Source organism: Lolium perenne, chromosome 4, assembly GCF_019359855.2.
Source record: "Lolium perenne isolate Kyuss_39 chromosome 4, Kyuss_2.0, whole genome shotgun sequence".
NCBI lineage: Eukaryota > Viridiplantae > Streptophyta > Magnoliopsida > Poales > Poaceae > Lolium > Lolium perenne.
Window position 1 is genome coordinate 126716269 of NC_067247.2, and position 72089 is coordinate 126788357.

At 43.2% G+C, this 72089-nt stretch overlaps 2 protein-coding genes and 1 pseudogene across 2 annotated transcripts; 1 reads left to right on the forward strand and 2 right to left on the reverse strand.

Annotated features, from left to right (window-relative positions):
* Positions 1-17574: 17574 nt before the first annotated feature.
* LOC127293855 (uncharacterized) lies at positions 17575-18444 on the forward strand. Its single transcript, XM_051323542.2, has 2 exons — positions 17575-17835; positions 17948-18444. The coding sequence occupies exons 1-2, from the start codon at positions 17727-17729 to the stop codon at positions 18136-18138; spliced, it is 300 nt and encodes a 99-aa protein (XP_051179502.1). The 5' UTR covers positions 17575-17726; the 3' UTR covers positions 18139-18444.
* Positions 18445-46312: 27868 nt separating this feature from the next.
* Positions 46313-49568, reverse strand: LOC139839100 (uncharacterized; annotated as a pseudogene).
* An 18390-nt stretch (positions 49569-67958) lies between these two features.
* LOC139839101 (uncharacterized) lies at positions 67959-68678 on the reverse strand. Its single transcript, XM_071829152.1, has one exon. It carries the CDS (start codon positions 68676-68678, stop codon positions 67959-67961), a length of 720 nt encoding a protein of 239 aa, XP_071685253.1.
* Positions 68679-72089: the final 3411 nt, after the last annotated feature.

The following is a 72089-nucleotide window of genomic DNA, read 5'->3' on the forward strand; positions in this document are numbered from 1 at the left end:
TTATGAGAAGTCCGTGAACTGAATGTCGAGCGACTTTTCTGAACTGAATTAGCCATTTGCAGCGTTGATTGATTTGCACTGAGTACTGAATAATTCTGGCATTTACAGCGCTTATTTGAAGCTAATAATTTTTACTCCATGTGAGATTGTCGATTGAGTACATACTTATTTTACCAATTCAACTATGAATTTCCACTAACTTTTTTTTTTTGAGCAAGGTGTACTGATCTATAAGTCGATTGACCATTTTACAATATTTCTTAACCTCTTTGTTGCGTGATTTCTCACTGTATTCTGCTGCAGGAGAAGATATTTTCTTGCTTTCTCTATCCTTTCTATTTTTCTTAAACGGTGCTTCCATTTTTCAAACTTCGTATTGTACCAGAGTCCAAAAGCAAATCACAAGAACTATTATCATTTTCACCTGCCTTCTGTAAAATTCCCGGCAATTATGGAAAACCTATATTTGATGGCTGGAGACCTAAGCACAAGCTGGGAAGCCTACCGGACAAGCAAAGAGTACATTGCCATTTGGAAGCGGTGAACCTAGCTCCTAGCCCTGTCGACGCCGCTCGAGTCTCTGAAAAGCACGAAGCGGCCTGGCAGCATAACTGAGGATTCACATTTTTATTACTCCCTCCGTCTCAGTTCACAGGACTTGCGCGTATCCCTAGGTTACCTATTTGGTCAACATAATATCAAATTTATAATACAAAAATTATATCATTAGAAAGTAGAACATCTAAACTTTCTAATGATATATATTTTATAATGTATATTTCAAATTATGTTGATAAAATTTACGACCTAGAAATACGGGCAAGCTCTATGAACTGGGACGGAGGTAGTAACTGCAACGTAAACATGCATTTAATATGTGTAATAAACCAAAAACTAAGTGTAATTTTTCTGCAAAAACTATGGAATCGATGGAAGAGTGACCCTAATGTGCATATTAGTATGTGGGAGAATGATACACAAAAGATTAACCATAGATGAGTGGCAACTCTAATCTAAGGATGTCACATGTCAAAAATTTCCCAAATTTAAAAGGATTGGGCTATCTAAACACATCATAACGAAAATTAACGGCATCAACTAGAACATAGTGAGGAGTTATAAATACACATAATTCTTTCTTATTCACCCTTGGATCATTTTTTCTGCCATGATAATAATATTTTATCAGTGTATCTCGTTGCAACCATGGGCAATTTTCTATACACCTAATATTAGAGAAAGGAGGAACGTTCTGCATCATACAATGTTGCATCTTCCGTCATGCACGAACCGATCTCCATGCATGCCAAAAAGCAGGATCTGGTGATTTTCACAATGATATACTCCATGAGAGAATGCAGGTCAATGATGCTATGATTTCACTATTATATTGTATGAAAAGCGGGAGTATTAAAATGATGTTATGTGATAACAAAATGCAAGTCAATGAGAGAATGCATGACATTTGGATTTATAAATAACGTTGTCCATTCAATTTGATGCGACGCCGTAGCAACGCACGTGCATACTTACTAGTATATATATAAATGTTCTAGAGAGTATATAAAAAGCAAAACGGTCCTACTATGACATGAGTGTTAAGTAGTGCAAATGGTTTGGTTGAACTATCTATTCAATTGGTCTTGAGTTCAACTGCCATATATGCATTTTGTTGTTATTTTTTGCAAAATAACTTCGGGGCATGTATTTTTCTTACAGTAAGATTATATAGTGTTTGCTCTACTCTTATTTTATGTTAACTTCAATTGTTAGGAATTGTAAGAATTTACACATTTGATACACTTATTTTGGTAAATTCATATTTTTTCTCAAGCACAAAATATCCTTCATTGTGAGGGTTTCGCAAGAAAATATGAGATATGTGTGATAATTACTCCATATACTCAAATAATTTTATAAAGTTTGTTTCATATAATAATTTTTATAATTTTGAATACCCATAATCAAAATTCTGGGCCCGCCCCTAAGTACGGCCATCCTCACACACTGGCGTGGCGTAACGGGGTGGCAGCCACGGCTTGGTCAGGTCAGCACTAACCTTGTAGCAATGATCCATCAGCAGCAACACCACCGCCCTGGCGAGGATGAGACCTTACCTAGATTGTTGGCTGCCAATCCATGCCGGTGCATCGTCGATCGGTGGTCTCCTACCACTGTTTTTCCTCATCCGTTTGTGCCGTCATCGACATCTGTTCCATGGACGCTGAAAACGAATCTAAAAAAAACTGGTATGCGATCCAATCCTGCATCTCCGGCTCTTTTGATACAATATAGCATGCTTACTTTAATTTTTTAGTGGAGCATCTGTTCTAAATCTGGCATAAAATATATTCGAAGATGGTTCATGCAGCAGGAGGGGGTAGGTACACTAGCGATGATATAACTGTGAAGCAAATCGCCTAGCCATTGATTGCAAGGCTGCTCATTCAAAGAACTTACCCATATCGTTTGATTTTGTGTCACGTCACCCATGCATGCACTCACTAGGCAGGTAGCATTGTCCTTGAATTTTGTAATACAAATTAGTTTTTACATCTGTGATGTCTTAAACCCTGGGAAGAACGTTTCTGCAATATTGTGAATTAATTTGCTTTAAGATGGAGGCAAGAGATAACATAAAAAAGTTGGATACTGTATATATATTCATTTTGCTGCTTTCAGTAGTTAATGTCACATGATATTTGAGGTAGTCCCATTTGCTGCCTTTCTTCAAGTGGAATTGATATGTTTTCTGAAAAAAAATGTAACTTGTGATAAGAGCATCCCCACTCGTTGGCGCTCCCCACGCCCAAATCCGGCGAATGAAGATTTGGCGTGGGGAGCGCCGAAGTTCCAGCCGTCCCCCCGGCAGGAAACCCCCAACCTCGAACATTTGACATATTTCAAACAAATTCAACATAAAATTTAACAAGTTCGGCAAACAAGAGTACGAAAATTGCTGAAACAAATTCGGCGATAATCAGTACAATGTTTAACAAGTGCTGAAACAAATGAAGCACACAATTTCACAATTTTTCAAACAAATTAAGACAGACTAGTTGGCGTCGGTGTTGGCGTTGCCTCGGAGCCTCCATATGTGCTCCACCAGATCATCTTGCAGCAGCTGATGCATTGTAGAGTCTCGAATCTCCTGGCGCATAGCAAAGAAGGCGGCCCATGATGGAGGCACCTGGTGATTAGGCTGTGCAAGAGGACCCTCTCTCTCATATGGTGCTTCTTGCTCAGCCAGAGGAACCGGATGCTTTCGCTCATCTTCAATAATCATATTGTGTAGGCACACACAGCAGTTCATCACCTCCCACATCTGATCTTTGGACCAAGTCATAGCGGGGAACCGGACGACAGCAAATCTCTGCTGGAGGACACCAAATGCTCGCTCGACGTCTTTTCGGCAAGCTTCTTGTTTCTTGACAAACTCGCAAAGTTTGGGGGTGCCAGGGTTGGAGATAGTCTTCACAAATGTTGCCCACTTTGGATAGATACCGTCTGCAAGGTAGTATCCTTTGTTGTAGTGCCGACCATTGATCACATAGTCCACCGGAGGAGCATGACCCTCAACAAGCTTGGAAAAGACCGGGGAGCAGTCCATGGCCATGGCCGGCGAGGCAAATGGACGAACACCTGACGGGCGTGGTCGAGGCAACCCGAGCCGCGAGCGACGAGGAGCAAGCAGGCCGGAAAACAGGCCGGCGGAAGAGCAGCCAGATAGGCCGTCGTCCAAAGACGGCGGAATGTAGGCAGGTGGGGAAGGAGGGGCGGCGGAATCTGGGCAACAAGCCGGTGGGGTGGTGCCGGCGGCGAGAGAGATACGAGGGGTGGGGGAGATTTTGAGCGACGTGGCGGTGGGGTTCGTGCGTCGAGTCACCGACAGATCGGGCCCTTCCCCGCTTTTCACTCGTCCGGAGTCCCCGAGCGCTCCCCGGGGGGCCGGGGGTGGCGTGGGCTCGCCGGATGGATGAAGGGCCAAATCCGGACGAAAACGAGGAACCGGGGGCGCGACTGGGCCGAATTACGCCGTCCGGATGGAAAAAACGCTCGCCGGGGCCTCGACGGGGGCACGAGTGGAGATGCTCTAACCTCTTAGTTTTACCAATTGAACTTAATGAGTTTAGAACAAATTTCTGGCATGTATTATCCCGGTGCAACGCACGGGCAATTTTACTAGTTTATACCTAATAATAAAGAGGTTTCTGCCAAAATTTTCGTCCAACTTTTATTTGGACGGTTTTACCCTCCCACCAAATCACTTAATACACACGGATGCCATCGTACCGGTCAAACTAAATAACACTCTGCCCGGTCGAATCTGGACCATAGTTCGCCGCCGCGCCCCATAAGATTAGTCTGCCGCCTACCCCGATTCTCTAATCGAAAGTCTCCTACCGAATCGATAGCTAGGGTTTCCACTCGAGATTTCTCCTGCCGAATCGATAGCTAGGTTTCCAGACGAGATTCCCATCATTGCGCAATGCGGAAGGTGCGCCCAAGCGCTTCACAGCCAATGGTGCGGCGGGGGTGTCTACCATCACGCGTCGCCGGCTGTTCCTGCGGCCAAGGCTGTGGATGCAGAGGATTCGGGGCCCGACTCTTTTGAGATGCGGTCGAATTTCCTGCGACCCTAGCTCTGCCGCAGCCGGCAGCTTCGTCCTTGCCACACTCAACGAAGAGGAACAGAGGCGGAGCTCGCTGGGAGGAGCGCGGCGGCGCGGATGTGTCCGTCGAGCATATGGCCCCGGTGTGTAAGCGGCCGCGCTGCAGATGCGCTACAACTTTCGCGACACTGAGGAGGCAGGCTATGGAGTTTGCAGCTTGCAAGGTTCCACGCCTCTGATGGCGTCTCTGAATCTGGTAAAGGACAGCAGCGATATGCATGGTCGTGAGCGTCGCCACGGTACACTGTGTGGCCCTCCACGGCGAGGATGCCCAGCGCATCACCCGGCCTGACCGCCCTGTAGCGGCTGCGGTCGATGCGTAGCACCGCGCCGCCCCCATGGTGAGACTCCTGGCGCGGTCTGGCCCTCCACGGCGAGGACGCCAGGCGCAGCCCCTGGCCCGGCAATCGGACGGCTTTCAAATCCTCCAGTTGATTCATCTTAAAGAAATCCTCCTATTGATATTTTTTTTTGAGAAACACAGTACAAACGCAGACGCTCACATACACGCGCATACACTCACCCCTATGAACGCACACACGCACACCCTACCCCTATGAGCACCTCCGGAAGACTGAGCCGGCGGATTGAATCTTGAAATTGACGAAGTCACCACAGGCGCCTCGCTGTCGACGGGAACGTCGCCTCCCACTGAATGAATATTCCGCCTTTATGAGACACACAGATGTCAAATCTGGGATTTGAACTCTGGTGGGCTGGGGGTACAACCACCCTCCTAACCACCCAACCTCAGGTTGGTTCTCTCCTCCTATTGATATTGGCCTCTCCAATTGACAATCTGTTGTGTCATGTGCTGTATCCACCCGTTCTATACAATTATTGATTGATTTTGGTGATACCCTCCGCCATCCTATTTCATGTTGCATGTTGATGAATACCAGTCCGATTCCTGTATAGATGTGAGTATTGTTGTCAGTTGATTATTCTGTGTGTTAAGCATTGATATTAGATACATGTTCAGAAGATGGTGTTGATAAATAGATTTTCTCAATCAGTGAAGGTATGGCTTAGCTGCAAAAACGAGATCAATTTTTCCTCTGAAAGGAACACATGGAAGGGCCTGATCAAGTGCCATGCTGAGTGCTGCAGTTACATCAACTGGATTTGGATCCTTTGGTCTTAGAAAAAAAGTCCATGAGAGGTGACACTAACATGCCCAGTACAGAGCCATATCCGTGGATCAGTCTATTTGGTGGCTTTTGCCCGCAATGCGCTCTCTCCGGTGAAATTTAGAGGACAGAGCCACATCGATCTTGATTCTCTGTTTCCTAAAATTAAATCTATGGCAATACGCTAGAGACTTTGACTGCTGATTTGATTCACTGCAAAGAGGTGACAGCTGCAGCAGCTCCCAAAGACCAGAAGTTAGTTAATCTATGCATCCAGGTGATCGCTGGTGACGCGTGCGGCCTAGGCTCGGAGCTCCTTGACATTGACGTTGCCGTGGTCCAAGGATCCAAGCGCGCACAATGTTGTGGCACTCTGACACCATGTCCGCCATCGCAAGGTGATGAGCTCCTGGAACAGAATTCTACTTGACAAATTCTCGAGACTTTTTCTCATCCCATGAACGCCTTGGACCTGACAATGTGTGTTTTAGATTCTCCAGGGAGATTGACAATTACCAAGGAGGATACCATATGTCAGCACGCGCTTGCCCTTCCTCCACGCGGCGTCATGGCGCGATTTCACTTGGCACACACATTGGCTAATTCCAAGATTCAATCTACGGAGGCTGCTTGCTTTTGCGCCCCTGGATGCTGATTGAAGACTGTTGCATGTCTAGGCTGGGCTCTCTATCTCAATCTGCTTCACTGAGGAAGTGAGGAAGGTAAGCCCGAATACTCAAATTTAATTTGTGCTCTAGGTTTATTTAAAGTTTAATTTTGTAAAGTTTGATTAAATATTTAGCAAAAACTATCAATGTCTACATTGTAAAATATATAGTATTAGAATCATCATAAACTATATTTCTTTATAATATGGTGTGGTTGTTGATATTTTTTTCTATATTTTTGATCAAATTAACATAATAAAATTTAACTTTGATTAAACCCATAATGCGAAGTAAATAAAAACGGAGGGAGTAAGAGGAAGAGACAAGAGTATAAAATATAATATTATATTACACTTAAAATAAGACACATGTCTAAAATAGTTGATTGAGTAAATAAAAAGAGCATATGAAGTTAAACATTACAACGAAAATGTTAACAGCAGTGGGTTACACGGGTCTATCGACTTTGGAGAAAAATTTAAGTCCCATATATTTCTATCGAAATGTTTATTCTTTCTCACTTTCTCTCTCTATATATATATTGTACGGCCGATTTATCTAATTAGCCTAGCCCAGCGTCCGTGTAAGTCACGTGGGAGATATTCGTCTACGTTGACAACACGCCGTAACATAACCGAAAACCGCCAGGAAGAAGAAGGGTAAGGGCAAAAGAGGAGGACGCTGCGATTAGAGTTGCTAAATCTGCCGCGTCATGGCCAGAGATGCTGCATGCGGTAGCTTTCCCGAGGGTCGCCCGCCTTGCCGCCTAGCTTGGGGGCAACCGGATCAATGGCCGCGGGGCTAGATACTACAAAATTTTCAAACCGTTGGCAGAATATTATTTGTAAACAATTCATTTGAATTTATGTCCTAACAAAATTTAAGAATGGTGCCCACCATCATCACAAGATTGTGGTACAAAAAGAAGATGGGGGGAAGACTTGGGTAGGATCAGGTCTTAGATAGGATCTATGAGATCAATTTTTTTGCAAAGACAAAACATGTTGAAAAAATCTGAAAAAAAATCACAACACACATCTATGTTATATATGCAACGCCAAAAATTTGCAACTTCAAATTCGACATACATTTGAAGAGACAAAAAAGATAAATCTGAGTGTGAATAGTGTGAAATACTACTCAACCAGATCTGACACTATTCACAGTAGAATTTGTCTTTTTTGTTTCTCCAAGTGTAGATCAGATTTTAGGCTGAAATTTCTTGGAGTTGTAGATACAACCTATATGCATGCTGTTTATTATTTTCAGATTTTTTCGCCTGTTCAAAATATGTTTTTTCTGGGTTGATCCTATGATCCTACCTAATGGAGAGATCCTATACAAGTCTCTCCCAAGAAGATGGTTCTCTGCCGGGGCAGTGGGAGCCACCACAATACCTCACTTCTCAGTTTTAGGAGGCACGACTGCTGTTAACAAGAATAAGATTGTGGTATTGCAAGTTGGTATAGCGAGATACTTTGCAATCTACTATTATTATTATAAATATAAATAAATAGGAGAAAATAAGACCATCATCGACAATGGTGACAAATAGGAGAATAATCAACATAGATGGTTTGTTTAGGTACTTTTTACCCGGTGCAACGCACGGGCACTTTTGCTAGTACCTAATAATAAATGGAGAAGTGTTTCTCTGGTTTGGTCCATCACAATATTTTCGTCCGTTGCTGTGAACGCATTGGTCCGTCCCACAATTCATCGTATTCGTATCGTACAACAAATGACGTGTTTGGTACAAACTCGATCCTGCTTAATGGGTCACAGCCGGAGACCTGATTTCGTCACAAACGGGAAAGAGATTGGTGGATCCGATGGAAACTCCACTTCCAGCACGACAAAGGAAGTAATCTTGTGCTTATAAAAGTCAGTCGTACCGTTTCCTCGATCAATTGAGTCGTGCGTGCTACTCGGCGATTCCCTTTCATTACCAGACGAGAAGTCGTCTCCGCGAAGCACTGACCTATCCTTAGCCTCCGCCATCTCGGCCGTCGTCGGCGCTGTGCGCTTCGGAAGTCGGAAGGAGGGCTGAAGGGACCTCTACGATTCGAGCTACCGCCAACCGTCGTCTCACGCAGCCGCAGTTCTCAGCCCTTGCCCATGACATCAGATAGATTCGTTCGACTCGGTCCGGTAGCCTACTCCACCGCGCCGCCGCCGCTCACTCCGGCCGCCGGAGGAAGCCATTAGATTCGTTCAACTCCATCCGATATCCTACTCTGCCACTGCGCTGGCGCTCACTCTGAACGCCGGAGGCAGCCGAGATCAGCAGGCCACAAGAGCCTCGCGTGGCAGGCGAGACGACCTTGACAACGCGACGCGGGTCGAGACGGCACAGATCGGCAGGACACATGAGCCTTGCGTAGCAGGTAACCTTGACAAGGCGCTGCAGGCAAAACAGAACATCCCCGAGCAGCCGAGCTCTAGCAGAGCATAGCACTGTCCGGCTCCGCCGGCCCATCTTCTCCAATGGACGCACAGACCCAACGTCGGTGGCCGGTCTTCGGCAGTGTTGCCCACAATAGTGCGGCGCGTCGCAGAAGACCAATGGAGGAGCTATTGGTGTCACCAATAGCCCAACTACGCTGCTCCATAAAATGCCCCCGGGAAATTCAGCTATGAATTGGTTATTGATGTCTCCTCTGATCCAACAAAAATTGCAAAACATCTGCAGGTGGAGCTAATCAACGTGCAACTTTGCACGATTGGAGAACACGGTCACGGAGTTTATTTCCCAACATGGCTGGCTGCATAGTCAGAGGATTGAAGCCAATGGAGCGTCATAGTAGTTGGCTTTTATCCTTTTTTATTGCATATCGATGGATCCTAGACTTCTGAACGGCTGTGTGCATCCTGGTTATGCAGAGGCTGGGTGTAATGCTTAAAACTTTTTTGAGTAATAAAGTGCCCCTTATCGAAAAAAAATCAACGGGCAACTAAAGAGGGGTGAGAAGAGGCGGACACAAACATGAAGCTCGCCTATTTTCAATGCATCTTTGCCTAAATGAGTGCGATAGAGACGATGAAATAGAGAGAGATTCAGAGCAAGATTCAGCGCGAGAGATGCTGTGTGTGTCTTCCTTTTAGAAAAGAAAAGTTGGCGTTTATTTTGACTGCGTGTGCTTCGCGGCTGACCCCAGTTCGTGCGTGTGTGTTTTTGTACGCTCCAAGTTCGGCATTGAGGCGTCAAATAGAGCCGAGCTCCGGCTAGCTAGCCTAGGCCGAGTTCAGCCATATGGTGCAAGCAGAATACAGTCATCGGCGCAGCGGGCCTCGAATCATCAACAAATGAGGTGGAAATCACTGCATCTTTACCCGAATCTTGCATAAAGCTACTGGAATGGAGCAATATGTGCACCTGTACAGTTAGCCATAAATCAGTTCATTTTGTTGATGTCTGAACTTGGACGATGTCAAAATGCATCACATAATCAAGTGTATCTCTTCTACCTGAGATAAAAACTGACCCAGATTTTTGGAGTGGGATATGGAGGAATATGAGGTGAAAACGGATATTTCTTTCAAGATTAAATATTGGATATTTTACTTTAAGATTTTTTTGTTCATGGGTGTACAAGACGGATTCAAAAAACATATGCTAATGCTAAGCATATATCATTTTGAAACTATTGCAGTGATTTTCACTATTCCACAATACAAAAGATAGATCTGTCAAGAACTCCCTCAACCTAAATTTGATTGGCGTACGGATTTAACTTATGAATTCATCAAATTTAATGTAGTACCGTAGCAACGCACAGGCTTTGTGCTAGTCCCACATATAGGATGGAGAGAGAGTTCGAGTAATCTACGGATTCCATCTCCGGATCGTAAGATTCCAGACGACACCGCAATTCACAAGTTTAAAACGGTTCGTTCCTTTTCTGTTTCGTTCTTTAGGCACACACAGATATGGCCGGCCAAGCCCCACAAAGCGAAAAGTATTGCTTCAGGGAGAAGGTCTTGATACATCTAGGAACTCTGCTCCGGGGCGAACTATGCTCGATCTCGCGGCGGCCGTATAAAATAAAATAAAAAGGTCTCGGATCCCTTGATCGAAACCACTCCCTGATTGAAACCCCTGGTTGAAATTGCGTCGCTCGAAGTTTCGTCCGAGCTCGATATTTTCACGCCTGAAGATCTGTTGATAGGAACTCAACTTTTTGCCGCAGTTGTACGGGTAGACACGGTGGTTCCATCAGACCTGGTCCCTCGACCCCAACTCGGAGTTTTGACGTGGTCATCAGGGTACACGCGGTGGTTCCGCCAGATCATCGTCGCCGACAAGACGTGCAGGAAGGACTGCTCGTACCGGCTACCGCAGCTCAGCTAGCACGTCCATCAGTTTACATAGTTTGTAGATTTAATAAAGCATCGGCATCTTTTTGTCAGTCAGTTATATACACGACGGGGTGTGAATTAGCTGCCGGTGAGATGTTGAACCAATGGTTTACAAGCAAGATTGTAGATAGTTGTGGACAACTGACAAATATAGTGGGAAGGGGAGGGGCTTGCTTCCACTGGAAAATCGACTTGAGCTCGCGTCACCGGTAGCAGGTGACACCATCTACAGGCGCTGAACTCCGGCCTCTCCCCGTACGAGGTATTCAGCCGGAGGTTCACAGCGAGCCATTGTCCTCCTCACGGTGCTGCTGGCATATAGTAAATGTCGACGAATATCTTAATGACAAGTGCCCAAATACCCATCCATGAACGCACAATCTCTATCTGGCTAACTGTCTTTGCGCAAGACCCCGATGCGTCTGATCCCTATCTGGCTAACCGCGGCTGTGTATTTCATCGCCAACATGCACACGTTCATGCAGCACACTGCGTGGGCTGGCCGGCGCCTGCCTCACGGTCTACAACAAGCATTTTTCAATGGTGTTTTGTCTCGTGCCCTATGCCAGTCTCGCTTCACTGCAGTGCAGGTCATGTGGCCCAAGCACGCCATGGTGCAGCGGACGCGTGCACGGTGGTACCTCGCATGCTGCCGATGGCCAAGCATCATCAGCTTACGGGGATTGGGTGGCTTTGGCTGCTGGCGCGCGGTAATGATTTGTGATCTAGGATGTGCGGCGCCTCTCTCCGTTGGGCAGCTGGAGTTCTCCGCGCCACTGTGAGGCCTCCGAAGGTCCAAACCTGCGAGTCGAACAATAGCAGACGCCAAACGATGTTTGCAACTCTCCTGGTTAAAGAGAAGAACGCACCAGCTATGGTTGCTCGATGTGCTGTAGTAGTAGTTTCTTGCTTAACCTTGGTTTATCCATGGGCCATGGCTGCTGAGCTAGACAGCAGGGGCGCCGGCAGCAGTTTCGAACAGATTAAGGTGTCTTTTGTCTCGTGGGCGCGCGGGACATCGATCTACTTGGAGCTAGCGGGAGGTTTATGCCGAGGCGGAGGTGGCGACGACAGAATCAGAAGTCGAGCTAAGTAGCCGAGGGAGGATCTCAGTGGGTAGAACTCGTCTCCGAGGTGCGGCGGCTTGTCGTGCCGTTATGGTGTTCTCTCTCCTACAACTGTATATTCATATGCATTTCTAACTATTTTTTTGCAACCAAGTCTGTAACCGTGCATGAATTGAGCTAAGCTAAAAAAAAGACTATTTTAAAACTAGTCAATTCAATGATGACCCTCCATGGATTCACCTATATTGGCTGCGCTAATGTTGCAAAAATAAGAGCTTGAATACCGCTTGTAAATAATCCAAAAAACATGACAGGTATAGGGACTATTAAGGGGACTAAAGAAACAAGAACAACAACAACTAATTCATCCGCCAATATATTCCCAAAAAGTCGAAAGCTAAGCGATAATGGTTTTGTGAAATCCTCTAGTATGTTAATTGGTAAAAGGATTGGAGTTGGTTTAATATATTTCTCGAAATAGCTCAATCCTTTTTTGCTAAGACCCGCATAAAAATATGCTGTTGACGTGAGTAAAGCTGAAGCAACAGTAGTATTTATATCATTCGTGGGTGCTGCTAATTCCCCATGGGGTAGCTCTATAATTTTCCAAGGTAAAAGAGCACCCGACCAATTCAAAACAAAAATAAAAAGGAGCATAGTTCCAATAAATGAAACCTAGGGACCATATTCTTCTCCAATCTGAGTTTTGCTCAAGTCTCGAATAAACTCAAGGACATATTCAAAGAAATTCTGACCGTCCATCGGTACGGTTTGTGGATTCCGAACAACTATGACAACTGAACCTAACAAGATAGTAATTACAACCCAAGAAGTGATGAGTACTTGGGCATGATTTTGGAAACTTCCTAACTTTTAAATAACTTGATAAATCTGGTTCCATAGCATAGAAAGACGCAATAGTGCACCGCAGGCATAGCATATATGTCATTATTCCATGTGCTCCTCTTGGAAGTGTCCATAACGCCGTTCATTCTCCAGTTGAGACCATGGGGTGTTGGTGCAGTAGTTCACAAGTAGCTGAATCATGGAGGAAGCCAATGGTTTTGCTGTAATGCCAAGTAGTATCTCAGTAACATCGGAGGTGATCAGCTCCTCCTTTTCAGTCGTGAGGTCATATTTGTAGATGCCATCGCGTCCATGATGGCCTCTATCACGGTAAAATACGCAGTTGCTGTGAATGAAAGGGATCTTAGCAGCATCAACAGACACGCACCTATCACCGAGGAAGAGAGCACGGCTTCCTATGTTATTACAATCTGACTTTCTTTCTTAATATGATTTCATATTTTAATATTTTTATTTGACATGATACTTATTGTTTTCCATATTTTACACTTTATTCATCGTATTGCAACTTAGACTTCTTTTGTTGCTAGTCGATTAATAGAATTTGTATCTATTTTGATTATGTCTTTAAAAATTGATGCATAATTTTTGTAAGCTCTTTGTATACAAGATATGAATTGCTATTGTTACTACATATCCAATGGAGTCATTTCCCCTAAACGTGCTTTTGTAGTGATAAATGTCCCATAGGCCATAGCTGTATACAACACCTTTTTTGCATTGCTAGAGCCGGCTGTTTCTTTGTGGCAACTGAATTTTTTTTATTAGTTTATTAATACAATATATTTCATTTAGATTGAGTTTGTTTAATCACTGAACTAAGGTTCTGGTAGAAAGGGTACATGCTAATAATTGATTTGAATCATTCTAAACATGAAGAGTATAAACATGAAGTGTGTAAATTTCCTTTTTTAGGAAACTCAGAGATGTCCCTCGCACCTACACTTTCTCTCATATAGAGAGCTTAACTTAGCCTTACATCTTGGCTCATGCACTAGAATAGTCTACACTTTACTAAGGCACCAGTTTTAACTTTTTGAAATATAGTGGGACCCCTAGTATCTAAAACATAGGGATCACGACTTTCAACCGCACAATTATCTGGTCTTCTACTTCTTTTACTTGATCAAAACCGAAGGCTTCGCTTTTATGGTATTTTCAGACCGGATAATTATTCGAAGATACATATGATGAATTTTCTAAGTTGTGTTCCATAAAAATAATGCTACAATTAACATACTGCAGATAGAAATACCACCATTGACTAGATGAGGAATTAGCCTTTCCCACTTGACCATCCATTTTTGCTCTAGGAATGTCTATGGTAGCATGTCCGCAACAATATTAAAGAAGATAGGATACTATTGTGGCCAATATCATCGCAAACTCGAATTCCTACACTCTCACGGTTTTCAAAGTCAAGGATCCACGGGAATCATTTTGGATCAAAACATTTCATACAAAGATCGTTTTTCTAAAAAAAGATAATTTTACTTTCTCATAAGCTTTCTTAGAATCTATTTTGAGAAGAACTTTGTATATTTCTTCCAATGAAGATCATGTATGGTTTCATGGTGAATATTTCCTCTGTACATTTTCCCTATGAAGCTCATGTATTGTTTCTCGCTGAATAATATCTCTTTTTTTCTATGAACAGGGCCAATCCACACATATTAGGGGCCCTGGGGCAAGACCGCCATGACGGCAAGAAGGGGCCCTTGTTGAAATGTTTTATAGAATGTATTGTAGTTCATAAGCGATTCGTTAGATAGCTTAGATCTATGATCTTTGAACTACAAATCTCACACAACAGACTATTTATTTGAAATTATCGAGCGAACTAGGTTGTGGCAGTACTCTCACCACGGTTTTTTGTTCGGCTGAGAATTTTGAAAACCATCCAGAAACCGGAAATTCCGTTAACTTTCGAAAAATACTGATACCGGTCAAAACAAATCAACAATATTTGAATTTAAACTCCAATGTTTGGTCTGATTGGAAATGTATGCTGTTCTTATCAAAGAGTTTGGCATGGCTCGGTGGTTAGATGCCCATGATCCTACCGTAAAGTCGCGATAACCTGATTTTCTGGTGACATCTGGTAAAAAACTGTCACTGAGAAAAAAAACCCGACTCTCACACAACAATTCCTACTGAAACACAATGTAGTAATCAAGGAGACCATCATTTTCATACAAATATAAGTCTTTTTAGCTTTTCTAAAGAGGCTTATATTTTAGAACAGATATAATACAAAATATTCAATTGAACTCTTTTGGGATTCCTTGTTGTCTCCATATCTCTGAGATTCAATAGAGATCGTAAGACTAAATGGCAGGAGGTATGGAGCAGAAAAACAAATGCTAGCTATTTAAAGTAAATTCAGTGGAGGAACGAGATTAGGGGATTGGCGAAGGCCTACCATCTCTGGTCTCTCAAACACCTGGTTGGTGACAAATGTGTAGAAAACGTTGAGAATGCGAACGGAGAGGCGTAGCCGGATGGCTACGAGGCTTTATTATTTTGCGGGGAATGGCTATGAGGTGCTGATGCCTACGGCCTACCCGGCCCTTGACATCTCGACTTCGAGTGCCACTGCCCGCTCTCTGAATTGTATACACCTAAATTCTTCTGCTAAGCTGCTTGGAGGCTGTCTAACCTCTAAGTTGCATTTTTTCAAAGAAAACGGAATCGGCACGGCAAGGCAAGCAGCGGAACTCTAGGATACAGAAATTTGGAGAGGAGAGGAGTCACCGAGTATGTATGAGCTGAGAAGATTACAGGCTTGCGATCCATTTTTTTGTTAGCACTATCATCGATTGCATTTTTTTGAGTGTGTATCATCAATTAATTAGGTCCATGTGTGCTGCTCCCATCTCCACGGTGCAAGTGTGTGGTGCGCTTGACCTTGATTTTCTTCTGGACCTAAAGGCATCTCCAACGGGGCGACGGAAACGAACGCCGCGCGATCATTTGCGTCCACGCGGACCGGAAATGCGCCTGCATCCTGCTCTAGCAGGGCGACGTATAGTGTCCGGGTCGTCCGCGGAGACGCAAACGCGGCGCAAAAATGCGGCACGCACTAGTAGAAAACCTCTCATCAATACCGGTTCCAGAGGGGCATTCGTACCGGTTGAGCAACCGGTATAAATTATCCGGCACTAAAGGCCCCCCCTTTCGTACCGGTTGCTTACGAACCGGTATAAAAGGGGCCTCCACGTGGGCCACCAGGAGAGCTCAGGGCCAAGGAGCTTTGGTACCGGTTGGTAATATGAACCGGTACCAAAGGTTCCCACCTGCGGCAGGGAATTTGCCCGAATCTCTGCCGCGGCAGAGAATTGAAGTTTTAGGGTTTTTGGAGGGGTTTAGGGATATCAGTTTGTTTCATATCGCGTCGATGCACCAGAAACGCGTTTGGGTTTAGGTAGTACATGGGGAGGACGATAAACTCGAACAACACTTGCTCCTCCTCCTCCTGCAGGTCCGACGATGAAGACGACGGCGTCGCAGACGACGACGAGCGTGCAGCTCTGCCGCGGCCACGACCATGACCACGGCTGCGACCTTGGCCTCTGCCTCTACCAGCCATGGCGTCGACTCTTGAGATGGTGGCGGCTAGGGTTGGGGAGAGAGTCGCTAGGGTTTGTGTGTGAGGGACAATGAGAGAGCGCTTCTTTTTATAGGACGGAGGGAGGCGGGGAGCGGTGACGCTCATTAACGCGGGCACACAGAGCTAGGCGCGAAGAGACTCTTCGCTGCGCCTTTGCGGGAACTGCACCGTCACTGCGCGCCAATAACTTCCGTCGCGAGGTAGGCAATGGTTAGGTTAAACTTCAATGTGCCTCTGACGCGTTGGTCCCGCCACTCCTCTCCTCGCTTTTCGTTGTGTCCGGCGTGTCCAGAGCGTCCCCTGTGTAGCGGAGACGGGCTCGGGGCGCCAGACACCGTATTAGGCTGCGCCGGACAGAAAGGGCTTTCGGGCGCGTAACTGAGAACGATTTTTTATCCGACGCGCCCAAATCCCTTTGGGGACGCGGCTGGAGATGCTCTAATAACTTCCTATGCCATACTAGTTGCTACATTAGTGCCAACTCTTGTGAAAACCTAGGAACTCACCTTAAGGAGGCAACTAGGTCAGCACTGCATTTTTTTTCTTAGTAAGATGGATGATTGTACCAAAATTAGATGACTGAAAAGAAGAAGAAAAGCGTTTTTTTTTTTGCAGTTACAAGTGGATAACCACCCTGCACAGAAAATTAGCAGCATGCACAGAAAGATACAGAGATGATGATATGCTCCAATAGAAGAAGAAATGTGTTTAGGTTCAGTTACAAGTGTTACATTTCAGGATAGCATTTCTCCTGTGCAATGCGCGATAAGAAAGTATAGTAAGTATATGCGAGTTGTATTTCGAAAGATATTGTATCGTAGTCCTTCAGAAATATATTCCTGAATGCCTCATTCGTGTTGTGACATGCTCTTCTGGTGCTTGCTCGTTGTGCTGGATGGTCCGACAAGGAGCGGTACTGTGTGATTTATCGCCATATGCACGGGTTTTTGTCCTGCCCATGCCATGCCCCAATCTCCCGGAACCATGCGGAGCGAAATGCCAAACGCCGCTTGCCACTCTCAGCACGCACGACACGGTGCGCGCAGGACGCGACGCGCGCGGCATGCCATCATCCATGTACACCGCGCCGACGCGCGCGGCCACTGATGACGAGACACGGGTGTGCAGTGGGCACTGACCGGCTCCTCCGCGCGAACAAGCAAACACGGCCATTAACTTTGGAGCAGAGCAGAGCAGCTGCCTGCACGTGACCGTGCGACACGTCGCTCCTTCTCCAGAGCCTTCCTCGGCCGGCCGGTACAAAAGCGTCCGGACCTGAGCTGCATTTCATTCCTCACTCGCTCAATCTGCATCATCCTGCTAGCTCTCCCATCTCGAGCTCGATCAGCAAGATGACCACCAGCAAGAACAAGCCCTCGGGAAGCACGGCGCTGCAGGTCGCCCTCCTCGTCGTCCTGCTCGTCGCCGCTTCACGGCTCCAGGCCTGCGACGCCGCTCCAGGTCAGTAGGCTCGCATCGTACGTGCTCCCTGCTGCTAGATATACGGTCGGCCAGCAAAAAAAAAAGATCTACGGCCGGCGGTTGATCTCTGGGTCTCTTCATGTGCAAGCAGGGTTCTGCGCGAGCAAGTGCGCGGTGCGGTGCGGCAAGGGGAAGGGGAAGGGGCCGGCGTGCATGAAGCACTGCGGGCAGTGCTGCGTGGAGTGCGCCTGCGTGCCGGCGGGGACGGGGAGAATCGACGACTGCCCCTGCTACCGCGACATGCTCACCGCCGGGCCGAGGAAGTGGCCAAAGTGCCCCTGAACGAATCCGTCCTGGACTGGTGGATCCGTCAATCGACCTTCACAACGGACCTTCGTACGGCCTCAGACCAGCACCCTGCTGCCTAGATGAATTCTTGTGTAGCTTCCCTCTGCTCCCTGGTCCCTGCTAATTAGCTAGTGTGATGCGTATTGTCTCTTCAATTCGCCCGTAATTAACCGTAAGTACCTGCAGCTATGTGTATTTCGTCGTTGTGAGGTTGTAAGAGTAGTGTTCTAGCCAGGATCGCCGACTGAGTTTCGGCCGGTGTCAGCAGCCAGTTTTACTACAAGTGTGCCGTGTCACTTATCGAATGTGTGTTCTGTGTGTCGATATGCATAGCTAGAGAACACATCGTTGCTCACGTTGGACCTATCCCCGGCACGTTAGGCGTCTGGCCTTTGATCGAGCATCCTAGCGAATCCCAGCCGTCTGATCCAGTGTGATTCTTCTGGCCAGATTTACCAAATGCCACGTGTTCAAAATTACTATGATTTTAACTGCCTTCTCGGTTAAAAAAATATATGCGTGTTTACTGCGTAGTAGATTCGTTTATTTTAGGACAAGTATTTTGGATCGGACTATCGGAGGGAGTGCTTCACTCCATCTTACATCGTGACATGAAGATGGATGCATCATATATTTATTTTGATGATGTATGAGAGTGTATATATAGTTTTTTTTTCAAATGAGAATGAAGTATGGCAAGAGTTATTACAAAATAAATACCTACCCTCCCATACCATATCCCAAGTTAAAGTAAAACCTAATGACTTGTCTTTTTGTAACGAACTCATAAGAGTCAAATATGATTTCTTTTTATCTAGGGGCTGCTTTAAGATTGGTAACGGTCTAGATGTCCGTTTTTGGGAGGATAGTTGGTTAGGGGATAAGCCTTTAGCTCAACAATACGCATCCCTTTATAATATAGTTCAACATAAAGATGTTACAATGGCAAATGTCATGTCGGTGTTTCATCTAAATATAGTTTTTAGAAGAACATTGTCCTCAGATAAATGGAATAGATGAATCCATTTGGTTCAACGCTTAATGGACATAAATCTTTCGCTTAATAATGATAGGTTCATTTGGAATTTAACATCTTCGGGTGAGTTCACGGTAAAATCAATGTATCTTGATTTTTTAATGGGTAGATTAGATATCTTCGTAAATATATTTGAAATTCTAAATGTTGTTTTTGTGACAAATATGAAACAATATAACATTTGTTTTTTGACTACTTGTTAGCTAAAATTATTTGGAGGATCATTCACATGTCCTTTGGCATTTCTCCGCCCAAAAATGTGTCTCCATGGATTGGACAAAAAGTTAAAAAGCCAAACTAGAGTTGGCATTGGGCAATATATGACACGCCCCTAATGATTCAATCTTAAACAAATAAAAACATGCTTCATTTTCACAGGTTATTCCACTTGCTGTGCACTAAACACGTGCGTAGTTATGTATCCAATCGGAAGAGAAGCACCATGACAAGAATTTTGGATGCAACCATTTGGAAACGCTTGCACATGATTTATTTAGCCGGTGCGGCTGGTAGCTTGATCACAGGCTCACATGTTGATCCACTGACGCGTTTTTCATTTATCCTTATTTGGATGATTGATACATGTATCGACATTGAGTGACCCGTAAACAATTGTAATAATGATGATACTGCAACTGTGGCACTTTTTTGATCATAATGCAATAAAGACCGCATGCATCTATTCGATGCAGGGAGGCTGGATTTGATCCTCATTTTGAAAAAATATATGGATCTACTTAAAATTTTAAATAAATGGCCATAAGGATAATTACCGTGCAACATGGTTACGACTGCCATTTGACCAACATTGATTGTCGTGGTCGCCCAGCGGCCGAAGAGAGATGATTACCCACTGGTCAAATTGTGTGGCGGGTGTAAGGTCATCTCCAACATTGCCATTTAAATAGGATAGCTTTTTATTCTATTTCGTCTGTATGGGTGGTTAGGTGGGAGAGCTCGGCGTTTGCCTGCCCGTTTAGGTCACACGTTGCATTCAACGCAACAACTCATTTGGGCCCGTTTAGGTCGCACACTACATTCAACGCAGCCACTCATGTAGGCATCGTGGTCCAGTTTTTTTCTGGCAAGCTTGGCCATTTGGCCATATGACCATATGAACCATACACACATTTATAAAAAAATGTAAATACATTTATACAAATTTGTGGTTTCAACATAGATAAAAGTAGCATAAAAAAGATCAAAAAAATGGCATAGCTCACGAATGCACAAACAAACAAACAAAAACTCAAAATTGAGTATTCAACTCAATTTGACCGGTCTTGGATCTCCTTTTGCCTCTTCTCAAATAAAGCTCTCTTAGCCGGTGGCATGGTGGTCAAATTGGCCGTCATGACCAAGTTCTTCTTGGAGGGAAGTTTGAGCTGAACTTCTCTTTGCTTGAGCTCGACCTCCTCGGCCTTTGATGTTGCAATGAGCTCCAACTCTTTTTTCCTTGAGCTCCACCTCCTTGGCACTTGATCTTGTGCTGATGATTATACCTGACCATGGGCAGCCCGGCCCGATCGGCCTGGCCCGGCCCGAAATTTCCGGGCCAAGCCCGGCCCGACCATGTCTCTGGGCCGGGCCTGGGCCTGATTTTTTGGCCCGATGGTTAGGATGGGCCGGGCCTGGGCCGTCAATTTGTGCAATTTAGTGAAGCGGCCCAGCCCGAGGCCCAAGGCCCGACGGGCTTTTAGTGTGATGGGCCGGGCCTGGGCCTATTTTCCGGCCCGACGGTCGGGCCGAGCCGGGCCTGGGCCAAGATTTTCCGCATCGGGCCTTGGCCGGCCGGCCCGAGGCCCGGCCCGGCCCGAGAAATGCTCAGCTATACTGGTGATGCATGTAAAATGCATATATGAACTTTTTTACTTTATTAGCACATATTCCAACATATTTACAACATATATGATGTTATTTCCATGTTTTATATTGATTTATGGGGATTTACCAATGATCCCTTTTAGTTAGGTTATAACTTTGAAGAATAGGAAACCCTTGTTTTGTGTATTTTTCACTTTCAGAGACCTATACAGAGTGAAATTGAGTTAGGATTTTGGAGACATTATTTCTTTTCATCAAGAGAAGCAGCATGGGCGCTTGGACCGGGCCTGGAGGGCCTTGAGGCCCAAAAGAGACGCCACCTCCCCTCTTTTCATTGTGGATAGTCCGATTCGCTTGATTCTTTCGCGAACCGACTTTTTTTGACCTAAAAAACCCTATATATATGACCCCCGAGGGTTCTCTGGAGAGAGCTTCGCAGAAACACAGAAACACAAAAACGGAGGCTGCGTCAGCGAAGATTGGAGGGGGAAACTCCACCGAAGCCACCGCCGGAGGGATCTCCACCTTCTCAAAATTCTTCCTCATCAACACCATGATCAAGGAGGAGTAGTCCACCTCTGGACTACAGGTTTGTGGCAGTAGGTTGATCTATTTTTCTCATGTTCTTCATAGATCGTAGTACCATATGAGCTGCCCAACATGCATGATTATGGTCATATATGTAATTCCTATGTGGTGGATCTTTATTCTATGCTATTGTGATATGAGATTTGACTCTAATTTGTGTAAGATATATTGATAGATGCATATTATGTACCCCGTTCTTAAGTATTGGTTCTGATCCAACTTGTATGCAAGAACATGTGTGGGGAGATGTATGTGTGTTAGATGGAGTAGCAAGATTTTAGTGATTGGATAGTGACAATAAATTCATGATCTACTATGGCTTTGCCTTTTCTTTTGCTACCTAACTAGGGATAAAGTGAATGCATGTGCTATGTTCATCACGCGACAAAAGTGATGATCTTGTTTGGTCAAGGTAGCATATCTGATATTCAAACATCATGTCAAAGTACTTATGGCTATGCTCTCTTAATTCTTAATACAAGATTGCATGGAATTTTCCCTTTCTTGTGGAGTATAAGAGAGATGTGTTGCATCATCTCTATGTTAGAACGTGATGCCCATATAAATGCATATCTTACACATATTGAAGTTCTATTCTTATTATCTCATTGATGAATTGCTATTATCCACCACAACTTTAAAGAGAGATTAGAAAAGTGAACCCATGAACCCCGGTCCAATTTTAATCATAAAAAACACCTTTTCATTGCATTTATCTTACTTTCTATTTTCAGCACCATTTTAGTTTGAAAATACAAAAATATTTAGTTCTCATAATTACACACAAAACCCAAAAACAATCACCCCTTTACTGCTTTTACTTAGTTTACTTTACTTGTCTAGTTTACTTTACTTGTGTTACTTCTTTTTTTTACTATTACTAATACGAAACCTTGTGTACTTGACAACCACGCGGGTGGAGTTGGAGACACAAGGCTTTAATTTACTTTGCAGGATTGCTAGAAGAAGAGGAAGGGAGATAACTCTTTACTCAATTCCCGAGATTTCGATATAACCCTCGAGTCACCCTTGTGGGGAAAATACTCTGCTGACACAACACTCTGCACTTGGAGTCCCAACGTCATCATCTGGCCTTATCAATGTTAAGCTTCTTATTTTGGATATCATATTAATTTCTCATGGCCTCTTCTTTGTCAGGTCGTTTCCTCTCATCCCTTTTGTCGGTTGACATCTCTTTTGCGGCATACAATTTCTTCGGGTGTGGGCTTTGGAGTTTTCCAATTAGCTATCTAGGCATTCCGATCCATTATCGGAGGCTCACATTGGCTGAATGGAAGATTGGTAGGGAAAGACTACAAAAACACCTGAGTAGTTGGAAAGGAAAATTATTATCCCTTGGGGGAAGATTAGTTCTCATAAATTCAATACTTACAAATATGGCACTGTATATGATATCTTTCTTCCAGTTGCCCAAACAAGTCTTGCATAGATTGGATTATTTCCAATCAAGATTCTTCTAGCAAGGGGATAATGAGAAGAAAAAATATCGGTTTAGATAATGGAGTGTTGTTTGCCGTCCAAAAGATCAAGGTGGACTAGGTGTTCATGATCTTGAAGTTAAAAACACGGCCTTGCTGGGAAAATGGTTGGCCAGGTTGCTAACTGAGGATGGCCGATGATAGCAACTATTATGGAAAAAGTATGTGGACTCAAAAGCATTATCTCAGGTTATTTGGAAACCAGGAGATTCACACTTTTGGGCTGGCATTATGGCTACTAAGAAGCATTTTTTCCCATTTGGTTCCTTCTCCATTAGGAATGGGTCTGAGATAAGATTCTGGCAATATAGGTGGTTGGGCACAACTACTCTTCGATAACAATATCCGGCTCTATACAATATTGTTCGGCATAAGGGCGAAACCTTACAAAAGGTGATGGAAACTTCTCCACCCTCTATGTCGTTCAGGCATGATCTTATTGGTCCTAGACTAGCTTCATGGAATGAATTGCTACAAAGATTAGCTTCAATCTAGCTGGGTCAGGGAGTCGATGAATTCCGGTGGAGTCTTACCAAAAATGGTAAATTCTCGGTCACCTCCATGTACAAAGCTTTAATTATACCCAGCCAACCGGTTGTTAATAATAAATCCATTTGGAAGATGAAGATACCTCTGAAAACAAAGGTCTTTGCATGGTATCTTCTTCGAGGTGTTATTCTTACTAAAGATATATAACCTTGCCAAACGCAACTGGCATGGCTGTACGAAATGTGTTTTATGTCATGAACAAGGGACAATTGAACACCTTTTCTTCAGCTGTAGGGTTGCAAGGTTTATATGGTCAATCATTCAGATAGGTTTTACCTTATATCCACCTCGTAGCATTGCAAATATTTTTGGCAATTGGCTAAATGGGGTCGTGTCTAGGTATAAAACGCTTATCAGGGTGGGAGCGATTTATATCGTTTGATCGCTTTGGCTATGTCGAAATGACAAGGTTTTTAATGATAAAATTCTTCTCTATGCAGGTTGTTTACCGCACTGCGGTTTTGCTTCGTTCATGGTCGCCGCTCCAACGTTTGGAGGATCGCGACCTCTTTTATGGAGGTGTCTACGCGGTTGGAGAATACGGTCAAGAAGTTTATTTCCCAACATGCATGGGTGGCTGCATAATAGGCGTATTGAGGCCAACGAAGCTTAATCGTATCCGTTTCCTTTTGTGTTTTTTCTTCTATGAGCACCATGTTAAAGAATTTTGAGACTTGTTCTATGCAGAGGGTGGGTGTAATGCTTAAAACTTTTGAGTAATAAAGTACCCTTTATCGAAAAAAAATTATGCATAATGTATTGCCAATCGCCATACTCCAGTTTTACTATGCGCGTGTCTCCTCCAGATTATGGACCTGAATGATACAATTTCAGTCAACGTAAGTAACAAAGAAACATTGTCTACCCCAATAATCGTTCATTAAATATGAGTATATATTATGTCATTAACTTGTGATCCTGAACGAATTTTTATAATATAACTCTCAAGAAGGGTTTATTTAAATAAATATGAGTTAGAGCATTAGTAACTTTCATGCTACACTTAGAGCTAGCAGCTTTGACTGCTCAACATTTTCCCATTCAAAACATTTTTCATAGTATTTCATCATACAATTGCAGGTCTGTATTATAATAAGAAGGATTTGAAGGCTGTATTTATTATACAGCAATTTACTTTGAATTGTTCATCAGATACTTAGGCAAAAGGTAGTGGAGTTCAAACATTCCAACGTCCAACCATAATGGAATGGGGAATGTCCTTCCTCGCCTCCTCAAGCAACATGTATGCACAGTAACCAATGCAAAAATACATATAACACATCTTGATAATGCTCAGAAGCATTTATTAGATAAAACATGGCAATGTATCAACTTATTTATGAACGATAGTATATTATTCCTGTTCCATGTACTAATTCCTTAATCTATCTGCCATGAGTCCATGACACATCCTCCTAATCTGTTTTTCTATGTGCGTGTGTTTGTGTGCGCCAAAATCAGGGCTCTTAACTAGCAATCACGGGATTGCAATGTTCTCTACTACATCTCTTTTATCTCTCTCAACAAAATTCTAAACGAGTAGCACAGCTAGAAAGCAAACCTAGGATGCAAAGGTTCGTATTATCAATTCCCCCTCCTAGCAGATTTAATGTCTATCAGCAACCACGTTCATATTTGTGCAGACCAACTGTTTATTTGACAATCTGATTACGAGATATTCTGGTACACATTCAGATTTATATGCCGAGGCCAAGCAAAAATTGCATTAGCACCATTTTGTTGGTTCTGGATAGAAACAATGATCAAGGATGGCAAGCACAAGATCGGGTATAAGCTCCTGGTTACTTCATTCACTGACGGAATTTTGTTGTTGAATGGTCTAGGTTGACATTCCGAACAACTATGGATTCTACTAGAGGGGTGGAGGCGGTGACTGACCTGAATCTTATTGTCAATTAGTGGCCTTTTCATTTTAAATATGCTTCGTGTCATTTTTTTCTCATTGCATAAATTTACTTATTAACGTTTTTACATGCTTCAAGATTGGTGGATAGATGGTGACATCCTAAATGCATCTTTAGTTCATCAGGTGGAGAAGACATTAATTCCTATAGAAACATCGAAACAAGTAAACCACAAGGAAAATGTCTTCTTCTCTATTTCTTAGTATTGGTTTACTTCAGACCAAGCAGGTGTACTGTAGCTTCATTTCTTTTCAGACTTCACACACACCTCATTTTCTATTCTAAATCTGACAGTGAGCATATGAATATATTAAAGGTGGCGAATGCCTTCTCAGGGGAAATAAGAAACTGCAGTTGAATGCGACTTAGCGTGACTGGCTTCATGAGTTCTTGTATTGTATTAGAGACTTGTATCCACTGGAGTTTGTGCAATGTCATTCTGCTTTTTAATTCTCAACTTCCTTTTTCACCTTGAGTTTTTAAAGATATTTTCTTCATGTTTGGTTAATCATGTTGTATATAGCATTACTAAAAAGATAAATGTACGCTCATTGATCACTTTCATGGCATAGTAAGCCTCCATATGTCAAGCTCCAGAAAGTAGCATGTATTATCATTGTGCTTATTTCATCGCAGGATTGGACTGCATAGCGTGCTATATATACAATCAGCAATTACTCTCCTTAATACTGATGTGTTCCAGTGGAGTGTCAATAGCATCTCTCTGGTGTGCTTTCTGGTTAAGCTTTAGTAGACATTGACTTGAGAATTAGTAAAAATGTTTAGTTACACTACGTGTATTTCCTGCTGCTTCATCCTGTTCCGAATTTGGGGCATCCATCTGGTTGTTTTTGTTTTTGAAATGACGGACATCCCACTGGTTATTTATTTCTGATTTTTCTTATTGGTCATCCATATGAGCAGGCAACATGGCAGAAATGATCTATCATATGTTGATTTCTCACTTCCTTATTGCTCATCCATTCATCTTTTTTTTTTCAATAATGAAGTTATTGGACATCCTGTATACAAAACGGGCGCTGCAACCACTAGGAGAAAATGGGTCTTTCGTTTGAAGCTGCTAGGAGCATTAGTCCCGACCAGGATTGGATTCGGGACTATCGGTTCCAACGGCTAGAACGCGAGGCAACATATAGTCCCGGTTCGTTAGGTACCTTTAGTCCCGGTTGGTGACAATAATTGGGACTAAAGGTTCCACGTAGGGTGCGGCAGGTCGCAAGCACCTAATACCAACCGGAACTAAAGACCTTTTATTTGCGCCAAAATTAAATACCTTTTATTTACGCCAAAACTAAGTTTTTTTTATATCTGTTGAATATTTGATAAGTGTTTTAATATGAAAATGATTAACTGTTGCATACTTTCGAATGTGAACAAACTTTGAACATAGAAAGTATTTGAATTTGGAGAAGCAATCAAAAACCATTTTCTATTTTGTAGAGTAATTAATCTAACTATTCAAACCATTAACCAAACTCACGCTTCGGTTTCCATTTCACGACTTGACTGACATGATAACGCCTCTAGTGTGAGGTCGATCACTGTCCATTAACTTCATCGTGGAGGCGTTCACGGGCTTGCGGGGAAATTTTTCCGATGCGAAACTTCCGAAGATGTCCTAGGGCGTGTGCACCAACGACATCTTCGAAAAGTTCCGCCACGGGAGATTTTTCCCAACCCTTTCCTCGAAGATGTAAGATATTAGCACTTGAGATGGTTGGCTTGTTTTTGCTAGTTATATAGAGGTTGTGATGTACCATAGGGAGATTCCCCAACACTGTTAGAGGAGATGGAGGCTTTCACGGGCTTGCGGAATTTTTTTCCCGCGGCGGAACTTCCGAAGATGTCCTAGGACGTGTGCACCAATGACATCTTCGAGAAACTCCGCCACGGCAGATTTGCCAACCTTTTCCCCCCGGCCATGGGGACGAAGCTCCCTACGTTTTGGTTGGCTTGTTGAGCTGCTTGCGATTAGCGACGCTCCTTTTATAGGCCCAACACCGCTTCTCCTTCGTCTTGTTCCTCCGACAGGACGTCGTGCGCTACATGCCTTATCTCGCCGACTAGTGCGTCCACCCACGCGTCCTTATGCCACCAACAGTTTTGTTAGATGACACTAAAAATCCACCTTTAGTTCCGGTTGCACCCACCAAACGGGACTAAAGTTTGGCCTGCCGAAAAACCCTTTAGTCCCGGTTGCACCCACCAAACGGAACTAAAGGTTGGCCCCCCGAAAAACCCTTTAGTCCCGGTTGGTTTCTCCGACAGGACGTCGTGCGCTACATGTCTTATCTCGCTGAGCAGTGCGTCCACCCACGAGTCCTTATCCCACCGACAGTTTTGTTAGATGGCACTAAAAATTCACATTTAGAAGATCACTGATAAGTTCAATGGAAGGATGGTCACAGATGATGCACGCTAATAGCAGCTAACACAGAACATAGATAACATTCAAGCATAGATAGATTCACTTTACCAGAGTAGCAGTATCTGTGGCTCTTTAGTTCCTGTCATCTGCTCAGGATATACTATGTGAAGTACTTTCCAGCTCTTCCGAAGCTTTTTGGCTACAGAGTAACGCATCTGGCATTTTCCCTGCCATGTTCAAACAGTATCTATGGCTCTTCAATTCCTGTCATATGCTCAGGATATACTGTGTGAAGTACTTTCCTGCTCTTCCAAAGCTTTTTGGCTACAGAGTAACAAATCTGCCTTTTTCTCTGCCATGTTCAAACAGTATCTGTGGCTCTTCAGTTCATGTCATCTGCTCAGGATATACTATGTGAAGTACTTTCCTGCTCTTCCGAAGCTTTTTGGCTACAGAGTAACACATCTGGCATTTTCTCTGCCATGTTCAAACAATATCTGTGGCTTTTCAATTCCCGTCATCTGCTCAGGATATACTACGTGAAGTATTTTCCTGCTCTTGCGAAGCTTTTTTGGCTACGGAGTAACACATCTGGCCTTTTATCTGCCATGTTCAAACAATATCTGTGGCCCTTTACTTCCTGTCATCTGGTTAGGATATACTATGTGAAGTACTTTCCTGTTCTTCCGAAGCTTTTTTGGCTACAGAGTAACACATCTGGCATTTTCTCTGCCATGTTCAAACAATATCTGTGGCTCTTCAGTTCCTGTCATCTGCTCAGGATATACTACGTGAAGTACTTTCCTGCTCTTCCGAAGCTTTTTAGCTACCGAGTAACACATATGGCCTTTTCTCTGTCATGTTCAAATAGTATATGTGGCTCTTTAGTTCCTGTCATCTGCTCAGGATATACTACGTGAATTACTTTCCTGCTCTTCCGAAGATTTTTGGCTACAGAGTAACACATCTGGCCTAAATTGAAATGATTTTCATGTTTAAAGTTTTGCCATATTTTAAATTATGCAAACCATATGATTTAATGCATTTTTAATTGAAAATGGCAAAAAGTTTAATAGTTTGGCTAGTTAGAACATTTATTTTCGAAAACATAAAATTATTTTGTATTATGTTTCTAAATTGAAATGATTTTCATGTTTAAAGTTTTGCCAGATTTTAAATAATACAAAACATATGATTTAATGCATTTTTCACTGAAAATGGAAAAAAGGTTAATAGTTTCGCTAGTTAGAACATTTATTTTAGAAAACATAAAATTATTGTGTATTATTTTTCTAAATTGAAATGATTTTCATGTTTAAGTTTTGCCAGATTTTAAATTATGCAAAACATACGGTTTAATGCATTTTATTTTTAAAATGGCAAAAAGGTTAATAGTTTGGCTAGTTAGAACATTTATTCTAGAAAATATAAAATTATTTTATATTACTTTTCTAATTTGAAATGATTTTCATGTTTAAAGTTTTGCCAGATTTTAAATTATGCAGAACATATGATTTAATACATTTTTAATTGAAAATGGTAAAAACGTTAATAGTTTGGCTAGTTAGAACATTTATTTTAGAAAACCTAAAATTATTTTGTATTATTTTTCTAAATTGAAATGATTTTCATGTTTAAAGTTTTGTCAGATTTTAAATTATGCAGAACATATGATTTAATGCATTTTTAATTGAAAATGGCAAAAAGGTTAATAGTTTGGCTAGTTAGAACATTTATTTTAGAAAACATAAAATTATTTTATATTATTTTTCTAAATTGAAATGATTTTCATGTTTAAAGTTTTGCCAGATTTTAAATTATGCAATAGTTCTTTTAATTCATATTCTAACACTTTGCAAAATGTGAAAATGGAGGGAAAATTGAAAACTCCCGAAAAAGGGCCTTTTGCACGCGCGAACGAAGCGGCGGCCGAAAATTACCTTTAGTCTCGGTTTGTATCACCAACCGAGACTAAAGGTTCCGCAATATTAGACCCTTTAGTTCCGGTTGGAGATACCAACCGGGACTAAAGGTCCTTAGGTATATAAAGGACTCTTCGTCCTCCTGGTTCGTGTAACGAACCGGGACGCCACTTCTTCTTCTCCGATGAGCAATCGTTGCGCGCGCGACCCCGTTCCCCTCCCCGTTCACCGGTGCCTTAGCGTGGAGGAGAGGATCCGCGCCGTACCACCGCCGTCGCGTGGAGGAGAGGATCCGCGCTGCACCACCGCCGTCACATGGAGGAGAGGAGCCGTGCGCCGACGCCGTCGTCCCAGACCGGCATAAACCCTAGCTCCGCCGCGCTGCTCGTGCTGCCGTCAATTCCGGCCATCTCCTGCCTCGCCATCACCTCCTACGCGCTCGTGGTGAGCTCCTGAACCTTCCAGTACCCTCCGCTCCCCCTATATCGATCTGCATCGTGCTTGCGCCGACGAACTGCCCGCGCCGCCGCTCGGCTTCGCCGCCGGAGCATCTCCGGAAGCCATTTGAGGGCGGCGCCGCCTCCTTCTGGCTCGCCGTTGAGCAGCGCATCCAAAGCGCTAGCCCGAGCGACCGCGCGCGCAAAGGAATCGACGAGCCCTAGCTCGTCTGCGAGGAGATGGTTGTGCTGACGTCATTTTGACGTCAGCCAGGGCCTTTTCTTTTTCTGTTATTTATTTTCTGTATTTATATATATATGAAGTAGTAAATAGAAATAGGATTTAGGTTTTAGAAAAAGAAATAGGATTTATAAATAGAAATAGGATTTAGCACATGGAACATTATAGAAATAGGATTTAGCACATGGAATATTATAGAAATAGGATTTAGCACATGGAACATTATACAAATAGGATTTAGGGTTTAGAAAATAGAAATAGGATTTAGAAATAGAAATATTATTTATAGAATTATGATTTATGGAAATAGAGATGGAGATGGAGAAAATAGAAATGGAGAGGAGATGGACAAAATAGAAATAGGAAATAGAAATGTGATTATTGCTTAGAAGTAGAAATGTGATTATTTCATACTCCATTTTATATAACTGCATAAAAATAGGAATTAGAAATAGAGAAAATTCTATTATTCTATTATTCCACACTCCATTTACATGTACTACCGTAGTTATGTTAATGCAAAACTTGTTTTATATCTTTCTTCTGTATTAGTTAAGCTATGGACGGCGGAAGAGACCATGAATAAGAACTGTTCCAAATTATAAACGAGGGTGCGGCTCCTGACGGTGGAGAAGACGACGGCTCGAAATTTCTAACCGATGCTGGTGAGGGAATGGAGATTGAAGTAAGAGACGAAGCAGAAACAAGCGATCATTGAGATGATGGCTCATATAATGTTGGCGAGGTATTATTAAGCATCTGGTGATCACTACGTAGATGCATTACTTATATTAACGAATGTTTCTTCTTTTAGACCTCCGCATCGGGAGAGTCTTCTAAAAGGACTCGAGGCGGGGCCAAACTGAAGGGGTTCGTTACATAGAAAACAAAAAATTTCCTACCGCAAAGACGAATAAATCCAAGATCTAATCTATGGAAAAGCCAAGATCTAATCTATGAGATCGGAGCAACGAGATTGAGATGAGACTAACCCTCGAAGATTCCAAAGCTTACGAGATTAGATCTCATTGTTGGTGTAGACGATCGTCCCGGTGCTGCAATCCGGCAACACCTCCGTACTCGGTCGCACGTACGGTGTCGATGAAGCCCTTCCTCTCCCCGTTCCAGAGGGCAGCGGAGGTGTAGTAGATCTCCTCCAAGTTCCAGCAGCACGACGGCGTGGTGGTGGTGGTGGAGGAAGAAAAGCTGCAGGGCTTCGCCTAAGCCTGAGCAGCGTATGGAGGAGGAGAGAGGGGGCGGCTAGGGTTGGGATGGATGGGTGTGGTGGCCGGCCACCCCCTCCCCTCTTTATATAGGTGGAGGGGTCGGCCTAGGGTTTCCCCTAGGGCCCACCCTCCTCCTTGGCCGGCGCATGAGGGGGGGATTTCTTCCCCCTCAAGCCTTCCCCTTTATCTCTTCATTTAAACAATTTAAATTGGAGATAGATTCTATCTCTAAATTTAAACCATTTAAATTAGAGATAGATCTTATCTCTATGGGTGGGCCGGCCTGGACCCACATGTCATAGTGGGCAGGACCCACCATGCCATGTGGCGCCCATGTGGTCCCTCCCGGGGTGGTGGGCCCACTGGTGACCCTTCTAGAACATTCTAGAAGCTCCGGTCAAAACACCGGAACTTTCCCGAACCCCGGAAAATGACTTCCCATATATGAATCTTATTCTCCGGACCATTCCGGACCTCCTCGCGATGTCCTGGATCCCATCCGAGACTCCGAACAAACTTCGGTCTCCATCTCATATTCCAAATCTACTTATGCGACATCGAACCTTAAGCGCGTCACCCTACGGTTCGTGAATTATGCAGACATGGTCGAGACTCCTCTCCGACCAATAACCAATAGCGGGATCTGGAGATCCATAATGGCTCCCACATATTCAACGATAACTTAGTGATCGATTGAACCATTTACATACGATACCGATTCCCTTTGTCACGCGATACTTTACTTGCCCGAGGTTCGATCATCGGTATCTCCATACCTTGTTCAACCTCGTTACCGACAAGTACTCTTTACTCGTACCGTGGTATGTCATCTCTTGTGATCTTAATCACATGCTTGCAAGCTAATTAGAAGACATTCCACCGAGAGGGCCCAGAGTGTATCTATCCGTCATCGGGATGGACAAATCCCACTCTTGATCCATATGCCTCAACTAACACTTTCCGAATACTTAATCCCATCTTTATAACCACCCATTTACGCAGTGGCGTTTGATGTAATCAAAGCACCCTTCCGGTGTAAGTGATTTACATGATCTCATGGTCGAAGGACTAGGTAACTATGTATCGAAAGCTTATAGCAAATTGAACTTAATGACTTGATCTCATGCTACGCTTATTTGGGTGAATGTCCATTACATCATTCACCAATGACATAACCTTGTTATTAACAACATCCAATGTTCATGATCACGAAACCATGATCATCTATTAATCAACAAGCTAGTTATACAAGAGGCTTACTAGGGACTTCTTGTTGTTTACATAACACACATGTATCAATGTTTCGGTTAATACAATTATAGCATGGTATGCAAACATTTATCATAAACACAAAGATATTATAATAACCACTTTATTATTGCCTCTTGGGCATATCTCCAACAGTCTCCCACTTGCACTAGAGTCAATAATCTAGATTACATTGTAAGGTACCTAACACCCATGGCATTCTGGTGTTGGTCATGCTTTGCCCTAGGGAGAGCTTTAGTCAACGGATCTGCCACATTCAGATCTGTGTGTACTTTGCAAATCTTTACTTCACCATCTTCGATGTACTCGCGAATCGAATGAAAACGCAGCTTGATATGCTTTAGCTTCTTGTGTGACCTTGGTTCTTGTACATTGGCGATGGCACCCATGTTGTCACAATAGATGACTAATGGGTCCAATGCACTAGGAACCACACCAAGCTCAACAATGAACCTCTTCATCCATACCGCTTCCGATGAAGCCTCCGAAGCCGCGATGTACTCAGATTCAGTTGAAGACTTCGCCACCGTGCATTGCTTGGAACTCATCCAGCTTACTGCAGCTCCATTCAGTATAAACACGTACCTGCATCGAGACTTAGAGTCATCAGGATCAGTGTTCCAACTTGCATCGGTGTAACTGGTTACAGCGAGCTCTTGGTCACCGCCATAACAAAGAAACATATCCTTAGTCCTTTTCAAGTACTTCAGGATATTCTTGACCGCTGTCCAGTGTTCCATTCCTGGATCACTCTGATATCTGCTGGTTAAACTAACAGCATGTGCGATATCCGGTCTAGTACACAGCATGGCATACATGATAGAGCCTACTGCCGAGGCATAGGGGATCTTGCTCATCCTCTCTCTTTCATCTGCCGTAGCCGGACCTTGAGTCTTACTCAAGACCTTACCTGGCAACATAGGCAAGAACCCTTTCTTGCTTTCATCCATTCTAAACTTCTTTAGAATCTTGTCCAGGTATGTACTCTGTGAAAGCCCTATTAGGCGTCTTGATCTATCTCTATAAATCTTGATGCCTAAAATGTATGCTGCTTCACCAAGGTCTTTCATTGAAAAAGACTTATTCAAATAACCTTTAACGCTGCTTAATAGTTCTATATCATTCCCAATCAATAATATGTCATCTACATATAATATCAGGAATGCTACAGAGCTCCCACTCACTTTCTTGTAAATACAGGCCTCACCATGAGTCTGTACAAACCCGAAGTCTTTGATCACTCTATCAAAGCGTCGGTTCCAACTTCGGAATGCTTGCTTCAGTCCATAAATGGAACGCTGAAGTTTGCATACCTTGTCAGCATTTTTAGGATCGACAAAACCTTTGGGTTGTACCATATACAACTCTTCCTCAATATCACCATTAAGGAACGCCATTTTGACATCCATCTGCCAGATCTCATAATCGAAAAATGCAGCTATTGCTAACAAAATCCTCACAGACTTTAGCTTCGCTACAGGTGAGAAAGTCTCATCGTAGTCAACTCCTTGAATTTGTCGGAACCCCTTCGCGACAAGTCGAGCTTTATAGACAGTAATATTACCATCAGCATCTGTTTTTCTCTTGAAGATCCATTTATTCTCGACAGCCTTGCGGCTATCAGGTAAGTCTACCAAAGTCCATACTTGGTTATCATACATGGATCCCATTTCGGATTTCATGGCTTCTTGCCATTTGTTGGAATCTGGGCTCATCATTGCTTCTTCATACGTCGCAGGGTCTTCATCATTGTTATCCACAATCATGACATTTAGACAGGGATCATACCAATCAGGAGTGGTACGCTCCCTCGTCGATCTGCGAGGTTCAGTAGCTTCCTCGTTCGAAGTTTCATGATCATCATCATTTCCTTCCTCTCCTATCGGTGCAGGCTGCGCAGGAACATCTTCCGGCACTGCGCTACTCTGATCTGCGAGAGAAGGTTCATCAACCTCGTCGAGTTCTACTTTCCTTCCAGTCACTTCTTTCGTGAGAAACTCCTTCTTAAGAAAGGATCCGTTCTTAGCAACAAAGATTTTGCCTTCGGATCTGTGATAGAAAGTGTACCCAATTGTTTCTTTAGGGTATCCTATGAAGACGCATTTCTCCGCTTTGGGTTCTAGCTTGTCAGGTTGTAACTTCTTTACATAAGCTTCGCAACCCCAAACTTTAAGGAACGACAGCTTAGGTTTCTTGCCAAACCATAATTCATACGGTGTCGTTTCAACGGATTTAGATGGTGCCCTATTTAAAGTGAATGCGGCTGTCTCTAATGCATAACCCCAAAACGATAACGGCAAATCGGTAAGAGACATCATAGACCGAACCATATCTAAGAGAGTTCGATTACGACGTTCGGACACACCATTGCTTATTTGTGGTGTTCCCGGCGGTGTCAACTGTGAAAGTATTCCGCATTTCTTTAAATGCATGCCAAACTCATAACTCAGATATTCGCCTCCGCGATCAGAACGCAGAAACTTAATCTTCTTGTTACGTTGATTTTCTACTTCACTTTGGAATTCCTTGAACTTCTCGAAAGTCTCGGACTTATGTTTCATAAAGTAAATATACCCATATCTACTTAGATCATCCGTGAAGGTTAGAACATAACGATAACCACCACGCGATGCTACACTCATTGGTCCGCACACATCGGTATGTATGATTTCCAATAAGTCTGTAGCTCGCTCCATTGTACCAGAAAATGGAGTCTTAGTCATTTTTCCCATTAGACATGCTTCGCATCTGTCAAGTGACTCAAAGTCAAGTGACTCAAGTAGTCCATCGGAATGGAGTTTCTTCATGCGCTTCACTCCAATATGACCAAGACGACAGTGCCACATGTAAGTAGAATTATCATTCAATTTAATTCGCTTAGCATCAATGTTATGAACATGTGTATCACTACTATCGAGATTTAACAAGAATAAACCATTCATCTCAGGTGCATGGCCATAAAAGACATTACTCATATAAATCGAACAACCATTATTCTCAGACTTAAACGAATAACCGTCTTGCATTAAACAAGATCCAGATATAATATTCATGCTCAACGCAGGTACCAAATAACAATTATTGAGGTTTAAAACTAATCCCGAAGGTAGATGTAGAGGGAGCGTGCCGACGGCGATCACATCGACCTTGGATCCATTTCCAACGCGCATCGTCACCTCGTCCCTCGCCAGGCTTCGTTTATTCCGTAGTTCCTATTTCGAGTTACAAATGTGAGCAACCGAACCAGTATCAAATACCCAGGCACTACTACGAGAACCAGTAAGATAGACATCAATAACATGTATATCAAATATACCTTTCTTCTTGACAAGACCGCTCTTCAGATCAGCCAAGTACTTGGGGCAATTACGCTTCCAGTGTCCCTCCTCCTTGCAGTAATAGCACACAGTATCAGGTTTAGGGCCAGCCTTGGGTTTCTTAGGAGGCGCAGCAACTTTCTTGCCGCCCTTCTTGAAGTTGCCCTTGTTGTTAGGCTTGCCCTGCTTCTTCAAACTGGTGGTCTTGTTGACCATCAACACTTGGTTTTCTTTCTGTATCTCAATCTCAGCAGATTTCAGCATGGAGAAGAGTTCAGGTAACTCTTTGTTCATGTTCTGCATATTGTAGTTCATCACAAAGTTCTTGTAACTAGGTGGCAGTGATTGGAGGACACGATTAATCCCCAGCTTATTAGGAATCACTATCCCCAAGTCACTGAGTTTCTTCGCATGCCCGGACATAGCGAGCATGTGCTCACTAACGGAGCTGCCCTCTTCCATCATGCAACTAAAGAAGTGTTTCGAGGCTTCATAGCATTCCACAGCCGCATGAGTTTCAAAGATAGTTCTCAACTCATTGATCAGCTCATAAGGATCGTGGTGCTCAAAACGTTTTTGAAGCTCTGCTTCCAGGCTGCATAGGATGGCACACTGAACTTGAGAGTACTGAGTAGTCCGAGACTCATAAACATTTTTTATATCCTCGGATACCACAGGTGGAGGTGGGGGACCGAGCGGTGCTTCGAGCACAAATTGCAGATTTCCACCATTGAGGAAGATCCTCACATGACGGAACCAATCAGTGAAGTTGCTACCATTGCTTTTAAGCTTTTCTTTCTCTAGGAACTGGTTAAAACTGATGGAGGTGGGCGCCATGATCTACAACATATTTGCAAAGAATTTAGACTAAGTTTATGATAAATTGAGTTCAAATTTCAATTCTTAAATTAACTATGTGAACTCCCACTCAAAACAACATCCCTCGCATTGTCTTAGTGATCACACGAACCAAATCCACTACACCAAGTCCGATCTTCACGAGAAAAGATGTAGTTTCAAAGGCGAACACTCAAAGTGTTCATCATTCATATGACTCATGCTCTACCTTTCGGTATCCCGTGTTCCGAGACCATGTCTGCACATGCTAGGCTCGTCAAGGCAACCTTAGTATCCGCGTGTGCAAATCTGGCTTGCACCCGTTGTATGCACATGTAGAGTCTATCACACCCGATCATCACGAGATGCTTCGAAACGACAAGTCTTAGCAACGGTGCATACTAAGGATGAACACTTTATTATCTTGATATTTAGTGAGAGGGATCATCTTATAATGCTACCGTCGCGATCTAAGCAAAATAAGATGCATAAAAAGGATTAACATCACATGCAATTCATAATGCGTGATATGATATGGCCTTTCTTCTTGTGCTTTTGATCTCCATCTCCAAAGCACGGACATGATCTCCATCATCACCAGCATGGCGTCAAGGTCAGTGGCGCCGCTTCATGGTTGTCCATCACTTATAGCTACTATAACAACTACTTGAAATAAAGCTATTACATGATGATAGACGCGCAGGTCTTTAACAAAAATTAAAGACAACCATTAGGCTCCTGCCGGTTGCCATAATACAACAATGAACATCTCATACATCAAATATAATCATCATCACATTATGGCCATATCACATCACCAAACCCTGCAAAAACAAGTTAGACGCCTCTAATTTGGTTTGCATATTTTACGTGGTTTAGGGTTTTCGAGTAAGATCCAATCTACCTACGAACATGAACCACAACGGTGATACTAGTGTTGACAATAGAAGTGCAAATTGTAATCTTCACTATGGTGGGAGAGACAGACACCCGCAAAGCCACTTATGCAATACAAGTTGCATGTCTAGCGTGGAGCAAGTCTCATGAGACGCGGTCATGTAAAGTTAGCCCGGGCCGCTTCATCCCACCATCCCGCAAGATGCAAAGTACACAAACTAAAGCAACAAAAGCATCACCGCCCACAAAACTATTATGTTCTACTCGTGCAACAGATCTATGCATAGACATGGCTCTGATACCGCTGAAGGGGTTCGTTGCATAGAAAACAAAAATTTTCCTACCGCAAAGACGAATAAATCCAAGATCTAATCTATGGAAAAGCCAAGATCTAATCTATGAGATCGGAGCAACGAGATTGAGATGAGACTAACCCTCGAAGATTCCAAAGCTTACGAGATTAGATCTCGTTGTTGGTGTAGACGATCGTCCCGGTGCTGCAATCCGGCAGCACCTCCGTACTCGGTCGCGCGTACGGTGTCGATGAAGCCCTTCCTCTCCCCGTTCCAGCGGGCAGCGGAGGTGTAGTAGATCTCCTCCAAGTTCCAGCAGCACGACGGCGTGGTGGTGGTGGTGGAGGAAGAAAAGCTGCAGGGCTTCGCCTAAGCCTGAGCAGCGTATGGAGGAGGAGAGAGGGGGCGGCTAGGGTTGGGATGGATGGGTGTGGTGGCCGGCCACCCCCTCCCCTCTTTATATAGGTGGAGGGGTCGGCCTAGGGTTTCCCCTAGGGCCCACCCTCCTCCTTGGCCGGCGCATGAGGGGGGGATTTCTTCCCCCTCAAGCCTTCCCCTTTATCTCTTCATTTAAACAATTTAAATTGGAGATAGATTCTATCTCTAAATTTAAACCATTTAAATTAGAGATAGATCTTATCTCTAGGGGTGGGCCGGCCTGGACCCACATGTCATAGTGGGCAGGACCCACCATGCCATGTGGCGCCCATGTGGTCCCTCCCGGGGTGGTGGGCCCACTGGTGACCCTTCTAGAACATTCTAGAAGCTCCGGTCAAAACACCGGAACTTTCCCGAACCCCGGAAAATGACTTCCCATATATGAATCTTATTCTCCGGACCATTCCGGACCTCCTCGTGATGTCCTGGATCCCATCCGAGACTCCGAAAAAACTTCGGTCTCCATCTCATATTCCAAATCTACTTATGCGACATCGAACCTTAAGCGCATCACCCTACGGTTCGTGAATTATGCAGACATGGTCGAGACTCCTCTCCGACCAATAACCAATAGCGGGATCTGGAGATCCATAATGGCTCCAACATATTCAATGATAACTTAGTGATCGATTGAACCATTTACATACGATACCGATTCCCTTTGTCACGCGATACTTTACTTGCCCGAGGTTCGATCATCGGTATCTCCATACCTTGTTCAACCTCGTTACAGACAAGTACTCTTTACTCGTACCGTGGTATGTCATCTCTTGTGATCTTAATCACATGCTTGCAAGCTAATTAGAAGACATTCCACCGAGAGGGCCCAGAGTGTATCTATCCGTCATCGGGATGGACAAATCCCACTCTTGATCCATATGCCTCAACTAACACTTTCCGAATACTTAATCCCATCTTTATAACCACCCATTTACGCAGTGGCGTTTGATGTAATCAAAGCACCCTTCCGGTGTAAGTGATTTACATGATCTCATGGTCGAAGGACTAGGTAACTATGTATCGAAAGCTTATAGCAAATTGAACTTAATGACTTGATCTCATGCTACGCTTATTTGGGTGAATGTCCATTACATCATTCAGCAATGACATAACCTTGTTATTAACAACATCCAATGTTCATGATCACGAAACCATGATCATCTATTAATCAACAAGCTAGTTATACAAGAGGCATACTAGGGACTTCTTGTTGTTTACATAACACACATGTATCAATGTTTCGGTTAATACAATTATAGCATGGTATGCAAACATTTATCATAAACACAAAGATATTATAATAACCACTTTATTATTGCCTCTTGGGCATATCTCCAACACAAACCTCTTGGCGATAATGTGCATCTACCAATTGAAGAAGTCTCCCGACTTGGCGAACCGTTGCTTCCAAAAGCAAACGCAAAAGCATTTATAAATCAATGCGGGGTTGTTGTTCGGGAGAACATCCCGATCACCGTTCGGGAATGGAATAAGTGATGACTGCAACAACACAGATCAGTTGTAGCTAGTTTCAAAATAAGAGTATCGAACCACGAGGAACTACTAGTAATGACCTTAATACCCCTTGTTAGTATTTATCTGAAATTACTGAAAGTTGTCTCAAATTTCAAGCAAAAGGATTAAAATTGAAAAGGTTTTGTAATGTGTTTTTGTAGAGTAAATAACTGAAACTGAAGAATGTAAATGCAACTAAAGATCGTGTTTGAATTGCGATAAGACTAAAATGTTCTCAGGGGTTGTTGGTTCCACCGCTAGTATTAACTAAAGACACAAACTAGATAATTCATATCTTAGCTCTCGTTGTATGTGGGAAAGGCTCGAATTGGAATATGTATCTCATAATACATCCTTGAGTAACCACTGCAACGACCTTCGGCAAGCCACCTATTGATCAATTACAATTAAGGGATTGCCCCATGGTTACTTGTTAAGCTTGCGAGTCCCTTCTTGTCCCCATCTTCCGTACAATAGTGCACCGAACACGGGATGTCACTTCCCGCCGTATACACTACCAAAACTTCCGCCGGTAGTTCCCTCATGTGACCCTTAGGAAAATATTACATGGTAGACATCATGCAACATCACAAGAGAAAACTAATATACAATCATAGTGCAAAGGTATAAATCATCTTAATTCATATAATAGTACCACTAGTGTTTCTCCACCCCCCCCCAAGAACCGAATGAACTACTCACACATGGAGACAATCAAGAACATCATCATAAACTTGCGTACACTACAAGAAAAGTTGCCATGGCCGACGAATTGAAAGTCGCGCCATGGTTGCTGATGCACCATGCCCGACGATTTTTGCTGTCCGTGGTGCATGTCAAATTTTTTTTTGCTCGTTTTTGAGGCCATCTAGCCCGACGTAAACGTGGAAAACATCACGTATGGTGGCCCGGGATGTGGTGCATGATGAATTCTCGGGTGCGCTGGCCGAGTCAACGCAAATCCGCACCACCCAGGGATGTAGGGCCCAGATGGTAACCTCTCTAGCATTGTTTTTTTCTCGATCGTGCCATCTCGTTCAACGTTCTCCGATCGAGCTGTTTATGATGCTGGATCATGGGTTACGCATGTCATCCTCTATGAACGAAAATTCTTTCTTTTTTTGGATTTTTTGACCTCCTGATTTCTAGCTAATTCCTTTTTCTTTTGATCCCGTGCCGCGTTGGTAACGTTGAGACTGCTGCTGCAAAATGGGACCCGCATGTTATCCTCTATGTACAATCAAGTTTCTTTTCTTGGAGTTATTTTTGGCACCTGATATTTGGTCACTTGCCTTTTTCTTTCGATCCCGTGCCGCTTTGGAAACGTTGACACCGCTGCTGCAAAATGGGACCTGCATGTCATCCTCTATGTACAATAAAAGTTTCTTTTCTTGGATTATTTTTGGCTCCTGATATTTGGTCACTTGCCTTTTTCTTTTGATCTCATGCCGCCTTTAAAACGTTGAGACCGATGCTGCAAAATGGGACCCGCATGTCATCCTCTATGTATAATAAAAGTTTTCTTTTCTTGGATTATTTTTGGCTCCTGATATTTGGTCACTTGCCTTTTTCTTTCGATCTCATGCCGCCTCTCAAACGTTGAGTAAGCTGCTGGCTCATGGGACCCGCATTTTATCCTCTATGTACAATAAAAGTTTCTTTTCTAGGATTATTTTTGGCTCCTGATATTTGGTCACTTGCCTTTTTCTTTCGATTTCATGCCGCCTTTGAAACGTTGAGACCGCTGCTGCAAAATGGGACCCGCATGTCATCCTCTATGTGCAATAAAATTTTCATTTCTTCGATTATTTTTGGCTCCTGATATTTGGTCACTTGCCTTTTTCTTTCGATCTCATGCTGACTTTGAAACGTTGAGACCGCTGCTGCAAAATGGGACCCGCATGTCATCCTCTATGTACAATAAAAATTTCTTTTCTTGGATTATTTTTGAAACCTGATATTGGGCCACTTGCCTTTTTCTTTCGATCTCATGCCGCCTCTGAAACATTGAGGAAGCTGCTGGCTCATGGGTCCCGCAAGTCATCCTCTATGTAGAATAAAAGTTTCCTTTCTTGGAGTTATTTTGACCCCTAATTTCTGGCTACTTCCTTTTTCTTTTGCTCCCGTGCCGCCTTGGAAACGTTGAGACCGCTGCTGCAAAATGGGACCCGCATGTCATCCTCTATGTACAGTAAAGTTTCTTTTCTTGGAGTTATTTTTGGCTCCTGATATTTGGTCACTTCCTTTTTCTTTCGATCTCGTGCCTCCTTGGAAACGTTGAGACTGCTGCTGCAAAATGGGACCCGCATGTCATACTCTATGTACAATAAAGTTTTTTTCTTGGATTATTTTTGGCTCCTGATATTTGGTCAGTTGCCTTTTTCTTTCGATCTCATGCTGCCTCTGAAACGTTGAGTAAGCTGCTGGCTCATGGGACCTGCATGTCATCCTTTATGTACAATAAAAGTTTCTTTTCTTGGATTATTTTTGGCTTCTGATATTTGGTCACTTGCCTTTTTCTTTCGATCTCATGCCGCATTTGAAATGTTAAGACCGCTGCTGCAAAATGGGACCCGCATGTCATCCTCTATATACAATAAAGTTTCTTTTCTTGGATTATTTTTGGCTCCTGTTATTTGGTCACTTGCCTTTTTCTTTTGATCTCATGCCGCCTCTGAAACGTTGAGTAAGCTGCTGGCAATGGGACCCGCATGTCATCCTCTATGTACAATAAAAGTTTCTTTTCTTGGATTATTTTTGGCTCCTGATATTTGGTCACTTGCCTTTTTCTTTCGATCTCATGCCGCCTTTGAAACGTTGAGGAACCTGCTGGCTCATGGGACCCGCATGTCATCCTCTATGTACAATAAAAGTTTCTTTTCTTGGATTTTTTTCACCCTCTGATTTTTTCACCCTCTGATTTTTCTTCACCCTCTGATTTTTTTCACCCTTGGAAACGGTGAGACCGCTCCTGCAAAATGGGACCCATATGTCATCATCTATGCAGTCCCTGCCTCTATGTACAATAAAAGTTTCCTTTCTTGGAGTTACTTTTGGCCCATAATTTCTGGCTACTTCCCTTTTCTTTCGATCTCATACCGCCTTTGAAACATTGAGAACGCTGCTGACTCATGGGTCCCACTTGTCATCCTCTGTGAACAATAAACCTTTCCTTTCTTTGAGTTATTTTTGACCCCTAATTTCTGGCTATTTCCTTTTTCTTTTCATCCCCTGCCGCCTTTGAAACGATGTGGACGCTACTGGCTCATGGGTCCCACATGTCAGCCTCTAAGAATCTTGCCTTTTTTTGGATCCCGTGCCGCCTTGGAAACATTGAGGATGCTGCTGCCTCATGGGTCCCGCATGTCATCCTCTCAGAACGATAAATATTTCTTTTCTTGGATTTTTTACCAACTGATTTTTGGCTTATTTTTTCTTTCGATCTCCTACCGCCTTTAAAACGTTGAGGACGCTGCTGGCCATGGGTCCCACATGTCTACCACGGGTCCCACATGTCTACCATGGGGTTTCAGCCGGTTAACGGCGTTAACTGATAGTTAACGGTGTCTGCCACGTGTCAGTTTGCATGACGTCAGTAGTCAACGGCCTCCTGAAAACTCTTCTATAACGGTCCGATTTTCCATGGCCAAAGGGCGCCTGAACGCGACACTCCAAAAAATCTGTGGTAGGCCTTTACCTGACGCAGTATGCACCACAGAACCCATATCGTCGGGTTAGGCCCATAGGCGATGAAAAAGGGCCCATACCTGACGAAATTTTGACGTTGAGGATGAGAACTTTTCTTGTAGTGGTATGGAAAAGGGATAACGGTATGAATCCAAGTATGAACCCACAATGATAATGGAGATTACAATCTAAATGGATGGAGAGAATGGAGACAGTGATTCGTTGTGGATGATGATGGAGGTGATGATGCCTTGTCCTCCAATGATCCGGGTAGCAGCGTGGATGAGGCCCCTTCTTGATCTCCCTTCAGATCTCTTCTGGGCGGTGTTCTGGTGCTTCTGGTCGCGTATGAACTCAGATCTCAGATCCATTTGCGGGAGGTGAAAGTATTTGACGAGGCGGTGCCTTCGGCGGGTGGTACGGGCGGGCTTTGCCCGTACCGATGCCCGTTAAAGTCCCTAGAAGCTGTCCTCGCATTGCCCTTTCGCCCAGGCGCATTATTAAGTACAAAAATGCTTTCCATCACGTTAAAATGCCAGGAAATGATAGTTTTCGTTGATATTTCATTATTGACTTATTATTTTAGATCCTGTCTAGACAAGCATAAAAGGGCGCGGTAGCGCGGTGAAATACAAAAATCCTACCACTACTTGATGATAACCTTGATAAAATAGTAATGCAAAAACATGCTAAAAAAGCACTCATCAACTTCCCCAATCTTAGACTCTTGCTCTTCCCCGAGAAAGATACAAGCTTAATGGTCATAGTCATCTTTATTCATGAAGCGAGAGTCGTTAAAACAAATGAGGCATTTTTCAAGAACAAGGGTTATAACTTCGGATGTAAAACTAGAGCATGAATGACACCATACTATTCCCAAACTCAAATGACTTAAAGGCCTCCATACCTTTCAAGGTTTGATAAAAGACAAGAAGATTACTTTATCTAATATCATAAAATCATGAAGTTAGATTTTCTTCAAGGATCTTGCTAATAACTCTTTCTCTTTTCACACTTGTTCTTTCTTTACTTCTTTTTATTTCACATTCTTCTTTTTCTTGCTTTATATGTTTCTCTTTTTCACACGAAGGAACCAATGATTATAGAATACTTTATAAGTAATTTTCCTATATCATATCAAAGCTTTCTGGTGTGGAGGACCATAAACTCATTATCATGATGCAAGTAAAATTATACTCATCCTAATTCATACATCTAATGCAATAATCATAGTTCATCATACTTCAGATAGGATAATGACTCAAGATTCATTGGATAAAAATCATTCTCTTTCCGAGGGAAATACATGATATGATAATGCAACGAGTTTCTATTCTAAGATGCATGGCTAAAGATAAATTTGCTAAAACGAGTGGTAGAATTTGCAAGGCCCAGGATGATCTCCCCAAGCTTAGTATTAAGCCAGGCGGGATCACACAATTCCTTTGGTGTACCTATTCCTCCTCTGGTGCGAAGGATGCTCCACTGATAGTATCTCCCCTCTTCAGATTGCAAGCGTGTGCTATACACGCAAAACGAGTAGCCAACTATGTGATGTCATCATGCTGATTCTTGATTACTTTGACAAGCAACTTCCTGTAAGGGTTTGGAGGAGGAACCTCCTTCTTCACCGGTTTGTGGGATCCTTCCTCCTTTTTCACCCAAATTTGCTTGATGTGAAAGGGTTGCATGTCTCTTGTGGGGGTAGATTAAAACTTATCAAGAAATTCGAGTAGGAAGAATTGAATCTCAGCGAAACCCTAATTGTTGAAGAGAGAATAGGTTGAAAAAGGGAAATTGGGAAAAGAAAACTCTAAATAGAAGGTCCTTGCCTCGGCACAAACATATGGTACGGACGGGTTTGCCCCGTACCGTCTGCCCGTACCGGTGCAGTCGGTAAGTTCTATACACACAAAAAAATTACGCAATCAACATCAATAGAAAACAACAAAAGTTACTGTAAGTTTAACGATCATCGGTACGGGCACATGCGCCCGTACCACCCGGTCGTACGAACTTGACGGAAAAACGAAAGACGAAGGAAAACTTACCGTCAGTTTTACGACCATCGGTACGGCCAAAAATGTCCGTACCACCCGGTCGTACCTGCAAGAAAACGAAAATGAACACACTTGAAAACTTACCGTGAGTTTAACGACCACTGGTACGGGTCGGTACGACCGTACCGGCCACCCGTACCGTGGTCAAAAACACACTAAATCGATCGTTTACAAGGAAAAAGTAAGAAAAATTCACATACAAACCAAGACCTGAGGCTTTTAAGAGGCAAAAATATCAACAAAGGATTTTTCATCATAAGTACTAACATGTGTATCTCGAATGAATTCCTCAGCCGAGACCATTCGAACTTCAACAATATTATTTACCTCATTTGCTCTGTAGTGCTTGAGGCGCTGGCCATTGACAACCCATGAGATGGAGGGAGACTGCCCTTTTTGTTTTACAACACCAGAAGGGTAGGCTTCCTCCACATCATATGGTCCTTCCCATTTTGATCTCAATTTTCCTGCAAAAAGCTTAAGACGAGAGTTGAATAGAAAAACGTTATCTCCTTGCTTAAACTCCTTCTTTTCAATCTTTCTATCATGCCAACTTTTTACTTTCTCCTTAAAAAGTCTAGCACTTTCATAAGCTTCATTTCTTAATTCATCTAGAGCTTGTATATCTAATAACATTTTTTCTCCGGCAGCCTTAAAGTCATAGTTTAACTTCTTAATCACCCAAAAAGCTCTGTGTTCTAACTCTAAGGGTAAGTGGCAAGCTTTACCATAAACCATTTTATAAGGCGTAGTTCCCATTGGGTTCTTGAATGGAGTATGATAAGCCCAAAGAGAATCATTAAGTCTCATAGACCAATCCTTCCTATAAGTATTAACAGTTTTCTGCAATATTGTTTTGATTTCCCTATTAGATAACTCAACTTGTCCACTAGTTTGTGGATGATAAGGTTGTGGCTACTCGGTGATTAACCCCATATTTATTAAGGATCTTTCAAAAAGTTCCTCCCATAAAGTGAGTTCCTCCATCCGTAATTAACACTCTAGGGACTCTAAATCTAGGGAAAATTATGTCTTTAATCATTTCAATAGAGGTTGCTGCATCTGCATGAGATGTAGGCATTGCTTCAACCCATTTAGTAACATAATCAACAGCAACTAGGTTATGAGTATAACCATTCGAAGGAGGGAATGGCCCCATAAAATCCATTCCCCAAACATCGAAAGGTTGAATTATAAGATTGTAGTTCATAGCCATTTCGTGCCTCTTACTTATGTTACTCATATGTTGGCAAGCGTCGCAGTTCTTAACAAGTTCATTAGCATCTTTAAATAAAGTTGGCCAGTAGAAACCTGATTGTAGAACCTTTGCAACGATGCGAGGTCCAGCGTGGTGCCCACCATAAGGACCTGCGTGGCAAGCCTTCAGAATAGGAAGCATCTCGCTTTCAGGTACACACCGTCTGATCATGCCATCCACTCCATGCCTGTATAAGTAAGGTTCATCCCAAAAGTAGTGTCTTAAATCATGGAAGAACTTCCTTCTACGATGCAAGCCCATGTCCTTTGGTAGAAACCTCCCTACAAGAAAATTAGCATAATCCGCAAACCAAGGATCATTAGAATTGACAACTGCCACGCATTCCCCCGGTATTGGCGCGTTAATTGGAACATGATCATATGCAATGCCCTCCATGCGGTATAAGTGATCAGCAACAGGGTTATCCTTACCTCGTCGATCCACTATTTCCAGGTCATATTCTTGGAGTAATAATACCCACCTAATCAAACGCGGCTTTGCATACTTTTTAACCAATAGGTGTCGCAAAGCTTGATGATCAGTGTGTACTTTTACCTTGGAATTAATGATATAAGATCTAAACTTACCACATGAAAACACAATAGCGAGAAATTCTTTTTCAGTTGTTGCATAATTCTTTTGATCATCATTAAAAGGGCGGCTAGCATACTGGATAACATTCAGGTTTTTACCATCTTGTTGTCCTAAGACGGCCCCTACTGCATAGTCACTAGCATCGCACATTATTTCAAAAGGTTCCTTCCAATTAGGAGGTTGTATAATGGGTGTTGACACTAATGTTGCTTTTAACTGTTCAAAAGAAGTGATACATTTATTATCGAAAATAAAAGAGAACATCCTTTTGAAGTAAATGAGTTAACGGGGAAACTAGATTAGCAAAGTTTTTAATGAAACGCCTATAGAACCCAGCATGTCCAACAAAATTTTGTAGACCTTTAATATCTCGTGGTCTTGGCAATTCCCTTAGAGGTTCAAATCCTGACTCATCTATTTCAATTCCTTTCTCAGAAATTTTATGTCCAAAGACCTTACCTTCTTTCACCATGAAACGACATCGTTCCCAATTAAGGACTAGCTTTGCCTTTTTACATTCATGAAAACTTGATTACGATTGTAGAGACACTTATCGAAAGAATTATTGTAAAAAACAAAATCATCCATAAGTACTTCTACAGTGTTTTCAACAAATTTTTCAAAGATTTTCAAAAGACATTCTTGAAAGGTTGCAACAACATTACAAAGGCCAAATGGAAGTAACTTATAAGCATACGTACCATATGGGCAAGTAAAAGTTGTTTTCTCTTGGTCTTCAGGTTGGACAGGAATTTGGGTATACCTTGAATAACCATCAAGAAAGCAATAATAGGAATTATTTGAAAGTCTTTCTAAAACTTGCTCCATCAAAGGTGGTGCCTTATGAACTTTTTTAGTATCTCTATTCAACTTCCTAAAATCTATGCACATACTATAGCCGGTTATGGTTCTTGTAGGGATAAGGCTGTTTTCACCGTTTCTAATGATAGTTATTGCTCCATCTTTCGGGATACAATGGGCATGACTTACCCATTTACTATCCGAAATTTGGTAAATTATACCAGCATCAAGTAAACGAATGACTTCCTTCCTTATAACTTCCTTTATTTTGGGGTTCATTCTTTTTTGTGTGTCAACGAAAGGTTTAGAATCATCTTCCATTATTACCTTATGAGTTATTATTGAAGGATCTATGCCTTTAATATCTTTGAGAGAATACCCGAAAACTTTATCATGCTTAACAAGAACGTCTAACAAAGACCTAACCTCAGTGGAAGAAAGACTACTACTTATTATAACTGGACATTTCTTTTCTTCATCAAGAAATTCATACCTTAAGTCTTCAGGAAGGGGTTTTAGTTCTAAAGGTGGGGGATCTTCATCTCCCTTCCTCACCAACTTTTCATATTCGAAGTCTCGAAGGTTTTCTTCTTCTGCTGGTTCATTCAGAATGTCATCTAAATCTTTCTTACCTTCATCGCTTGGTATTGACTCGTCATTAGTAAGGCTTCTTTCTAGGTTATTTTGAGGAATACTAAAGTAAATGGCAGCCAATTCCTCAATGGTCTTCTCCTCTTTAACTCTAGCCTCCTTTTCATAAGGGAATTTCTTTAGTTCCTTGAATCTGATGTTTACCTCCTCTTTTGCAAGCTCTAAAGACATAACCTCCTTTTTACTATTGATATTAGCTTAGTTAGAACACAAAAGGATTCTCCTAATATGATTGGGCAAAACGGGTCTTGCAATATATCAATAATGTATAAGTCTATTGGGTAAACAAAATCTTCAACTGTAAAGTAAGCATTGCGAAGAATACCATGGCATCTTTGGGTGGTTCTATCCAGGGCCGTCTCCAGGAATTTGGGGCCCCAGTGCAAAATGCAAACTAGGGCCCTAATTTAAAAAAAATTATGAATACCTAATTTAAGCAAAGCATGTTTTCACTTTATTATTATACAAATATCAATGCTAAAATCGTAAGCAAAAGAAATGAACTAACCTTATATTCTACATGAATTTTTTTTTTACGAAAAGGCAGTCTGACCTGCTTTTCGTTGCATTAGAAAGAGAGTACAAGATGTACAAAGTTAACCAGAAAGTGAAATTGAAAAAAAACCACAAGAAAAGTAGATCAGTCTGGTTCTCTAGGTGTTTGGAGAAGGTCAAACGCATTTGATCTGCCTGCATATTTCCAGGTTCTTTCTTCAGTTGAGTACATGAAATCTTTTACGAGCACCGAATAAGCCGACAAGTACTTTGAATCAGATGAGTATTCTAGTTTTACAAAAATAGATAATAGGATCAAACCTTGCTCGCCTGATCTGTCGTCACAGGGTAGATTGATTTGGAGGTTAGAAGAAACGGACTGAAACGGCGTTGGCAAAACCAAATCGGGGCAGTCTCCTATCGATCCATCAAATGGAGCATCCGGGTAGGCAGCAGGCAGGGGCGCAGGGCGACCGGCTCTTGGCTGATGGCATCTAGAGATTTTTTTTTCGATCGTGTTCTACCGTTCTGGAAGACGTGGGCTAGAGCGATTCATTTTCTTGTTTGGTTTTCAGAATAGATCGATCGCGAAACCTACAGCGCGGGTGAGTCTCGTGATTGGAGAGGACTGTTTGCCGTTTCAGAACTGGAATTTTAGGTGGGCTGCTGCTGGACCATCAGAGAAATTATGGTCTGGAAAATTTCGCTGGGACACTGATAGAGTGCAGGCCTGGGCTGGGATTAGGGGGCCCCAAAAATTTGGGGGCCCAGTTCGATCGTGCAGCCCACACTGCCCCATGGACGGGCCTGGTTCTATCTGAGAGTACCAGAGTAGTATCAGAGGGTTTTAACTCGTGGTCATCCAGGTAATAACGGCATAAAGTATAAGCATGATAAGAGAGAATGTTTATATTGGAGCTTTGATCTCTCATACCTTCAAAATCCATTTCTCCTAACTTGAATTTAATACTTTTATACCTTTCATTCTTACCTTGTGGCTTCCCTCCTATAAATTGAGAGGATTTCCGGTTAATCCTTACTTCCTCACCTTCAATGCCTTCAGGTTCCAAGAGCTCCTTTACTATGTCTATGTTTGTCTTGATCGCCCTAGATTTCTAGTCATTTTCTGAGGCTTCCTATTCCACACCTCCTCTTTCAGCTTCGCCTGTTGTGGGTAAGGTAACTCTTCTGGATAGTACAACTTCTCCTCCACTTCTTTACCTGTTGGGATTTTCTTAAGAGATTCGTCAATGGAAGCAGGTTCATAATGTTTCCAATTATTTGGAAGTTGTAGATGTTTAGCATAATTCTTAATAATTTGAACAGTATCCTTGGGCTGAAGCCAAGTAATTCAACAACCTTTTGACTGCATAAAATTATTAATATATTCTAACTCTACCAGAGAATTAGAATCAGGTTCTTCACTTTCTTGTAGAATCTTATCTTTGTGTATGGTTTCTAATAAGTTCCACGCCTTATCAACTCCATACTCAGTAAAAGATCCATCAGTAATCAAATCTAATAAATCTCTATTCTCCAAACTGACTCCTGCATAGAAAGTATGTATGATTAACCAAGGTGGAAAATCATGATGAGGACAATTTCTAAGAATTTCCTTAGCTGCCTCACATGGTCTTCTTGTTCATCAAATGAACGTTAAGACAACTTTCCTAAATAGAGATCTCGATGAGGACATATATATGGAGCATCCCAATGGATTTGTAGTAGCTTCTTAGGAAGAAAAGGTGTGTAAATTATTAAAGTCTTTGTATGGTCTTAAGAAAACACCTAATCAGTGGCATGGGAAGTTCGAAAGAACCTTAACCGCTGAAGGCTTTGTTGTAAACGAAGCTAACAAGTGCTTATACTAGCGCCATGGTGGGGCCGAGACGTATTCATATTTGGGACCAACCTTACTAAAGGCTTTGTTGTAATCATTTTTCTCTATGTTTAAGACGTATTCATATTTGGGACCAACCTTACTATAAGTAAGAAGGTCAAAGATTTCATATCTCTTTGTTTTGAGCTGACGAACTTAGGAGTAGCTAATGTAATCTTAAACATCAAGCTGCTCAGGATGATTTCAGTCCCACTGTTTTGATTCGCTTCGGGGATAGCGACTGCAAATCTTCTCCAACGCCTTATGATCCTACTGTGCTAATTCGAAAAAACCTAAGAACTGCTAGAGATCAGTTGAGATATTCTCAGATCATTGGCTCGATTATGTATTTAGCCAGTGCTATGAGGACTGCCATCTTGTTTTTGGTAAGAAAACTCAATCGATTTGTATCAAATCCTGGAGATGTTCATTGGCATGCTCTCGAAAGGGTTTTGCGCTATTTGAAAGGCACTGCGACAATATTTATATCCTGGAGATGTTCATTTCGTGAACTAGAATGATGTTACAATTGGTTCCATGATTAATGGAACCAGGGGTAATCCCTTTTGTCTAAAAAAATATTTAAAAAAATTCTGGAAAGAAATCCCAGGTGTTGTCCTGTTGACAATGATGTTTTGTACCAACATACATAATCTTAACTTGAAACAGCTTGTATTCTACGTCAGACGAAAATGGTAGAATATGAAATTTTTTAGAGGTTTAAAATTTTATACATTGTTCACTGCTTTGGATCCTCAGCTTTGTAATTTTTGCACAGCCTAAAGTACAACGTATCATGAATTAAGATTTTGCACCTTGGTAGAATACATACTTTACTATATCTAGGATTTTTACCAGAATTTTTTGAAACTTTAAAATAACATGCTCTATTTTAAAAAAAAAAAACTCGAGATACATGTAGTTTTAGTCTAGATTTGAGGTTTCCGTTTGTTATGTACGTTATCTTTAATTTTTTCACTTTTATTAACTTGCTCATTACGCTAGCGCTCCTTCGATTCATAGGATATGTGTTGGAATTTTCCATGGCGAATAAGTAATTTTTTTAAAATGTACACTATATGATTCCTATGAAAAACGATACCATAAGTCAAGTTACATCTGCAGAAAATCCTATATATAACTAAGAAGGTCATCCCCACTATTCTAATTCTCTTAACATGCAGTTATGCCACCTCATCATTTTATTGTGATTTCGTTACTGCATGTTGTTGTTCCATCGTTTGGTTCCTGTGGCTAGAGCAAACCAAACGTTTCAGCCCGTCGTCTCAAGAAAACATGAGCCCACATGCAGCCCATGACTAGAGCGTCTCTGATGCTCAGTTGAGTTGAGTACGGAAACCTGTTCTCGAAAAGAAACTTGACGGAAGGAGCCAGCCCACAACTGTTTTTCTACTCTATTCTCATCTGCAACCACCGGACATTCATTTGCATTCCGTACATGGTACACCTACCAGGAGCCATTTGCTCTCCCTTCCTGCTTCTCAAAAAGAAAATGCTCTCACTTCCGCTCCCTGCGAGTTCCGCTAGAAGCAATTAAACATGAAACTGTTGGAGGGACATGCAACACCGTGCTCTGCCTCGATCTATTTTGTTCACAACACGTTTGGGTGTCTTCAGCAGCGCTCATATTGAGTGCCGCTGGTCGGCCAGTCCCGTCTTTCTTCTTCACGTTCTATACTTCTATATCACATATTTTCATCTACATCAAAGTTCATAATCTACTTTCATGGTATGTCACTTATAATCTTCTTTACCATTCTACACATCTTATACTACCTCCATCCCAAGGCTTAAGGCCTATTTTTTTTCAGAAAGTCAAACTATATTAAGTTTGACTAAGTTTTTATAAAAAACCATTAACATATGAAATACAAAATTAATATTATTAGATAGATAATGAAATATATTTTCATGTGCTATCTATAAAATATCGTATTTATTGATAGATTATTCTAAAAATTTGGTCAAACTTTGCTCACTTTGACTTTTCCAAAAAAAATAAGCCTTAAGCATTGGGATGGAGGTAGTATTAGTTATTAAATGTTGTTGTCGAAATCTTCACTGAATAGCAATTTATCTTGATTCTGCAGTTGTCTTTCGGTGATTTTCATCTGTTAATATTAGGGTGAACGTATTTTTTTCATACCATGCCTATACATATGGTATTCAATGATATTTTCTTTTAGCGATATTTCTGCAATAGATTTAGCTTTTAAAGGTAAGACCACAAAAACTGTTCAAAAGTTTAATTTGATTATATGTTGCTCACCCGCCGAACGCATTGCAGATTGGCATACTGAACATTATATGAATTGATTAGTTCTCAGGCAATACTAAAGGTCATTGGTAATTTCGTTTGATAATTATGAATACGAAAATTTTATGAATAAGTTACTTTGGACGTCAACTTGACAGTTGCCCACTCAAGCATGATGATGTACATGGAAACTGTTATAAATACAGAAAATTCAGTTTCTATACTAAAATCACAACCTTTCTTAATTCTTACTTGCTACAATGCAGTATTTCATTTCTTCTTTCTTCCGCACTCTCGCTAAACTGCATATCTCCTGCAGAGGATGCTGTAGAAAGTGCACTCTGCTTTACACTAATGCGTTATGGAGCTACCTCCTGAGTTCTTTACTTGGAAAATAACCGATTAGTTGCTTATTCTGACCAACAAAGGTGGATGTATACTCTGGTACGTCCAATTCTCGTTTTCTATGATTATCTCCGGTGGTAGCTTTAGGCTGTGTTGGGGCACTTGCCTGCCATGTGTTGTTTTTTTGCTTTATATGTTGGGCTAGCTGTAAAACTTGGTTATGTGTGTGTTGAAACTCTCTTGCTGTCGATTGGTCATGGTGTCCTTAATTTGTCGTTGGAGCTTTATTAATTTATAAAGTCGGGCTCTGCTCAAACCTTCTGTCTAAAAATGACGGGTCAGGACGACTAACCCATTACGGTAATTAATTAATTACTAGGTACAGCCGGTATGCATGCGCACAGCATGTACTAGGTAGCAGCCGGAAGCATGCATGCATTGGGGCGAATGATGCGAAGCCGATCGAAAGCAGCAGCGTGCATGTACGTAAGCATGGCAAATCGTCATATCAACGTATGTAGGGCGAATGGGAGATCGTTATTGAACGTTGCATGCATGACATATGTTGTACTACGTACTCCAATTTTGGGAGTGTGCGAGTGCATGTCATTACGACAATGACTTCGTTCTGCACATCTCCTTATGAAACATAAATCTCTAGGCACCGGCAGTGGCCCGCGAGGTGCTCCCGGACCCCGCCCCCCCCCCCCCCCCCCGCCCCCTCCGGTCACGTCCACGTCCATGTCGACGACGACCCGGACGCCGACCGCGGCGCAGACGGCGGAGTCGGGATGGGAATGGGGATGGAGAGGCCGAGATCCTCCGCCACGACGACCCGGACGCTGACCGCGGCGCAGACGGCGGAGTCGGGATGGTAATGGGGATGGAGAGGCCGAGATCCTCCGCGACGACGACCCGGACGCCGACCGCGGCGCAGACGGCGGAGTCGGGATGGGAATGGGGATGGAGAGGCCGAGATCCTCCGCGGCGATGGTGAGGATGGAGGCTGAGGAGCCGTTGTCCACCGTCGTGGCGCCGGAGTTGGGATGGACATAGCGGCGGCGGCGGAACCTCTCTCGTCGTGGAAGAACGAATAGGAATCCCACCCACGATCTGGTCGGCAGCTAATGGGGCTGGACCAATCTACTGGGCTGGGCCCGTCAATTGGGCCGGCCCGCCGATGTTTTTTTTTTTAGGTGCGAAAATTGTGAGAGGTATGTAACATACCTCTCTCGTTTTCAAGTGTGGTATGAAATTTTTTGGGCCATTGGATGGACGAAAATTAATGGCTATTATTTATTTGGGGTACCACAAAACAACCCAATCTCTAACCCTAAATCCATGTCATTTGTTCTCTGAATTTACGAATCATGGTCTAAGTCGAACGATAAAGCTATTTTTCATGGGAGATAGTTCTCGCTCTCTGAACGATTTGTAGGATATATAAAGTGTAGTAATAGAAAAGATATAGGATTTTGATGTCCTGTCTACTTAAGCTTGTTATTGGAAATTGAATTCTCTTTAATTGCACTGGAATTTTCCATAACGTCTACCGTAATATTATTTTTAAAAAGAATTACGCTACAAAATTTCTATGGGATATGATTCCATAAATCAAGCTACATCTGTCGATTTTTTACACAAGCTCTCAGTCGTAGACAAATCTTGTGAAAATAAAATGAACCAAAGGAGACCTAATTAAAAAGACAGAAAATTTTCTTCATGATAAGGTTATGCAAGAGGTCTGGTTAGAGCATCTCCACCGGCGCCTCCAATAGCGGCTCCGATAGCGTTTTGGGGGCCGGCAGCGAAAATGGGCTTACACCGGCGCGCCCTAAATAGCGCCGGCGCTTTTTCGAGCCCAATAGAAGTGCCGGCAACCCCGTGCCGGCCCCTTGGCGAAGGGCGCGAATCGGGCGCGCCGGCGCCTCGCGACACGATGGTTTTCGCGGGTGGGGGCGCCTTGTTAGCGAGAGGACGCGACGGTTCGCATCGAAAACGACGCGGGAAGGTTGGTCGTCGGCGCTAATTGCCTCCCGCGCAGAAACCCAAGCGGCGAAGAGGGCGGCGACTGGCAACGCGGCGTCCACCTACCTTACCCACGCGCCTTCAATGCGCGTCCGCCGCCTCCCTTAAAACCCCAACGGCGCGCACTTCTCTTCTTCCCCGCCTTCCAACCCTAGCCGCCGCCGTCCAACCGCTGCGCGAACCTCCCACGCACCCACCGACGATGGTGCAGAACGATGAGGCCAGCGGCAGCGGCGGCGGCGTGCTCCGCTCGTTGCAGCGCAGCCTCAACGAAGCCGATATACTGTCCCCGTGCCAGTACAGTACAAACTGCCGCACGGCTGGCACGTCTCCAATGCCGGCTTTGCTGTGCCGCCGTCGCCACCGGCAGGACCGCATACGCGAGCCCTCACGAGGGAACGGTGAAGCCTGATGACGCCGGAGGAGAGGAACTTGCCAGACAACGCGGTCGACAGCCCGGCCTGGCAACGGCGTTTCGAAGATGAGCGCGCCGTCGAGCTCGCGTGGGAGGCCGACCGCTCGCGCGGCCGCTTCAAAACCATCGGCCGCCGTGCCTGGTGGTATGGATGCGACATTGACACCACGCTGCACCAGTACGGCTTCCGCCAGCGCGTCCGCGGCGATAGGCCACGCGACCTGCTGTACCTTCCACAGGCGGCGTGCATGGCGCCGGCGGCGCCGACTCTGCAGAGGGCGCCGGATAGGACCGCGGCATCCGGAAGCTCGCGCACCGGATCGTCGTCAGCCGTCGCCCGCACGCGCTCGGCCGCGCCCGCGCCTCCTTCCGGAGGCGTCATCATCCGCGACGAGGCGAGGCGCGCGTCCTCTGCTCCGGCCCGTCGGACGACGGGGTCGGGCCGCCGCCGCCGCCTCAAGGAGGAGGACGCCGCGGCCTCGCCACCGCTTCCGCCAGCGAAGAAGAAGCAATGGTGGGAGATGGAGGCGGAGGCGCAGGCGGCCCTCCGTGGCGGCGGCGATCGTGATGGACCCACGGCAGGCGGCGGTGTGGTCCGCCAGGGACCACGGCGCCAACTTCGTCGACCTCGCCAGACCATCGGAGTTGCCGGCGCCAAAGGAGGAGAAGGCCGACGAGGACGACAGCTGGTCCTTCGGGCCATCCAGCGATGACGACGACGACCTAGACTTCAGCGCCTTCGACTCACGGCGCCGCTAGATGTTTTTTTTAGGTTTTTAGTTTAAATTCGAGTTACTTTTGTATAAATTTCGTTCGAATTTTGTATGGAATATCGTTTTAAAAATGTGATTTTAACTTTCGAATCCTATCGGGGCTGGCGTATGGGGGGCGTCGGTGTGGGAGCAGCATCCCCAAATAGAGGATGCTCTGCCGGCGCCCCTCATACGGCAGTGCCGGCGCTCCTGCTGGCGTCTATTTAGGGGCTGTCGGTAGAGATGCTCTTACTTTCTCAAGGTCATCGTGTTATTATTTTCTTAGCTAGGATTGAAGCCGGGCATGGGCATATATACTCGATGGATCACGGCCAGTCTCCGGCCGGTGAGGTCCCTGTGGGCCGTGGGTGGCGTTAGGTAGAGACTAGAGAAAATTAATTCTGCTTCCGTGCGTGTCGGACGTACTCAGTACGGGACCAGCTTGGGCTTAGCTAGCTTAGCTAACTTGTTCATGTAGTGGGCGCGGTGGTGTGGTTGAACTTACCAAGGGCGCGTTAGTTCAAGGGCGCGTTTGGTAGGCTGGGCGTCCTCGGCTCGCATCAGCTCTGGAAGCCCTCTGCGATGTGGCCCAACCGGTTCTCAAAGCACCCCTGGTACAGGTCCTTGAGGAACGTTTGAATTGGCAGTTTCCAGCGGGCTTGTCCCGTTGTCGTGTGATTTTGCACGCCCTCGTGCAACGGTTGCACGCGTGGACAAGCGCGGGAGACACCGCGTTGTCTTGGCCCTCGCTCCCCACTTCTAGTCACCGGTTCCCTCCTTCTCTCTCCCCATTCACTCTCTCACTGACACTCACAGCCCTGTCGCATCAACCGCCGCCCATGGCCTCCTCGCCTCCTCCGCCTCCTTCCGCTCCAGCACCGATGGATCCAGCCGTTCGGCCGACTGTCACGAGGTCCAACGAGGCGCTCCTGCGCATCGTCCGCGAGTACGAGGACGGCGGCCGCGATTCGGCGGCGCATATCGATGCCGGTCGCGTACCGGTGTTGAATCGGCCGTCGCCGCTCGCGAGTAAGAGGCCGGCCGGCATGGCAACTCGCAGCGCGGCCGTCGCCGCTTTTCAAGCCGCCGGGATTCCACCGGCGGATCCCTCGACTCCGGGGGTTTTTGACCCCTACCCCCCTAGGGTTTCCATCGGCGAGGGCGGCGGCAATGGCGGCAGGTGCACCCGCCGGGGTTCGCGTCGACCCCGATGCACGCGTCGATGCCATGGGGCATGCCGCGTCCGGCTGCTCTGAATGGCGCGCCGCGCCGCCGCCGTTCGGCCGACCATGTGCTCTTCGGCAGCCGACAGCTCCATCGGCGCCCCGCTTCCCGACCGCGGCACCGGTGCCCTACCAGACGACCGCTGCTCCGGCTCCGCCTCCTCCTCCACCCGGATTTGGAGTGCGACCCCCTCGAGGATATGCCGGCACCTGTGCGCGTCCTCCTCCTCCTCCGACGGGGCCGCTTTCACTCCACCCCATCGTAAGTACTCTCACTCGCTCCCTCATCTGATAGATGCTAGTGTAGATCGATTCGATGACATTGTAGATCAGATAGTTGTCCAGCAGCTCCGATTGATGTGAATGTAGATAGGATTCATGTAAATGTGCGCTGCATGTCATGGACAAGATAATGTCAAGTCCATGATGGAGTTTGAGCTTGGCACCCTGATGGTGCTCCGGTGATGGCTCCAGACAATCTTGTTGGCAGTTGTTGTGGAAGCGGCTGGGAAACTCCAAGAGGAAGGTGTGATGAGCATAGCAGCCAGTTTTCCCTCAGTACGAAACCAAGGTTTAATCGACCAGTAGGAGAAATGCGTGACTTCTGAAGGTGTTGCTAGCTGACTAGTGGCAGGGCGCACTACCGGCGTCAGGAACAACGTGGAACCTGCACACAACACAACCAAAGTACTTTGCCCCAACTTACAGTGACGTTGTCAATCTCACCGGTTTGCTGAACACAAATGATTAGACGTATAGAGTGGAAAGAGATGTTTGCAGTAATTAAAGAGAACATGAATTGCAGTAAGTAAACAGAACAGGATGATTGTATCAGTGTAAAAGAAAAGGACCGGGGTCTACAGTTCACTAGAGGTGTCTCTTCATAAAGATAAATAGCATGTTGGGTGAATAAATTACAGCTGGGCAATTGACAGAATATCGACCATACATGACAAGATGATTACTATGAGATTTGTTTGGGCATTACAACATAATACATAGACCGTAATCCAACTGCGTCTATGACTAATAATGCACCTTCCGGTTATCGTCCGAACCCCTTTCCGTATTAAGTTGCAAGCAACAGATTATCGCATTAAGCAATGTGTGTAAAGTAAACAATAGAATTACCCTTTGATAAAACATTGTTATTTTCTTCCTAGTAGCAACAGCACATCTACAATCTTAGAAGTTATTATCACTCTTTCAGAAAACTAGAGGCATGAACCTACTATCGAGCATAAATACCCCCTCTTGGAGTCACAAGCATCTACTTGGCCAGAGTATCTACTAGCAACGGAGAGCATGCAAGATCACAAATAACATATGGCATGAATATATAATCGACCTCAACACAGTATACAATATTCATCGGATCCCTGCAAACACAACATGTAGGATTACATAAAGATGATCTTGATCATGTAGGGAAGCTCACGAAATCTATACATGAAGCACAAATTGGAGAAGACAACCATCTAGCTACTGCTATGGACCCATAGTCCAGGGATGAACTACTCACACATCACTTTGGAGGCGGGCATGACGATGTAGATGCCTCCGGCGATGATTCCCCCCCCCCCCCCGGCAGGGTGCCGGGAAGAGCTTCAGAACCCCCCGAGATGGGTTCTGCAATGGCGGCCACGACGGAACTTTTCGTGGATGGAGGCTCGGGTATTCAGGGTTTTCCCGAGATCGTGCATAAATAGGCGGAGGGGCGATGTCGGTAGAGGCCAGGGTGGCCGACACCACCCCTAGGCGTGGGCTAGGGCCAGGCCGCGCCTAGGGCAGGTGTGGCCGCCCTGCTGCCCCCCTTCGACTCCCCTTCGGACTTCGTCTTCGTTACGGTAAAATATTGACTTCGGTTTTTGTTTCGTCCAATTCCGAGAAGATTTCCTGTACAACTTTTCTGAAATAGAAAAACAGCAGAAAACAGGAAACTGGCACTGTGGCATCTTGTTAATAGGTTAATGCCAGAAAATGTATAAAAGTGCAACGAAGTATGAACAAAACATATATGAATTGGTGTAAAACAAGCATGGAGCATCAAAAATTATAGATACATTTGAGACGTATCACACCCGCCTCCAGCAGCGCCGCGCGCGCCCGTCCATCCCGTGTTCCTCCGCGACGCCCCCCAACGCATCCGGGTTGATCACGGAGGGAATTTATATGGTACGTTCGGAGCCCTGTGGCCGGCCGGGTCGCTCCGGGGTCTGCGGTCTCGCCCCCTTCGTTCGGGCTTGGGTCGCTACAGGCAACAGCCGCCACCTGCGATAGTTTGGGTGGGTTTGGGCCCGCCTCGCCTCCATCTCTTCCAGTTCCAGAAGTACTACCATATATACTCATGCAGTTGTGTTATTGTTAAGCCGCCACGCTATAATTTGATCGCAAAAAAAGATTCCAACAAGATAGTGTGGAGATATCTATACACGATATATGGTTACATGGGATTTCCAATATAAACTCAGTCCACCATATGACTACACGGGATTTCAAATACAGATGGATTGTGTGCTACTTGGCGGCGCCGCACCAAGCAGATTTCTTGGGGCGGCTGGCTAACTAGCAGGTAAAAAGTGATGGGTGGGCGCACGCATAGGTTTTTCTGGTGGACCCATTGACATGCATACATCTTGTATCTAATCCTTATCTAATTACTAGTTCTGTGAATGGCATCAGTCAAAGAGGCATTGCGCTGCTACGTACTCCTTATCGCTGCTGCTAGTTTCCAAAAACCATCACCTCGTCACATCTTGTAGATAAACAAGACGAATGATTTGTAAGCTGCAATTACCAAATTAACTAGAAAAATTATCAAATAAAATTCACTCGGCTGCCAAATTTTAACCACACATGAAGATCACCAGCAAAAAACATCAAGCTAATCTGGCAACTAGCCAGCATTAATCTGGCAGCTAAGTCTAACTAATTTGACATTCTACACTAATTAATTTTGAAATTCTACTAATTAATATGTCAATTATTGCTAAACTAACCTGGCAATTGCTACTAAATTAACTTGGCAATTAGTAATATGCCAGCCGTCTTCCCCTTGCAATGTCGAGCTACACAAAGGCCCTACCATGGAGAGAGAGAGAGAGAGAGGGAGAGAGGGAGAGAGGGAGAGAGGGAGAGGGAGAGGGAGAGGGAGAGAGAGAGAGAGAGAGAGAGGGAGGGAGAGAGGGAGGGAGAGGGAGAGGGAGAGGGAGAGGGAGAGAGGGAGAGAGGGAGAGAGGGAGAGAGAGAGAGAAGAGAGGCTGGTGGGCATTTCCTCCTTGAGACCTTTCCGGAGTAGTCCATGCTTTCTCAGCACGCAGCTACCACGCTCGGCGTCGGTGTTTCTGCATCACCCCCCGGCATACAGTTCGTCCCCCCACCCCCCGGTGAGGCGCAACCTGCAGCGGTGCTTGGCGGTGGCACCCCAGCGGTGTTCCTCCACCTCCCCCGGCGAGGCACCACCCGCGGTGGCCTCCCCCCGGCAAGGCACCAACCGCGACGGTGCTCCAACCCCCTTCCTTCGGGCTTGGGTCGCTCCAACCTACAGCCACCACCTGCGATAGTTTGGGTGGGTTTGGGCCCACCTCGCCTCCATCTCTTCCAGTTCCAGAAAATATACCGTATCTACTGATGCAGTTGTGTTATTGTTAAGCCGCCAAGCTATAAATTGATCGTGAAAAAAGATTCCAAGGAGATATTGTGGATATATTCGTCCACGATATATGACTACACGGGATTTCAAATATAAATTTATACACGCTATAAATTTTCTACATTTATAGCCTTGCTAGCTCGAATTATGGCCTTAGGAATCGAAAAAAAGACAAGTATCTCACAATATGATAAAAAAATCAAGATATCACACGTTTCTTTTCTTGTACATATAAGCCGACATTACGGACCCTTCATCCTGCCTTTTTAACAATGCGGCAGGGGATCGAATGAAAAAGGTAAGTAGTCAGAAATCATGGTTGAAAAAAAACTCCAAGAAAGAAAACACTTATCGTTCAGAGAGCCTACACGGGATTTCCAATATAAATTCAGTCCACGATATATGACTACACGGGATTTCAAACATAGATTTATACACGCCATACATTTTCTACCTTTATAGCCTTGCTAGCTCGAATTATGGCCCTAGCCATAAAAAAAAGACAAGTATTTTACAATATGGTAAAAAATCGAGATATCGCATGTTTCTTGTACATATAGGCTGACATTATGGACTCATCATCCTACCACGTCAACAAGGCGGAAGGGGATCGGATGAAAAGGACAAGTAGTCAGAAATCACGGGTGAAAAAAAATCCAAGAAAGAAAACACTTATCGTTCAGAGAGCCTGACATGTGGAACCCATGAGCCAACAGTGTCCTCAGCGTTAACCAGGCAACAGGAGATCGAAAGAAAAACGCAATTAGCCAGAAATTAGGGGTAAAAAATAAATCAAAGAAATAAAACGTTTATTTTACATAGAGCATGGCATATGAGATCCATAAGCCAAGAGCGGCCTCAAAGTTTGAAAGGCGGGTAGGGGATCCAAAGAAAAAGGAAAGTCGGTACAAATCACGGGTTAAAAATAAATCCAAGAAAGGAAACGTTTATTGTACATAGAGGATGACATGTGGGACACATTTTATAGCAACATCCTCAACGTTAACCAGACGGCAGGGAATCGAAACAAAAAGGCAAGTAGCCAAAAATTAGGGGTCAAAAAAATCCAATAAAAGAAAGTTTATCATTCACAGATGCTGACATATGGGACCCATAGCCAGCAGCAACCTTAACGTTAACTAGACGGGTTAACTAGACGGCAGGAGATCCAAAGAAAAAAAGGCAAGTAGCCAGAAATTAGGGGTTAACAAAATCCAAAAAATAAAATATTTATCTTGCAGAGAGGCTAACATATGGGACCCATGAGCCAGGAGATCGAAAGACAAAGGCAAGTAGCCAGAAATTAAGTGTAAAAAAATCCAAAAAAAGAAATATTTATCATTCAGAGAGGCTGACATATGTAACCCATGAGGTAGCAGCGTCCTCAACATTAACCAGGCGGCAGAAAATCGAAAGAAAAAGACAAGTAGCCTGAAATTTGGGGTCAGACATAAATCAAAAAAAGAAAACGTTTATTGTACAGAGAGGATGACATATGTGACCCATGAGCTAGCAACATCCTCAACGTTTTAAAGGCGGAAGGGGATCAAAAGAAAAGATCAATTAGCCAGAAATTAGGGGTCAAAAAAATCCAAGAAAGAAAACATTTATCGTTCAGAGAGGATGACATGCGGGACCCATGAGCGAGCAGCATAAACGGCTCGATCGAAGAATGTGAACGAGAGGGTGGAATCGAAAAAAAAAACAAAGCTAGAGATACTGCCATCTGGGCCCTACCCTCCGCGGGGGTGTAGATTTGCGTTGACTTGGCCGACGCATCCGCGAAATCATCATGCACCACGTCCCGGGCACCATGCGCGACATTTTTCCCGATTCTGTGGTGCTAGATGGCGTCAAAAGCAAGGAAAAGAAGTTTTGAGATGCACCACGAAAAGAGCAAAAATCCTCGGGTATGGTGTGATGACCCACAAGTATATGGGGTGTATCGTAGTACTTTCGATAAATAAGAGTGTCGAACCTAACGAGGAGCAGAAGGTGTTGACGAGCAGTTTTGATCGAGGATTCACTGTAAACACTAGCAAACAGGTTTGCAGGGGTATTTGGTATTGCAGATAAATAAAGTACGAGTAAATAAAATGCAGTAATAATAATTGCAGCGAGTGGCCCAATCCTTTTTAGAGTAAAGGACAAGCCGGTTGTTGTTCTTATGATGACCAAACATTCCTGAGGACACACGGGAATTACGTCAAGTGCTTTCGCTTCACATAGCTGAATAATCTTCAATGGTTTGGTAAGCGTTGTGTGGGTGAACCTATGCTAATGTACTACCCCATACTTGGACTAATACATACTTGTGATTATACCTCTTGCAAGCATCCGCAACTACAAAAAAGTAATTAAGATAAATCTAACCACAGCCCTAAACTTTGAGATCCTACACTCCCTCATGCACCGGTTTCCTAACGGGGGGTTGGGTTTCTATCGCTCCCGCAACCCCACAATTAGTAGCCAAATACACGATGCATTCTCCTAGGACCATAAAGGTGAAGTATCATGTAGTCGATGTTCACATTACACCACTAGAAGAATAGCACCACAACTTAAATATCAAATCATTGCATATTACTCAACATAGTTCCACTACTAACATCATGACTTCTCCCATGTTCTCAAGAACTAAACGAACTACTCACGAGACATCATATGGATCATAATTAGAGGTGATATAATGATGAATAATAATTTGGACATAAACCTTAATTCAATGGTTTCACTCAATAGCATCAACTACAAGGAGTAATCAACACCAGGAAAGTTTCCCCTATGAACTAGACAAGTATCAAACCCAAGATGTTACAACGGAACAGCGTGGATACGGCGGTGATGATGGTGCTGGTGGTGGAGATGATGGTGATGATGATCCCGATGAAGTCCAGCTCGATGGCGGTGATGATGGCGACGATCTCCCCTCACCGGGAAGGAATTTCCCCGGCAGAATTCTGCCTGCCGGAGAGCTTTTCTCTCTCTCTGGTTCTCCGCCCCGTAGCGGCGGCGGGATATTTCTCTGGTTGCTCCCATGATCTTACGTTTCCCGAGGGGTTGAAATACGCGAAGGGGCATCATCAGAAGTGGGCCAGGGTGCCCAGACCATGCCTAGGCGCGACCTGAGGCTGGCCCGCGCCTAGGGGTGGTCTGGCCCCCTCAGGGCCCATCTCAGCCTCCCCTTCTAGCTTTCTCCGTCATCTGGAAAAATAGGATTTTCTGTATCTTTGCTGGGAATTGTTGGTCTTCAGAAATATGGTGCCTTGATGGTCCTTTTTCCAGCAGATTCCTGGCTCCGGTGGTTAATTCTCCAATAATCATCAAACATGCAAAATAGATGGAATAACATAAGTATCACCTCTAAATATGAAATATATCAATGAATAACAGTAAATTATGATATAGAATAGTGATGCAAATTGGACGTATCAACTCCCCCCAAGCTTAGACCTCGCTTGTCAGGAAGCGAAACTGAACTTAGTAAACCAGACCACGGGTTTATGGAGTGAAGTGTCGATAAACAAAATACAGACAAGAAGCATCATACTTATCAATACACAAGTCATTATAGACAGCAACTTCTTCTTATATAATTCAACTTGCAATGAGTAAGGAGTCACTAAATAGAAGTGCATAGAGGAAATCATAATTGATGATGGCAAACTTCCGTTCTTGGTCAGAGAACAATTAACAAATTGTACTTATCTTTCGAGCAGAGTCTTTATATTAGAGCTTATTGCAGAAATCACATGCTCAATCATTACAAGCTCTTTTCAATCATAGATAGCTTTCAGAGTTATATTCATTCAGATAAAAGCATTGTGCTACACAAGGAAGAATAAAAGAGAGGATTGAATGGATCAACATATATAAATGGTTGGATCACAACAACTCAAATGCTTGCTTAAGGTAGAGGGAAATAGGTTTACTGACTCAACATAAAAGTAAAAGAAAGGCCCTGCGCAGAGGGAAGCAAAATTACCCATGTGCTATAGCTTTTTGTTTTGAATGCAATAGGAGAGTTGAAAATATATATTTTGAGAAGTATGCATGTCTATGTCAACGAATGGCATTGAACAATCTATCATCTTTTCATATAGTGACCTCAAGAGCGGCTCCCATGTAGTTCTCCATTGCACACCATTATTTAGGATCTCTCCAGTACATAATGTTTGGAGCATTGTTTGTTTATTTGTTTATTTTATATTTTGTTTGGGATGGGCACCCAACGCCTTGCTCTTTTTGCAATATTAAGGACTTAGCACATTATTCATGCTAGTCACGAATGAAGTCATGAAAAGACAATAAACCATTCAATACTTCCTCATGAGCTAAGAACAAAACACAAAACAGGTATAATGTTTGAAAGTTTAAAGGTAGCACACAAGCAATTCACTTTGGAGTGGCGGTGAAATACCACATATAGGTAGATATGGTGGACACAAATGGCATGAGTTTTTCGTTCATGGTTTGGATGCACGAGAAGCATTCCCTCTCAGTACATATCTTTGGCTAGCAAAGTTGGGAAGCAAGCATAAGAGTTGAGCAATACAAACAAATATACATGTGATAGAAAACAATCATGCAATCTTCCTTGGAAGTACAAATGATTCAATCTTAAGAATATTAAGCTTATGAGCCAACAAGAAAGAAATATAATGGAATAATGTATCTACATGTATTTTCTCTTTTCTACTTAAGCCTCAAAGTATTGTTGCTACTGACCAATGCTAAGTTCGCCAAGACCAACTAGAATTACTTAATGCTCCCAAAGTGATACCAATACTAACCAACAAGATTAATCATATGATATAAATCACAATCTAAAATACGATGTGCAGAAAGTAAATGATAAAAAACTTCTCATTAATATTCCATAACGGCAACTCACACCAAGGGATACATAGATAATCAACTAAAGGAGAGATACTTCCACACTGCAAACTATCCTATATGATAACTTCGCTACTCATGATATGACTCTACTAAAAAGTAAATAGGTAAAAGAGAATAGTGTGATACCGCGGCACTCCCCCAAGCTTGGAACAAGCCAAGGGGATGCCAATACCAATGACGAATTACTCCTACGGTGGTGTTTTGGAGATCATCTTCCGACAGCTCCTTGCCCTTGTCGTTGTTGGTGGAGACCATGGTGCCTCTAAAACCGAGAACAAATCCTGGCAGAAACAGATCGAAACGAAAACACGACCAGAACACGATATACGGACCTCGGGGGATCCGGGAGATTATATAGCAAAAAGTTTCATAACAAAAGGAAGAGAACAATGCGAAACTGGGTCGGAGAGGGGCTCCAGGGCACCTAGACCATGCCTAGGTGTGGCCTGGAGCTGGCCCGCGCCTAGGGGTGGTTTGGTGCCCATGGGCACCTTCTCCTACCCGTTTCCATCTTGTAATTTTTCATATTTAGCAAAAAAAGCAAAAGCATAACCTGGAAAGCTTAACGCAAACTTTTTCTTACTAAAACTGTTACCTATTCGAAAACAGACTCTGCAGATTCCTGGATTTGCTCCTTAATGAATTCTTCCAGAGTCACCACTTGAATAATATCAATATCTTCATTATAAGAGTCTCCAGAAATATAATGTTTGAGTCTTTGCCCATTCACCACTTGTGTAGTGTTGTCCTTCAATGAAGCAATTTTTATGGCACCGGAACGATACACCTCTTCAATAATAAAAGATCCTTCCCATTTCGAGAGTAATTTTCCTACAAAAAATCTGAGACGAGACCTATACAATAAAACTTTATCGCCTACATGGAACTCTCTCTTAAGAATTCTCTCATCATGCCACTTTTTAACCTTCTCTTTAAAGAGTTTAGCATTTTCATAAGCTTCATTCCTCCATTCATCTAAAGAACTCAAGTCAAGCAACCTCTTCTTACCGGCTAGTTTAAAGTCTCTATTAAGTTCTTTCGCTGCCCAATACGCTTTGTGTTCTAATTCTAAAGGCAAGTGACAAGCTTTCCCATAAACCATTTTGTAAGGAGACATACCCATAGGATTTTTATAAGCAGTTCTATAAGCCCATAAAGCATCATTTAACTTACTAGCCCAATTCTTCCTAGATTTATTAACAGTCTTTTGCAAGATAGATTTAATCTCTCTATTAGATAATTCTACTTGCCCACTTGTTTGAGGATGATAGGCTAAAGCAATTCTATGATTAACATCATATCTAGCAAGGGTCATTCTAAAACCACCATGAATAAAATGAGAACCTCCATCAGTCATAAGATACCTAGGCACACCAAATCTAGGGAAAATAACATCCTTAAGCATTTTTAATGAGGTCTCACCATCAACACTCTTTGTAGGTATAGCTTCTACCCATTTAGTAACATAATCAACAACAACAAGTATATGAGTATAACCTTCCGAAGGAGGAAAAGTACCCATGAAGTCAAATCCCCAAACAGTCAAATGGTTCAATAACAAGAGAATAACTCATAGGCATTTCATTGCGTCTAGAAATATTACCAACTCTTTGGCATTCATCATAAGATAAAATAAACTTTCTTGCATCTTTAAAGAGGGTAGGCCAATAAAAACTTGATTGTAGAACCTTTTGTGCAGTTCTATCTCCAGCATGATGTCCTCCATAAGCACTACCATGATATTTTCTCAATATCTCTTGTTGTTCATATTCTGGAACACATCTTCGCATAATACCATCCACTCATTCTTCATATATTTGTGGGTCATCCCAAAAATAATGCCTCAAATCATAAAAGAATTTCCTTCTTTGCTGAGCTGTAAATGTTGGAGGCAAATACTTGGAAACAATAAAGTTAGCATAATCAGCATACCAAGGACTCTCATGGGAGGTTACCTTTATTGCAGCCAATTGTTCATTTGGAAAACTATCATTAACATGAATAGGATCATAAGAAATATTTTCCAATCTAGACAAATTTTCAGCAACAGGATTTTCATCACCTTTCCTATCTACAATATGCAGATCAAACTCTTGTAAAAGCAACACCCATCTAATATGCCTAGGCTTAGCATCTTTCTTTTCCATAAGGTATCTAATAGCAGCATGATCAGTATGAATAATAACTTTCGAATCAACAATATAAGGTCTAAACTTATCACAAGCAAAGACTACAGCTAGCAATTCTTTTTTAGCAGTAGCATAATTCTTTTGAGCAGCATCAAGAGTCTTACTAGCGTAATGAATAACATTCAACTTCTTATCTACTCGTTGTCCAAGAACAGCACCTACTGTAAAATCACTAGCATCGCACATAATTTCAAAGGGTAAATTCCAATCAGGTGGTTGAACAATAGGAGCAGTAGTTAAAGCCTTCTTTAAAGTTTCAAAAGCTTCCTTACAGTCATCATCAAAAACAAAGGTACATCCTTTTGGAGAAGATTAGTAAGAGGCTTTGAAATTTCAGAGAAATCTTTAATAAACCTCATATAGAAACCAGCATGACCAAGAACACTACGAATACCTTTAACATCCCTAGGACAGGGCATTTTCTCAATTGCTTCCACTTTGGCTCTATCGACTTCAATACCTCTTTCAGAAATTTTATGTCCAAGAACAATTCCTTCATTTACCATAAAGTGGCATTTCTTTTAATTAAAGACAAGATTAGTTTCTTCACATCTCTACAAAACTTTATCAAGATTGTGCAAACAGTTATCAAAAGAAGTCCATTGACGGAGAAATCGTCCATGAATACTTCCACAATTTCTTCACAAAAACCATGAAAGATAGCAGACATGCATCTTTGAAATGTAGCAGGAGCATTACACAAACCAAAAGGCATACGTCTATAAGCATAAGTTCCATAATGACAAGTAAAAGTGGTTTTCTCTTGATCTTGCTTTTTAACAGCAATTTGAGAAAACCCAGAATAACCATCAAGGAAACAAAAATGAGTTTTCTTAGACAACCTTTCTAACATTTGATCAATAAGAGGTAAAGGGTAATGATCTTTCTTAGTAACTTTATTAACTTTCCTAAAATCAATGCACATCCTATAACCAACTACTACTCTTTGAGGAATAAGCTCATTATTCTCATTAGGCGCAACAATAATTCCTCCTTTCTTAGGGACACAATGCACAGGACTAACCCATCTACTATCAGCAATAGGGTAAATAATACCAGCATCAAGAAGTTTCAATACCTCATTTCTTACCACATCCTTCATCTTCGGAATTAAACGGCATTGATGTTCAACAACTGGCTTTGCATCTGGTTCCATATTAATATCATGCTGACATATAGTAGGAGAAATCCCCTTCAAATCATCAAGAGTATATCCCATAGCTCCTCGGTGCTTCTTCAATACTCCCAATAATCTTTTCTCTTCCCGTCCTGAAAGTTTAGAACTAATAATAACATGATATATTCTCTTATCATCAATATAAGCATATTTAAGATCATCAGGTAAAGGTTTTAGATCGAAAACATGATCATCCTTGGGTGGTAGCGTGGTACCCAAGTCTTCCACAGGTAAATCATGCTTAAGCATCTCTGGTTGACGAAGAAAAATCTCATCAATTTCCTTTCTTTCCTCCATAAAGACCTCACTTTCCTGATCCTCCATATATTGCTACAAAGTATTGTTAGGAGCAACAACAATAGAAGCAAGTTGTTCAACTCTAAAATCTTCATTAGGCAATTTAGTTTTATAAGGAGCTTTAGCAAACTTAGAAAAATTAAACTCATAAGACTCTCCATCAAATTTAGTAAGAATTTTCTCCTTTTTGCAATCTATAATAGCACCACAAGTATTCAAGAAAGGTCTACCAAAAATTATAGGACAAGTCTTACTAGCAGCTGAACCAAGTACTAGAAAATCAGCAGGATATTTAATCTTACCACATAAAACTTCTACATCTCTAACAATACCAATCGGAGAGATGGTCTCTCTATTAGCAAGCTGAATAACCACATCAATTTCTTCAAGTTCATAAGAACCAATTTCATGCATAATTTCCATGTAAAGCTCATAAGGAATAGCACTAGAACTTGCACCAATATCACACAAACCATAATAGCAATGATCACCTATTCTGACAGAAAGCACAGGAACACTAGTTTTCTTGGATTTATTAGGATGTGAAACAATATTAGAAGCATCTTCACAAAATATAATATGTCTATCTTCTACATTTTCAGTAACCAAGTCCTTTACTATTGCTACCGCAGGTTCAACAGTTATATGTTCATCAGGTTCTATAGCTTTCTTTTTTACTTTTATTAACCACACTAGCTACAATTGAAAGTTCCTTTACCTTAGCAGGAAAAGATATTTTCTCAATATAAGGTTCAGGCAAAACACGATCAGCAGTGCAAACTTCAATATTTCTAGCAGGAACACAATTAACAATATCCTTATAAGGTGCATGATACTTGTTCCAATCCTTTTTGGGAACATCAAGATAAGAGGCAAAAGCCTTAGAACAATTTGCAAGAATTTGAGAATCAAGTCCATAAACAGCACTAGTATTACGAAAGTCATCAGTTTGCATAAAAGATTCAGCGCATTCATAATCATAATTAATACCTAACTTTCTTCCTTTATCATTCTCCCATCCTTCAGTATTTTCCTGAATGCGGTCGAGAAGATCCCATTTAGC

Coding starts and splice junctions, on each gene's coding strand:
- LOC127293855 (XM_051323542.2), top strand. CDS start 17,727: ATGACCACCAGCAAGAACAAGCCCTCGGGAAGCACGGCGCTGCAGGTC. Junction 17,836..17,947: donor GGCCTGCGACGCCGCTCCAG/GTCAGTAGGCTC, acceptor ATGTGCAAGCAG/GGTTCTGCGCGAGCAAGTGC.
- LOC139839101 (XM_071829152.1), bottom strand. CDS start 68,678: ATGACCCTTGCTAGATATGATGTTAATCATAGAATTGCTTTAGCCTAT.